The following is a 63,265-nucleotide window of genomic DNA, read 5'->3' on the forward strand; positions in this document are numbered from 1 at the left end:
TTGGATTCAAATGCCTTACTTGGTCAAAATTTGCTCTGAAATCCAAAAGAATTTGTCTGAATAAGGCCCACAGGATGCAGTTTATCATCAGCCTGTCCTGTGGGTAATTGTACTTACTCAGCTCTTAGCCCCATACAGCCTGATAAAGCAAACAGAGCCAGGCGCATTACAGACTAAACCAAATTGTAAGATAAATCCTTACTTTCAAAATTAAGTAGGCAGTAAAGCATGTTGTTTTTCACTAAGTGTCTCTAAGTTGTAGCTGAATAAGGTATTTGTTCTCTCTGAATGGAATAAGGGCTGTAAACCTAGGGCACAGTCTGGATATACTCTCTCCGGTGTCTCCTAAGGATAATAGTGTTGCAGGGGTTTAAGGGGGAAGATGCTTCCTATAGCTGAGGAAAAAAATAAAATGTGCTGGTGTGACGCCTGCAGTTACAGATGTGGGGATGGCTGCTTCTGTGGGCTGCTGTGTGATGTGTGGTTGGGTCCCTGCTAGCAGGCCCAGGCTGTAAATAACAGTTAAATATTGTGATGCAGTCCTTCACCTCCAATGTATAGAGCTGTTGTGGCTTTAGTCATAATTAAGAATGTATTAAAAGTGGTGCTATTGATCAACCTAACTGACGTAAAGACCTGGCTAAGGCCTAGGAGGGAACCTGTCCTCAAGCTGAGATGAGGTTTTTAAATGAGAGAAAACAGTCTGAGAAACTTGCTTTTACGTACAGCAAGCAAGGACAGAGCTGTGAAATGAGCATCATCCTCTGACAAGCTACTCGAAAGGCACGTGGGGCTCTGCCTAGATCCAATTTGAGCAAAGTGTAATTGTCATAAGAATTGAAAAATGTTCAGCTGCTTCACAAAGCACAAGTGAAACTCTTCGTGTTGGTTCTCTGAGCACAGAGAAGATTCCTTACCCATGCTGCAGCGATAAAGCCTGCTGGTTTCAGCCTGTTGCTGGAGGTAGGACTGGGATAAAAAGTAGTTGTTTGGTGTGAAAACCTCTATCTTGGGGCTGAGGCAGGGTGCTGAGATGTTTGCTGCCGTGTGGCTGGGTGGTGGCTCTGCAGGTCTGACCCTGCTCAACTCCCACCAGTGCCTTCAATTTTATTGTTTTTAAGGCTTCTGGGTATATTATAATGAGCTGATATTTTGCTGCTAGGTCTCTGTTTTCCAATCTTACCTTCCTCATGTTTTCCTAGGTATGTTAAAGCACTTACTACCCTGTTTCTGAACAAGGCAGAAGCAGCTTGGTAATGCCAAGGTGCCTGCACTGCTCAGGGATGCAGCTTACTCATCACCGAGAGGCATCGCATTAAAAAATCTACACACACTTTGTGGGGGGGAGAAGTGGACTCAGGTACACTTTATTGCTACCTGTGATCCATGGTTAGGTTTTTTTCCAAATAAACAAATACTAACAGATTTAATAGAAGCAACAGACAGAGGGATATTTAGCAAGTTGTGCAAGTGTGCAAGACAGCTTTGTTTTCTCAGCTGATGTTTTTATTATTACAAAAGAGGCAATTTATTCTTCTACACTTGAAATTTGTTGGGAGACGTGGGATCAGTTCCACTGCAGAGGGAATAAAGATATTTAATTGCGTTGTTGCCTTGGTGGCTAAGACAAAGATCAGCAAAGATGAGTGACATTTTATATGCAATGGTAGTGTCACTTTTTTCTTGTGTAAACAACGTGAGTCCATCAATCCCCTGTAAACCTGTGAGAAACTATAGACAACGGGGCTTCAGCCTTTAGCCTAAAGGTTTCCCTGGATAGGGACAACAGATGCCAATAAAATAAAAATTTTTTCAGGCTTTTTCCTTTTGCACATGACCCTCTCCATAAATGTCTCCATAAACCATGATGGATTCTGTTGCCATGGCTCTGCTGAAGCTGGGGGTGAAGTTTCTGCCAGTTGTTGCAAGAGCAGGTCCTTGCAGTGTATGATCAGGTACCTGAGCCCTCAATTTCTATCAAAAAGGCAAAGTTTCTTCATTATATGTTTCAGGGGATAAATAGCTTTGAACAACTCTAATGACATGATGGCAATTGCTTATTTCAAGGCTGTGTTCTGCTCTTGCAGGCTGACTTTTTTTGTACTGCGAAATAAAAGCAGAATGCCTTATCAAAGGTTAGAGGATACAATTCATTGAACTACAGAATTCTCATTTTTCTCAGCATTTGATTAAACCTCATTAGGAAGCGTTTCGGATTTCCCCTGTAGTTGTTTCTAGAAAGTGTTTTTTTTTTATTTTGGGCTACTAAGATGTTTGCAACGTTAAGACACTTTAGTGTTGTGGAGTTTTTAAATTTTGACACCTCTTCATGCTCCAGAATAAACTGTTCTGCTGATCTAATTGAATTAGAGCAATAAAGTACCAGGAGCAGGAAGGTCATGTGTGATTCGGCAGGTCAGGGCTCCTTGACCTTATTTTTGGCAGGAGCAGAGTTCCTTAACTTCTGTAACTACTTCTTGTTATTGCCCTTGGGCGGGTTTAGTTGATCACAGCTTACTTTGCCCTTATTTCTGTATGCCCTTACTGGGGAGGCTGACCTGTTGGTCAATATGACCTTTTCCCAAGTGCTGCTTCTATATCCTGTATCTTTTGCAAAACCTTACTCAGGTGGTCTTGCACTTGCCAGTGAGATTGAGCCTGAATGACTTAAACCTTTTGGGCTGACAGAACTCTAAAAAAAACCTCTTTAGCTTTGGGACATCTGTACTGCAGACCTGGATACTGAGCTTTGGGATCACATCTGTGTATTCCCACAACAACTTATCCCTCGACTGTGTTTTTGTGTGTAGCTGAGGATAATTAAAGGTCTGGGTATGGAGTTACTTTCAGAGGTAATGAAATGCAGCTTTCATTGCAATGAACTTTTACAGCGTCAGGATTTGGCATTTTATTTGTTGTTTTTATTCTGATAAGCCTCTCCTGAAAGATGTGACATTTTGTACAGCTACCAAAATGGAAAATTTCCCCTGCAAATGAGTCTTATGGCAGTGATTAGAAATAAGCATTTTGAGCGATCTCCCACTGCTGCTGCTCATCTCTGATGAGACCCGAGATGCTGTGAGCTCGATTAGTACCAGCATTGCTGAGGCAATGACTTTTCAATTTTTGTGAATTCTTTAATAATGTTTTCAATTTAATTGACAATCTGAGACACACATGAAATTGTTGCTTACCAAATGAAATGTCCTGTCTGTAAAGCTAATCCCCCATCACTTTCCCTAGCAGTTCTTTTCAGACTCGATAGGAATGAAAAATAAGGCAATCTGTATGCAGAAATGAAAATCTTTCAAGATGGTGACTTTTACTTAGATCTGCTCTCATATTTTCTTGAGACAGCACAAAGATTGTCACCAGTTTCAAAGGGGTTTTGTGTCTAATCATCATCATAATCAAACCCCTGGGAACTAAATTTGCACCGAAAACTTCCAGATCAATAAACCAGAGGAAAATACAGCTGCCTTAAGCCTTAGAAGTTTAGCAGTTGATATTCACAACTATCTGAATGTTATGGGGGATGTGTATGTGTATATTTTTTTTTTCTGTCACCTAGACTATAATAAATATGAGGACAAGACTCAAGCCTTGGAGTTTCACACTTAAAACCCAGACTATTCTACCAGTACCTCACCTACATCTACCTCTAATTAAATGGGGAAGGCACCCTTCTCTATCCAGGTCAGACTTTTTGACTTATTTTTAAACTTGGATAAGTCACGTAAACATTTTATGCCCTTTGTCTTTCAGCTCATAGCTGGTCATTATTTCTTAAGGGTTATGAGGTTGTGTTCTGGAGAAACAAAAGTCTAGTGGGTGTTTTTTATCTGATCCCACCCAGTCTTTCCTCAGTCCAGGTTAAGAGAGCTTAGAACCAGTGTATTTGACTCCACTGTAGAAGGGGCTTTTCCATCCCTTCACAGAACAAATCACCTGAGGATGTGTCACTGCACGTTCATTTAGTTGTTTGTCTTGACATTGCCTAGATCTCAATTTTTAGAGAATAAAATCAGAACCAAGCAATGATGGGAAGGAGCGAGGAAGCATTTTTATGCTATATCTTGAATAAAAAGAACTTTCAAGCAATCTAGAGAAATAATTGCCTTCCTGAGAAGACATTTTTTCAGACCACTGAATGAGCTGGCTGCTAGTTGGTGAGAGAAACGAGCACATATGGGTCAGGATCTCTGGGTTGCTGTGTGACACTCAATGTTGTTGCAGCTGAAAACATTTTTTGATGGGCGGTGTGTCAAATCAGAATTTTGTTATAAGAGAGCTCTGAGTAAATATATTTTCAAGACCTAAATTGCAGTGTGGTCTCTGATATTAAAATGCTGGGATATCCTGGTAGGTCTATGGATCTTCACTTCTGTAAGTAGAATGTCCATATGACTAAAATCAGAACTGTAATTTATCCAATTAATCTGGAATATGTGATTGTAAAATACAGTAGCTTCTGTTGTATTACACGGCCATTGCTGTCCTTGAAACTCAAAAGCAATGCAGGTAGGACAAAATGCAGAATAAGAGTGGAGGGAAGATGCTGGTATTGAATTCACTGAGGAGCAGTTATATCTTAGGACATTGATGGTCACCATCTGCATCCTTCAACATGAGGTTAATATTTGTGTTCAGAAATGTGTTCTTTTCATGTCAGCTGTGGTATATTCGGTTCATCTGCAGCACATGACCTTCCTTCCCCAGAAGCCCAGCACAGATAGCGTTTCCTAATCCAAAGCCTATTCCTTTCCTTTCCAATCCCCCGATTTTGTTTGACACTTTGCAAGCTTTTTGTGACAGCCGATTTCCCTTGTCTTTCCCCTTCTGTACTGGTGGATTCTATTGATTTCGTGTCATCTGCACATCATGTTTCTCGCTGTTTCTCCCAAAGCCATGTTTGCAGGAGGAGAGGTGGGCAAGGGCTACGAGCCCAGAGCCATGAGCATGCCCTGGAGCTGACCTTGCAGTCAATCTGCAGAAAGGAGGAAGGATGTCCTTTTTAAAATCTAGATTCTTTGTTTTTCCAGGTATATTTCAAAAGTGTGGACAACTTGTTACACTTATGTTTATTAAATGTCTTTCAGTGGAGTTGTTGCACAGGTCTGCTATGAACTCACATCATTTTTCCCTGTCCCTGTAAGTGGGACTGCCCTTCGGTTAGCACATCTTGGATACCCCATAGGTGTCTCATCAGTGGAGTGGGTGTCTGAGCAGTCCCTGTCTGCCAGGCACCCAAAGGGGCCCCATCCTGGGGCACACTGTGGCCCCCACATTCCTGGCAACAGAAGCCTGTGGGGACCGAAACCCATGGGTTCCTGGCACTGGAAAGTTTTTCTTCATGACGGAGGCTATCAAATGTGCAGCTGCTGCCTGGGTTCGTTGGCTCTGTACTTCATCTTAGGGCTGTGCTGTCTGGAGTTGTAGTGTCCTAACCATTAATGAAACTCCCCCTTGCAAAGGACCCCGAAGTCATTAACTGATGTCATCGACTGTGTACAAACACAGATCGATGGGTTCTGCTGGCGAGTGCAATCAGATCCTGTCCCCACGCTGCTCACACCCTTCTCTTGGCTCACCGGTTTCTGCTCTAAACCCTGCGCCCCTCTGCGGCTCCATCGTGGGCACAGAGAAGCAGAACTGTTCAGCAAGGACCAGCAAGCAAGCAGGTGTTTTTAAAACATGTAATATATTTACAATTTCTGCTTGCTGTTCTCCTCGTGTGCCTTCATTGTTTTACTTTTTTCCCCTCCTTTTGGTGTCAGATCATAACAGATTGTAGCATCACTGGCACTTACAAATTACTTAATACTGGAATTTCTGTGGATGGCAACACATGCAGCCTGGGGGTTCAGCAGATGTGTTTGCAGAATGTGGGGAGGAAAAAGTAAAAAAACAAACCAACCAAACAAACAAAAAAACCCCACAAAACCCCCAAAAAACAGGTGGCTATTGCTGTTGTTACAAAGCCCTTATGGCCTCCCCTTCCGAATAATGAATAAATCAGCCATGTGGTGAAGTTGAACTTGGATCAGGTTTTATGTAGCTCTTTCCGTAGACAAGGTTTGCTTATATAGCAATTTGAGGTGTTAGTCCCCTGATTTGGGGTTGTTTTTTGTTTTTGTCTTGGTGTACCCTGTGTGGTGCCTTGGCCAGACCTCTCTGGGATGAACAGTGAAACCCACCTCAGCAATGCTGGGGTTCACTCCAAGCTCAGCTCACAGCTGTAAATCGTTACCATCTTTGCTTAGGCTAGATACTGCCAAAACCCTACTTTAATCCAGAGTCTTGTTCTGCCTCTGCCCCCTTTAAAGCATGATATGGATGTGCCAAAGCTCCACTGGTGTGAGATAAGTGTCACCGTCCTCGGCTCTGCCTGTGCTGGGGCAGGTTTCCTCAGATCAGTCAATGTTCAGCTGATCCCTGCTGCTGGTTAGTTGGGTATTGATGATCAGAAACTCTTGAACAGAATCACTTTACTCATTTTCTGGTCCTACTCTTGGGATTTTTATTCCCAGGTGTCTTAGTGACACTAAGGGGAAGGGAGGGAGCAAGGAAAGAGAACTCTCTCAAGGCATCAGGAATTTATCTGAAATTCTTTAATGGTTCAAATTACCCAAGAACACCAAGAAATGGAGATGAGATAGTAGCGTTGACTGACAACATGGAAAAGGAGGGAGCAGAGCCTACCCCTGTGTACCTTTTTAAGCAGAGTTTTCTGTTCTGTTAATATTGACTTGAAATATTCTCAGGTGTCTTCCCAAAACAACAAGCTTTCCTATGTCCAAATGTTCTTGTAGGAAAGGACTTCAAGCCATGGACTGGGGCATTATTTCCTCCTTTTCCCCTCAGTTGTTAACAGGCTGGAATAATACAGGTTAAGGAAATTTTTAGTTTTTAAAAAAGAATTCCTGATAATGGCAGAAATTTCCCCAAGGCCTCTGCTGTGTGGAGAAGTGATATCTCAAGCCACAAACAAAATTACCAGGTGTGACCAGGTGAAAATGAGACTAAACCGCACCCACCATGCTCTTGCTTCTACTTGTGGGTGGTTGCAGTTGCAGCGGGGCTGGGTGGGGTGTATGGGGCCACGGTCCCCATGCTGGGACGGTGTCACTTGGGGATGCTCTGCACAGCTGTGTCACATGGGCACATCTCCCTGCCCCATGCCACATCAATAAACTGCTTCAGGGATAGTGATGACCCGTTGGTCTGATGCCTCTGGGGTGACCTCTTGGGGTGATGCGTTGGTCTGATGCCTCTGGGAGAAGGCATGTTGACAACAGGTCAGGGTTGACTTTCCTGTCAAATAGTTGAGGCTGGGGAAGGAGCAGCTGGGTGAGGGAGGGGGGAGCTGTGATGGGACGGGGTGGGCCTGGCTGTGAGCAGGGGGTGCCTGTGGGTCCCCCCCGGCCTGGCTGGGTCCTGCAGGGCCATCGGTGGTTCTCAGTAAGATGCAGAGACTGAGCTGGGTTGAAGGACTGATGGTGTGTTATGCTGCACCCAGCGGGGATTTAAAGTGCTCTGGGAAAGTAAAAATAGCCGAACGAGCACAGCCTTGTCTGAGCGTGCTGATTTACATTTTCATCCTCACCCCATCCAGCTCCCAGGCCATGCAATGCTCCGGTGAGGCAAGGGGCTGCTTCCACCCAAGGTGTGGGGAGGAAGCTCCAGGCTCTTTGACCACAAAGATGAAATCTTTTCCTCCTGCCATTTTGCAGGTTCTTCCCGTCATACTTGTGTGTAGGGCCCCTGTCCCATTGTGTGGGGTGAAAAATGACTTCTGTTGTAGAAACACATCAGGACTGATCACTGCTTTCCATCTGCAGTAAGTGGGAAACATCGTGGCAGTACCTCACAGAAAATCCCATGGCAGATCTGTAGAGGAACTGCTGTTTTCTGCAAGAGTTAAAACTTTTAAGTAATTAAAGGAGTTATTTCCAGATTACCAATTGTGTGCACTGGTCTACACCAAATTACTGGGCTCTAGGCTTGGCTTAGCAATAATGGAAACTGGGTGTATTGCCCAGGTGCCGGGATTGCTCCTGGTTTTAGGCTGTGCTGTTGGCAGCTCAGGCTCCTTTCCTCCCCTGCTCCTGGGTATTTTTTTAGGCTTGGAAAAGCTGGGCTGTGCATATTCCCAAATCGCTCCCCTTTAGCCTTTCTAGAAAGCCTGTGAAAACCCCAAAATGGTTAAATAGACCATCTCTTGTGACACCAAAAAGTTAATCTCAAATTTGCTCTGCACTTCTAAATAAAACCCAATGTGGTTCACCCAAAAAACTTTTTTAAAATTATTGTTTCCTCAGGATGAGCTTGTTTTGATGTGTTTGTACAGCACGTAGCACAGTGGAGCATGTTTCAGATTTGAGCCCTTAGGCACTGACACAGTATAATTAGTAATTTTCTACTATTGCAGCTTCTTTTATGTAGCACCTCGCATCTCACTGTTGCATTGGTTTTGTAAAAAGCTCCTGGCTTTCATTACAATGATAGAGGGCAGGTTTGTAACTATTTGAAATACTTCTGGTACTACAAAAATAAATTCTGAAAGTTGCCAAGATTATGTAGAAAAAAAAGGGCTTCTAGCTATTTTAATAATGGCAATGAAGATATATCCCTATCAGATAAAAATAATTCAATTTTTTAAAATAACTTTTGTCATCTTTGTTCTGTAGGTCAAGTTTTTGCAGGAGGTCCCATTTTACAAACATAACCCTTTCGTTCATCAAGCTACAGCACAGGAATAACCATGCTGGCAGCACTTCAGGTGGAAATCTGGAATTGTAACAATTGTTCATTTGTAAGGTAAGACCAAAGAGCTTAATTACATACACTAAATGACTTGAGCTCCAAACAATTGTGTTCTTATTTTAATTAAACCGTGAAAATGAGTCAATAGCTATTGCTTCCTTTCTTTTCTCCTCCATCCTCTATCTTATAAAAATGAGGTCAGCTCTGACGTTATCCCTTGGGTGTCCCCTCTGGTCCCTGCCTGCCTGGGGCAGCAGGAGCCTAGAACAGCTGCACCACTTTTATAAAACAGTCTGTGCTGTTTAATTGCTGTTTAATTGCTGCTCTTCCCAGTGCCAAGCTGTGTCCCCCTCTCCCAGCTTCCCTCTCCAGGAAAGGGGTGTCGAGGGCTCCTTTCCGCAGGTACCCCAAGACTGGAAATGTTTCACTGCTTGTGGTACAGTGCAGCGTTGATGGATGGCCACTTAGGTCATGCAGCCACATTTCCTGAGCTTGGACAAGGTTTCACCATGCTTTCTTGCACTGGGCAATATTTTTACTTTATGAGCAGCATCCTTGATGTCAGAGGTAAAAAGGCTATTTAAAGAAATAAAGTATTGCTCAACATAAATAAAAGTAAAGCCTTGGGTAAAGTGTCCTAATGAGCTGCAGGGAGGGATTTCCTCCCTCTGTCTCTTCTGGGGGTCTTGCTTCCCCTGTAGATGTTGTCACTGGGCTGACGGCTGAGCAGCCAAGGGATGTGCAGGGGTGGGCTCTGAGAGCAACTCTTGCTTGCTAACTTGGTGTTGGGTACTTAACAGGTGTTCATTAAGTGAATTGTTTTAAGAAGTAGCTTTGAAAACTGTCATTGCCCTTTCAGGGCCTGTTATGGGGTATGTTTGGACCACCTTAAAGATGGGTGCTCAAGTGTAGGGATGATTTTTGACTGAGGAATGGGTTTAGTGTGTGTTAAGCTTTCACCTCAGTAGGAAAAAAAGTCCATGGACTTTTACACCTTGTCTGGTTTTGATTTTCTGCCAGATAACGGATTCCAGTTCCCCATTGCCTCTGGGTGACATGGCTTGGGAAGATGTGGGGAGTGGGAGAAGGGCTGTGGTCCCTGGTTTGGGGCACCTGTGTGGGGCTTAAGGGGCTGTTTGTTCCTTCCACTCAGCCACAGGGGGTGAGCAATGATCCTTTAACCTGGGGATGAGTAAATATTAATTATTAAAATGCTGTGAAAATGTCACTTGAGGAAAAGGAGCCCATTTTAGAGGAGTGTATCTATTTTCTTTCCCTCTCTTCATTTTGGGTAACACGAAGTCCCCTTGTTACCTGGCTGACAGTGGCTGTTACTGCTTGTGATTAATAGTTCACTTGTATTGCCAAACAGATGCTTTAATTCTGTTTTAATATGAGCAGCAAAGCTGAGAAAATGCTACATTTACACAGTGGAAGTAGCTTTTCCCATGAAAAATCATAATCTCTGAACTGCAGAGTAAATTCCTGCCTTTTATAAATAGGAACCTTTGGGCAGGAGCACAAAGACAACGTTTATCTCTTGGAAACACTAAATATTTGGGTCTGCATGAAGGCAGTGGCTCCTGGGGACCGCTTGAGCCTTCCCTGCTGCCTGAGATGGGTGCAAAGGGGGGGGAATTTGGGCAGTGCCATGGGGTGCCCCACACCTCTGGGCAGTGTGTTGCTGGCAGGGTGCGTTGCTGCCCCCTCTCTTGGGTTTTATCCACCAGCGTTTGGGACTGCATGTCAGCTCTGCATCTGTGACGTGCCAGCAGATACAGGGCACATCTTCCAAAGGTTAAAGATGAAAGGTACAGCGCGAAGCAGACAGTTTAAAAGCTTAAAATGAAAGGAAGACAGTTAATAGCTGTACGCATGACAAGGCTGACAGGGCTGTGATCTTGTGCAGAAAATACTCTTGACAGTAGCGATCCAGGTTTTAACTTTTGGTTGAGTAAATCAGATTTTATGTACAAAAAAAGAGGGATCTCCCTTACAGTATTATTTTATGTTGTAATAAAACTGCCTTCTGAACTCTACTTCTAGTGTTAGTCCCTAAGCATCGCAACCAAGAGGTTACAGGTAAATTGATTGCTCTTGTCATCTTGTCTGTGGGTCTGCAACCAATTACTGGAAGCCTTCCTCCTCCTGCTGTCTCCTGAAGCGGTGGCTGGACGTGGCTGGACAACTGGCTTAAAGTCTTTAAAGCCCATTACAACATCTGTCCTTGTGCAAAAGGATTAGCTGGAGCCTGAGATGCCACTGCCAGCTGTTTCTCCTATTGGAGCATGCATGTGCTGTGTGTATCTGTGCATATATGCAACCAGTATAATGGGCTGTTGTTTCTCAGTTTTCCCTCCCTCTGTCAGCCAGGGGATAGCTGATGTGACTGTCTTTGTGGGACGGATTTTTAAGACCTATCATTGCATTATGAAGTTGCATCAGTTTGAACACTTTTTGTGTATTTTTTAAAGTCTCATTGTAGAGCAGAAGATGTCTCTTTCTAGACTGCCTGGGGAATCTTTGCCTCTGCTCAGTGTGACCTTTGTGGTGACAACTGAAATGCTGGGTAATGTGACGTGGCAGAGAATAGCCAAGACACGTCAGAGGATGCCGCAGTGTGTAGTGTTGCTCCGTACCAAGCATGCTTTGGTAGGCTGGCATCCCTTCTTCTCCCAGGCTGGCAGTGTGTGATGTAGAACAGGATTTAAATACTCTGTTAATGCTTCCCCTTGCTGCCAGCCCTGTGGTTCTTCAGGGTCTCCACTACACAAGCTGCCAGCTCCCCTGAAACCCCAGCTCTCTGGATGGCTTCGCTGTACCCGAGCACTTGTGTATGGCGCTGCGCTGGCAGCGGACGCTGACAAACCCAGCCTGTCCCTCCTTGCGTAAGAACCAGAGGTTTCCTCCTGACAGTGCTGATCACTAGGCAAAGCACCTACAAGCATCACAGCTATTTTCTCCTCCAACAGCTGGGTTGAGTACAAAAACCTCAACTAGTGTGTCTATATCTGAAGGAAACGTGAATACGGAGAAATGAGGTTATGTCAATAAAAGGAAAACATAAGGAACCTTTCTAATGAGCATCTAAAGTGTTAAATGAGGCTCCCAAGCGTGAGCTGGGTTAGGCAGTCTGTGCTAGATCATATCTGTGAGATGTTCAGTGTTCCTGGATGCTTCCACCACCTGGTTGTCTTGCACTTGCTGCCTCTCTTAGGTGTCGTAGGAACAGTACATCAAACTTCTTGTGCTAATTAACAATGTAATTACCTATTTCAGGACATGGTTACTGCTGTTTGTGCATGTGACTCTTACACAAAGCCAAGCCTCTGAGCCATGCTGGAAGACAAATTGCGTGGTGAAGCTCTAACCAAGCGAGGCTGACTTGGTGAATAAACCAATAATTATATATAGTTGGTGACTTCTCATGTCAAATCATAGTGTCTTAATCTATATATATACCTTAGTTTGGGTTCCTTGTATTTATTTCACCATTTGGTGACTGAAAATCAAATGTGGGTGCAAATTGGAGAGTTCTAGTCTACTTAAAAATGTGACTTTTGAGGTAATCTGTTGCCTTCACTCTCAACTTTTATGAAAGGGCGTAGGTGTCTAGCTATCATGATCTGTTTCTGCCTACGCTTTGAGCTCTCCCTAAATATATTAATTTTACATGTCTTACGTGACTGAAAACGCTCTGTATCAAGGAGAAATACTTTCTTTAACTTAAACACAAGTGGCTCAGAAGGTTTTCATCATCCTCAGGTTAAAACCTTCTGGACCTAGTGGCAGAAAAATATGAATTGATTTGCTTAAGACAAATTTTGTGTTAATTTTGTGATCATTAAGGCGGCCTTTGAGGAAGTGAACTGGAGTTCCTGGGAGACTTGATGTGAATGAGTGACAGTGCTGTAGGTGTGGAACTGGAAGATGGTATTTCACGTGCACTCGTCTGTAGTTGTACAGTTTTGTCCTGGTTTGTGCTAAGGTGAATGGCCTGTAGTCACCTGCAGCAATGGTGGTTTGAAAGCTGTGACAATGTGGCTGTGAGTTTGGTCACTCTTAGCAAGGCTTGGGTTTGTCCAGATGGGAAGTAGCACCAGGACAGAAGTTCTAGGTGATCTTCGAGGTAGATCTTCCAACCTAGATGATTCTGTGATTCTTAAAACAATCCGTTGGGGTTGTCTAACTCCAACAATGTTATGAAAGTGGAACAGAGAAAGTGTTTGCAGTGAGATAACTGGGAGGGAAGCCTGATGGCCATATAATTGTGTCATTAGATGCAGTTTCATAAAGAGGTGAGGGCTGTGCGCCCATCACTACTGGAGTTGGTCCAAGGTCAACCAGGCGCTTCGTGGCAGATGGCTCTCCTGTTGTCTCCTCCCTCTTCCAAACTCAAACCCCCTCATCGGGTTCCTGATCCCTTACAAACATGTGTGATGGAATGGGTGGCACCGACATGTTCACATGGCTACAGAAATGTGGAGGAAACCTCACCCTGTGCCCCTCTCTTCAGGTGAGCACTAGTCTGAGATTTGTCCTCTCCGAACTTAACTTTCAAGTGTCACAGGAGATGAGCCTAATGTTTGACTCATTCATCAGAAGCAGTGATGGAACTGAAAAAGGTGGTCATCCTGTTCTGTGTCTCAAAGCCCTTCCCTTGTCGTGTGCATGAACTGGAGATTTGGTCCTAGTCAATAGATGCTCTTAACTTCTTCCAGAGCCAGATAACAGGGAAAACATACAAAACCTGAGTGAAATGAGGAACCAACACCCAAATGTCTCTTGGTCAGCTCCCCCTAGCCCTGGTCCAGGCTGACAAAGCTGCTTGGGGGAGGCTGGGACCCCCTTATCCCATTGTGTGCACCTCCTGTAAACATTTCTTCTAGACTGCCTCAGCTGACTGGAGAGTCTGTTAATCCCTCTTTGGGCAAATATATTTTGTTGTGTTCTTATGGTTAAATAATTATTGTTAAATTTTTAAACTGAGATGATGCCAAGTGATTTTTTTGATGGGCTGAGAGTGTTTTGACTGGAAGCAGATATCCCTTCTGGGATATCTGAGGGACTTGGGATGGAGACTTCTTGCTCTGAAGGTGACTCTTCTGAGTCAAACCAGACTTGTATTTGGGTTTAAATATATTGGCTCATGTTTGACTTCCCATAATTTCTAAAACCCTGAAACGTAATGTCTGGCAGAGGTGCAAGAAGGCATCTGTAGTAACAGTATGATACTTGATCTGGTATTTATTGTTGATTCACTAAATTTGAAGAGCACACACCGAGCATGACCTTGCCATTTCAACAGGAGAGCAGGAACATTACCATGCATCCAGTCATGAGAGAAATGTTTGAAATGTCATTAAAAGGAAGATCACTGTAGGAGAGGAGTAGTCATATCGACTGATTTGAAATATTTAACTTATTTTTAGCAAAAAAAAAGTCACATTACAATACAGAAAATAGTTCTCTGTTTTTATTCACCTCTAAAGGTAATAAAGTAGTCAGAACAAAATGCTGGTTTATTACGATGTTTCCTATTTTGCTTTTTTGCTCCCAAGATGTAATTTATATAGTGGCAGAAATAAATATCAGTGTTTAAATTGCTCTCAGTGGTGCAATACCAACATGTATTGCAGCTCTGATAATGTGCTTGATGTTTTTTTTCTTCCTCAGTTACTTTTGCAGTGCAATACTAAGTTGTATTTACACATATTTCTGAGCAATGTACGTGATAAAGCTGCAATATAAATTAAATCCTGTGAGTGCAATGAAAACCTACCGCTCTGCTACTGATTTAGTTACCCCGTTTCAGTCTCCTATGCCAGAGTTTTTTTGGGGGAAAAAAAGGTTCTTTTTGAATCTGATTTGGTTTCTGCTAGCTTCACTGAGAAGCGATGGAGGTGATGGTACCTCTGTGCTCACAAGAACACTGGAAGAACACTCAGGTCTGGGCTGATGTTGGTAAAAGGTCCGTTCAGGAACAGTTTCCATCTCTGACACTAATCTCTCTGGGCAGCTTTCACAGAGCTGTGCACGTTTTATTAACACTGTGCTCAAAGTCATTAATCTTAAACTAGAGCTTTATGAAATTTGTTTCTGAATCTGCTCCTAAATGTGAAATTAGGTGAATAAACATGATGTGCGTTATTTTCTGTGGTGGTAAATGCAGCTGAGGATACTTTTTGGCAAATCAGTGCTGTCCTGTCAGCCCAGTTCGGTCCATTTGCTTCCCAGTTGACCACAGATTTTTAACTGTGTGCTGTGTGGTGTGCAGTGAAGAGAAGCATCTTGTCGGGTGGCTGGAACCGGTCTCACTTCTTATTCTTAATTTTTATGGTTATTATTGATCTAGATCAGTTTAGCACCCTGGTTTACAGTGTGGCCATGTTGTAAACATGTTTAAAAAAAAAAAAAAACAACCAACACAAATCTGTAGTGAGCAGCATGAGGGGAGTGAGATAAATGGCAAAAGCTTTTAGTTGTTGCTGTCTGGGAGATGTGATGCACATCTCCATGCTGAGAGGCAATTCCTTCTTCCTTAGAAAGAAAATTCCTGTCAATTCTTTCACCCTTTATTACATAAACTCGCTACACAGGACATCCAACCTGCTCCATGGCGGTGATGGTGATAGATATAAAATACTTCTGTACTTGGTAAAAACAGAAGCACCTTGTGTTGGAGGCATCAGGTGAGCAGTGTTTTCACACATGCTTTATTTTTTTGCAGTATGTTTAATTAAAATCTGACATGACATTGAGTTCAACTTGAGAATAAGTAACCTATGATGGAAACCGTAGTGCAGCATTTCTGAAAAAGTGAACCCAGCCCAGGTCTTATGTATTTTGTGTCTTGCAAATAAATTTTTTTTTTTTTCAAGATTAATTTTCAGTAGGGTAATATTGTCTCAGCTCTTCATTCTGATATGGACACATAGTCCAATTTTAGATCCACCTGAAAGAAGTGTGTATTTCTCAAGGATTTCCATTAAATGTCACAAGAACTGGCTATTGCCAGGGGAAAGGAGCCTAAATTAAGGGTTTTGCTGAATGACGTGCTACTCCGTATGCTGGAGTTACTTGTGCTAACCTTCGATCGCTTTCTGCCCCAAACCTCTTGTGCTATTAATTGTGTGTTTTGACCCTCATGGTGTGTGGGGTTTTTTTGTTTGTTTTTTTTGTCTTGTCTCCAGGGAAGGTCTGTGTTCCTCCCAGCACCTGTCCCTGCACCACACTCTGCCTACGTATGCTGTGGCAATTCTGAGTTTAGGGAGGTGTTTAGGAGTGGTCCAGCTGGGTCTGTTACTGCACAGAGGGTTTTTGCTCAGAGTTCTGCCAAGGTGTCCCCTGATGGATATGAATCAGCAAGACTGATGCTTCTGCTGCTCTTAATTAAGGCTGGGCTAATTGCCCTCCTGTTTGCAGAATACCCTGTGTGGTCATGCTGGAGCTGTTCCCCAGCACCTGGCTTTGCTCATCCATCGTGTCCCAAGCCACACTTGATCACTCCTTCCCATCTCGCTCAGCTGCTACAAAATAATACTTAGAAAGTGCCTATCCACTGGAGGCTGAGGGATTTTTAGAAAATTTTTGGCCTGTATTCCACGCATGAACATTTAAGCCTGAACAATTTAATTTGCCTGGCTTTTCCTGCCGATCTGCATGGTGGCATCAAAACACTGAAAGTCTGCTCAAGGACGTTCAAAGTTGGATGTTTCAAAACTGGTTAAGGCTAATTCTGAAAAAAAGCCCTACTGCAGGCCGTGCTGCATGTCTGCTGCCCTTGAGGTGTCACTTTCTCTTTAATAGAGATCAATTCAATAAAGCTATTTTTTTTTTCTAGTTAGCATCTTGGCCATCTTACCCCTGTCTGCCCTCTGAGACTTTTCTGACAATTTTTGAAGAATTTATTTTTACACCTGGGAACATTGCCAGATTTGAGCAGCTTCTTTTTGTGGGCAGATGCTTTATGCTGTCCATGTGTTCATACAATTTCATGCTGGTTATCACGGGTTCCTGATATCTCCCTGGATTATAATTTTTTTTAAAAAAGAAATCAGGGGAAGAAAGACTTGAGATACATTTTAAAACACAAGCCAATCCTTGCTCCATATAGATGTAGATTAACCTATGGCTGGTGGTGTGGTTCTTATTTTAGTCTCAGTTTACTGCACTTTCTCCTCATAAAGCTGGGGTAGACATTATCTCTTAAATCTTATTTGTTCAGAGCCTTGGGATGTGAGATAGAAAAAGTACTTTACAGAGTTTATTGTATTTTATTATTGTATTGTAAGCTACCCAAGGCTACAGAGTTGTATAAACCTCTATCTAATAAGGCAATGAATAATAGACAGGCGTGGGAGCTGCGTAAATCGTTTTCCATCTTGCCTGTGTGAAGCCCAATTATTGGGTTATAGAGGAGAAGGATGGAAGGGAGAGGTGGGATTGACATCTGCACCCTGACCCCCTTGGGTCTCCATGGCCTCAGGCCCCCTGATACTGGGTGCAGTTTGGGGGCTCTTACACCCTATTGCATCATTTCAGCTTGGCATTGACCATGGAAATGAAATTAAAGGTTCATAGTGAAAAAGTCTGCGAGCTGCAACTGCAGGGGGAAGATGGGCTTTTGGCAAATCTCTACCCCCCATAAGAAAATGGTAGTTGGGAGGGTGGACGATCTCTGTCTGCAAAGAGCGGAGAGCAGCTTGTTCTGATCCCTGGTCCTCGATTTTCCTGTGCCACAAGCCCACAGGCTTGAAGGAAAGAAAGAAAATCACATTTTTCACAGGCTGGGTGAGAATGCCCCGAGGCTGCCACAGCAAGTGCGAACCAAAGGGCTGTGACACGGTGTTCTTGGAAATTGGGGCGCAAAGCGGGGCTGAGCCGGTGCCTGGCGAGAATCTCTCGTGGTGGGTGTGGGTACAGGTCTGGCTGCCATCACAGGCGCTGCTGAGCTCCACTGTGTGAGGCTTTGAGAGCTTTACAAGGCTCAAACCCAGTGGTAGGTGTTCCTACAAGAGTGAAGGTCACAATCCTCTTTCTACAAAAATGTGTTGGCCAAAAAGAATGGGCTTTGAAGAGCTTTAGCAGCTGTGCTTTGTGCTTTGATATTGGGCAAGCATTAACTTCCTTGTGCAGAAATGCATTAAATTTCCTCATGGAAAGTTGGCTTCCATTGACTGGTGTAGTCACGGGATTAAATATAAATTAATCAAAAATAGAATTGAAGCTATTCCATTTATTTCAGCAAGCACTGGATTGATTTAAAGAGTAAAGAAAAAGGCTTCAGAAGGCTTGTCATAGTGAGAAATTTTGACCAGATAAACAGTAGCAATTAGCTCTTAAGAATAGAGAGTATGAACAGTTTTAAGTCCAAACGCAAATGTTTTATTTTCCAAACAAAATATATTCGGATCGAATAAAACAGATCAAAAAATTAATCTGTGCAGGGATAAAACCAGCTTTTACCACGGTCTGCTGCTTCTTGCTCCTAAACTGAAATGTAAATTATTCTCTAAGTCCAACAGCACTATGCATACTTTTGTGCTTAATGAATTGAAATAATATTTTTACATCTGATATCCCAGTGTTTTTATTATTCCCATTTTGCGGAGGTGGTTGACGTTATTCCTTGTGCTGTTGTACAAGTGGAAACTGAGGCAGGGCTTCCACTGGTGATGAGTTTTTCCTGGCTGCCTTCAGGCAGTGCTGTACGGGGACCTGCCCCTGCTTTAGTGGTGGTTTAACTTGTCAGCACTGCTTCTGGTGACCGATTCGCTCCTGTTCAGTTAATCGGCACGACTATTTAAGTCTGCAAAATAAATGCAGTTGGCTTACAATTAGACTGAAATGGAAATTGGTGGAGTCACTGGACTATTCCTCAAAACCTTCATGAAGTATGATGAGACTTTGGCCTTATTATAAGACTAAATTCTATCTTAACTACAGCATGGAGAGCTGATCTTAAAATAGCAGTTTGTTTCCTCTAGCTTGTTCCTTTTACAAGCTGCTAAACTGCTGCTTAGTGGCTCAAATTATTTCCATTAAAGAAATATGCATTTAACTTTATCGTACTTTAAATGTGGATATTTTCCATAAGGAAAAACATGGGTCAAACGTGAAGATACTGGCATAAAGAAATGGACTTTGAGTGTGCGGAAAGCAATTCTGTTTGGAAATGATGGGAAATGGAAAATGAAAACTCCGTGCTAGAAGCAGTGTTAGCATTCAGGAGTGAGTATAATCAACCACCACCATGTGGTAAATCACACAAAACTTCAGGTCTCTAAGCGAGGACTAGATACAACCCTCTGCAAGGAGCTCTAAGTCAGAGCGTGGTCTTGCCGGGGCAGATGCTGAGTTACTGCGGTGTCAGTGAGAAGCCTCATGGCATCACTGTAGTAATTCCTCTAGACTGTAAAATGAATTAAATCATTTTAAGAAGAAACAGGCTTATCGGAACATAGCACTCAAAATTCAGTTTGTTGTCTTCAACTCCGCAAACAATTGCTGCTGCCAAATAAAAGTCACAAAAGAACATTACCTTCAGCCAATTAAATTGATTGTAGAAAGGGATGTTAGACTTTATTTCAGCTAGCAATGGCTCTTTCAGTTTTATTATTACACTCAACTATCTTTCAAAAAAAATCTAAATCAAATAAACCCAAGCAAACAAAAACCCCAAACCTCCGTATCCAACAGCTTGGAAACTTACTGGGCGTACACAAATCTCTACCAAATTCTGTAGAAACAGCTGAAGTCAAGGTTCAAGCCTCATATTTTTTTTATTCAGAACTCTGCTGAAGCTGAGAGCAATTGCTTTTGAAGTTTGTTTCAGTAATGACTATGTTATTGTACTATGTAAATGTAAAGACCTTCTAAAAATATGTTTTATTTTTAAGGTACTGGGCTCTTTTTAATGTCATGTAAACAGGTTCTTGTTTTTGTCTGCTTTCAGTATTCTTCCGAGCACCTATGGGTTGGAGATTAGCACTTGAGGGATCCGTGGTATCTCCACAGCTAACACTAACGGGATGGGATAGCAGTTAATAGAGGGTGTAAAATCCTCATCTTGCTGAAGTCAGTGCCACGGGTAGCGTTGGCATCAGCGGGGCAGCGGTCAGTCCCAGTGCTTTCGTACTCTGCTTTCAGAGGGTTTAAATGATGTTGAAGCCTGCGTGGTCTGTTTTGTGGAGGCTCATCTACGTTTGTACGGCTGTCAGTAAAATGGGGCTTAGTTCTGGAGGTCTCCAGTCCCTTCGCTGATGCTGGAAGCTCCAGCTCTATCCCTGAGGAGGGCTGTTGGTGTCCTCAAGGAAGGAGCACAGCTGCCTCGTGCTGCCTCCTGCACACAGAGGGGCTGGGATCTTTCCTACCAGATCTATCTCTGCCTTTGCTCTGAGTGGAATTCCAGGGATGAACTTGGCACTCATCTCACTTCAACCTGTAGGGAAAAAAAACCCCAACTTCTCCATTCCAGCAAACATTTCTAATTTTAGTTTGCTAGAGGATAAGCATGATAGATAAATCTGTCTTCACATGTGAGGTTTTTCTGCATAACTGTTGATTTTATTTTTTTTTTTCCCCTACAGTAAAAACTTTGAGCAGGACATCTTTACAAATGATCTCTTGAAATTCTCCATCAGAAAATCTAATGATGACTTGTCACAACATGATCTCTCGAGTCTAACTCTTACAATCGACAAATTCTAGAAGCAGCAATACACTTCTTGATTCCCAGTGTTAAATTAATCACTAAGTCTAATTTCCCCAAGGATTTAATAAAGCAGTCACAGAGCTTGCGACTGACCAGAAATGGTTTTGTGCTTACTCTTCCAGTCGCTCCTAGCCCCCTCCCCATTTAGATAGGGCATTTCAAGACGTGGGAGCAGCGGACAAGCACAGACCAGCCTTCAGAAATGTCTTTCCCTCCCCTTCTGGGCACAGAGGTGTTGAGTGCTTTGGGCTGGCCCGTCGGGTGGGGTCTGTGCTGGGAAGCTGGGAGGGCCTCACTTCCCTAAGGGGGTGCAAAATAAATGATCGGTTTATCAGTTGAAGGTAAGAGTTACAATATCTTCACATCTTCGCAGTAGAAACTTGAGCATGTTGGGAAGAAGACAAACTCTAAAGAAGGGGATGAGGTGTGGCCTCAGCACCTTGGCGTTAAATTTTTTTTTTTTTCAAACAAAAGTAATATTTTTATGGTTTAAGATTTAAACCATGTCTGGGACACTTCTCAAGCAAAGCCAGACTGAGGAATTTGGGCTCCAGGTGTTTAACCCGATGTGATGGAATATTCCATTTTCTTAATAGCCTCAAACGGGAGAAGGAGCCTGTTGCATCTAGATTGTAGATATGCAGCTTTTCATGGGAAAGAACCACTGTATGAAAGACGAAACCAATTTCACCCTGATGGCTTCTCCCGAGGCTTCTTAAACAGCACTTGGGCTTCTGGACGTGCAACCAGAGCAGCAAAGCTCTGGTCTGTGCTCTCCTCGAACCTTGCACCTGCTCAAATGTGGATGGTTCCTGTGAATCTTCTCGGGAAACTTGACCCTGGTTGACACAACTGTGAGGATGAGATCAAGCACTGTAGTGTTGCTTTTCATTCTTTTTTTATTTTTAAGATGTCATTAAACAAATTATATTTCTAGAAACTCAGACCTTTTTCATACGTTGGATTTCTGTTTTATGCCACTGCCACTTACTGCCTTTCTTTTCTGTGAGCACTGCTCTGGGAAAACAAGCGAAGCAAGGAGCTCTCCTGGGACAAACCAGCTAGGTAGAATTTTTTTTTTTATTACTTAAACCTAGGCTGATTTTGTTAAAGATTGGGGACTGATCTATCCCAGCAAGATCTAGGTCCTCTCCTAGTAGGTGCTCAAGCCTTGCATGTGTCTAACCAAGAGCTGCAATCAAAAACGTGCTTCCTTTTCTGTTTTTTTTCTCCCCAATCTCTGGCTGTTTCTTCCATCACTTTCCCCTTCCCTCCAGTCTCTCCCTGACTCTGGGTGCGCACTCCCATTTTGTTTTAGCAGAGGTGCCCAATTGCAATCTACTACTGTATAAACCAGATTTGTGCCAAGTCTTAACCTCAGGCTTTGGGTGTAAATGCTTTAGCTGACCCTATCCTGGCCCCTCTGGCTCCCAGCAGGATTTTGCAGTATGTGGGGATGCAGTTTGTCATCGCAGGCTCAAGCACTCCAGCGTCCCATCTCGCCCAAGTGTGGGCATGGCTCTGCTCTGAATCTGCAGGTAGTTTAAGAAGTGTTGCATAGATTTTAATTTTTTAAGTTTTTAATTGTATAAACTGTGATCAGTCTCACTTTAGAGCTGAGACAAAGCCACTAAAGACTTGTTAAGCCTCCCCAGCACCTGCAATCTGGCCAGCAGTGGGCAAGTGCGGATCTGAAGCCCCAAACCCGTCGCCCACAGTGGGTTATATTCACTGGATGTTTACCTTCATTTTTATCCTTCCAAACTTGGATGAAACAAAGGAAACCAGGGCTCCACGGTAACAGAGAATTTTCCATCACCAGCAATGAGCCTCTTCCACGCAGGACGGGCAGGTTGAGGTGCAATCTGCTCGTCAGCTGCCCGTGGCACAGAGACGCTCAGCGCGTGCCTGGGCTGTTTGCTGTTGTGTTCCGCTCCATTTGCTGTTTTGTTCCAAATCCCACGGGTGAGCAGTAAACCTGTCAAATCCGCAGGATTTCAAGTTAATTTTGCAGCTCTAATGAGGCTAATATGATGTTCTCCTGCTCAACAGAAGACAGTTATCTGGATATTTTATGTGTTACCCTCTAATGGAAAATTAATTTCAATATTCAGCAGCTGTCAGGTCTCACTTTCTCCCTGGGATAACGCCTGTACCCTCACTGGCACAATAAGCCCCTTTTTGGGTGTGCTTAAATAATTTACATAAATATCTTTTCACTTCCCATGATTCTTTCTTCATGCTATCCTTGAATCGAGGCAGAATTCAATGTGACTATTCATCGTTTTGAGGTTTCTACTATCTGGATATCTTTTAAGACCTATTTCTGTGATAAGTGCTCGTGCTTCTCATTTTGTGGCTGGGAAGAAAGGTCAGAAAATTTTCAAAACCTAGCAGGGAATCAGTCTTTTCTGAAGGGAAACAGTAGGCCAAATACATTTTGAACTTTACCCCGAAAATGTGGGAAACTAAGTTTACCAGATTGTCTGTGTATCTTGCTCTAAAATAGATTAAAATGTTTTAATAAATTCTTAAAGCTTGCAAGGCAAGGGGATAGAAATTATGAAAAAAAAAATCATGTTTTGCTTATTTTTGTCAATTTTAGTTCATTAAATCTTCAGTGCAGCATATATAGCTGTGAGTTTTTACTGTACTCCATGCAGATATTGTGTGTTTAAAGCAAGATTATGAACAGAAATGTTGGAATCAGATTAAACCTTGTTAGCAAACAAAGGGGGTTTTGCGTGCTGAAGTTGTGAGTCTCTGGGATAAGCCTGGCTGCTCGTGGTTTATGTCTCTGGTGATGGCAACACCCGTTGCATTAACAAAGGTTGCTCCCTGGGCCCGTTCCTCTGGCCTGGGGTGCAGCCCCTCACACGGTGTGGGCAGGGTTCAGGTCTTGCAAACCTTCCTCCGCACCGTCCGTGCCCGCTGCTCTTGCAGTCCTGGGCTATATGTGAAAATAAATCAATATAAGTTTAAACTTGTACCGAGACTCCTGTCGCTGGTTGCTGTTCTTGCACAACGTGGGGCCCTGACATTTAACTAAAAGCAGAGTTGTCAAAGGCAGATACTGCAATAAGAGGGAACAACAGACTTTTAATATTAAAAGTGCAGATTTTAAAGCTTGCTGTGGTTAAATTAATTTTTTTTTCCTTATTGTCTGTCAGGAACAAGCAAAGACATTGGGCAATGGAAAGCTGCCAGTGGAATTATGCATCCCTTTTAAAACAAACCTCTGGCAGTGACAGTGAAATCTTCCCTGGGAATTGACTGCTTTTTCTCTGGAACATGAAAATTACTGAATTCAGAGTCTTTTTATTATTATTATTATTATTAAGCTGTAGTCTTCTCAATATGCTGCATTTGCTATTGATTTTATTTGATGCTCTTTGTTGAAGAGTTGGACTTTCAAATTTTAAACCTGTCAAAACATGAATTCATCATGGAAAAGCAGTCAGGGAGCATCAGATGACTGAACCCCACAGGTAACATAAGGGGTGAATAATTGAAAAGATCAAAAAAATCCCAGGTTGTGGATGACTGTTATGCTTTTCACTGCAGAGCTGATGGCCTTTTTTTAATGAAGTCTGTACATCTGAGATGCTATTAAAGCAAGTATCTTCAGCAGTAACAGCCAGGGGGATTTTTTTTTTTTAAACTCTCAGGCATCCTCATGTGGTCTCTGATCCAGTAGCCATAATCTTGCTCCTGTATGTGTCTTTAAAATGCTTTATTGATTGGTTCAGGAGACAGATCTCTGGCCAGGAATGCTTTGCTTTCCCACAGCTGCCCTGTTCAGGGTGTGAGAAGCACCCAAATGCCCCCATCAGCGGACAGTGTTGCAGCTGATAATGGCCAAGAGGTAGGTTCTGTGCGAGAAGGACCCTTTCCTACCCCTGTGAAGGTGACTTTCACACCCTCAGTTGTCTTTGACAGGAGTATAGATGGGGCAAGACTTGGAGACACGCTGGCTGATGTATGGTTGTATCTAAGTTTTAATGTAGATGAGGATGTATCTAAGTTTTCACATGGTCACCTTCAGGCTTTCCCATCAGGCTCCAAGATCCTTACTGAGCTTCAGCATTTCCTTCAAATAATAATTAAGGAAGGAGGAAGTCAGGGGTAGAGAGCGGGAGGTGAGAAATGTAAGGCAGTGGCAGTCTGCTTCCCAAATCAATCCTGGCCTAGGCAGACTGTGTCTGGCACCTGAACATCTTGCAGTGAAAAGGTAAAGAACGTGGTTTTCCTCTTGCTGGGGGGGTTGAAATGTGAGTGGGAAGGGCACGTGGTGCAGAGCAGAAGACCGTACAGTAACAGGGTGAGAGAAGCTACTGGGTGGAGGAACCTGAAATGAGTCTTCATGTGAGAATGATAAAGGCAATTTAAAGTGATCTGAAATAAATAAAATCAAGGGTTTATCAGTAATGTTTAGAGTAATTTGCTTGCCACATCCAAATTCTGGTGGGGGGCAGCTCAGGAAAGAGCTAATGACTCGATGGAGCTCAGGAGCTGCGGGTCCACAGAGGCATTCTGGTGCAGCCCTGGTGGTCCAGGGAGCTTTGGTGCACGAGACTGGGGGACTTTTTAAAAATAGACACCAGCAACTGTGCAAAATGTCCAAGTGAAGCAAGGATGTTCCACAGTGACAGGGCGTCACTGAAGAGTGCCCTGGAAAAAAATAATTGCCCTGCAGCAATATTGAAACCTAATGGATTTTTTCTGTGCAACTCCAAGGCAGGCAAGAGAGAAAAATCAGCTTATTTCCCTGGGCACAAAGTCGTGTCGTGTTTCTCCCGTGAGGATCTGTTGCAGCCACTGCATGGTTATAGAAAATACCTCCATGATAAAGCAAGTTCTTAATTCTTTGACGACTCAAATCAGTGTGTAAAAGACCGGAGAAAAATCTGGGATGTTTGAAGAGTGTGGGAAATGCCATTGCATCCTACTGTTACATAAATTCAGGTTCTCTCCCTCTCTAAAATCAATTGTCCTGGGAAGCAGCGGTACGTGCTGACACATGGAAGCCCTTTGTCACAAGCGATTACGCCATGCTACAGTAAATCGCTGTAGGATCTATTGCCTTGTGGGGCACTCGATCCGGGCAACGTTCCCCCTCGAATCGGCCTGCTTCATCACATGCTAGCGGAAACGGGGTTTGTAAGGGTTTCCGAAGACTTTTCCAAATAGTGGTTTGAAAAGGAAATCAGACTCAAAATACTAAATAGGGAGTCATCTGTTGAAAAGACTGTTCTGCCTTGAAATAAGAGAAATGGATCTTTCCATAACACCTTGTCTCTCGAGAGCCACCTTCCAAGCCACTGACCTGAATTAATCTGGTTCTCCCATGCATTAGAATATATTGGTGTGTGGCTTGTGCCCGGACACCGGCTGGAAGACAAAGCTGAAATATTCCTTTATCGGGTAGAGAGAATCTGAAAAATAGGATTAAAATAAGACACTTGAAAATGGTACTTTGGTGTTTCGTGGTCGCTGGAGCCCTGGGCTGTGCCCGTGGCTGCCCTGGATAGCAAGCGTGGCTGGAAGCCCCCTCCTCTCCTCCTGGCCCCCCATCTTTGTGGGCACGTTGTAGGGGGCAGGTGACTTATTTCATTGCAGCTTCCCTCGTGTTTGCCGTGACTAGCAAGTGGGGCCCTTCCACTGCAGAGCAGGAGCACCGTGACCAGGGGCAGGCTCTGTTTAAATCCATATAACCAGAGTAACTTTGCTTCATTTAGGTTGTAATCACTTGCCCCCCGGCATGGTTTAAAATTTTCATAAGCATTTGTTTTAAAATGAGATGTTCCTGGCTGCTATTTCAGATAAGAGGGAGAGCATGGAAACCAAAGCTGGGGTTGAGGGGATGTGTGTAACCGGTTTTGTCTCTTCATAATGTTTTGGAAAATGCGGTGGATGGGGTCAGTAGTGATGGGTGGGGCGAGGCAGGAGCTCTAGCAGGTGTCGGGGAGGCTGGCGGGGAGCTCGCTCCCACTCCTCCTGCCCGTGGTGCCCACGGCTCAGCTCCACCTTGTGCCTCTCCCCTCGGGGTCTCGGCTCTGCTTATTGACTGCCTGGGCTGTGTTTCCTGAATGGAAAAATACCGTTAAATCGGTATTATAGTCCTGTGTAATAACCTTTAATGATGCTATCCAAACCCAAATAACCCTGTATTAAGGACTTATTAATAGAGCTACTTGGAAATCCTTTAGCTGAATCCACTGATCTGTGTACATAAACGTGAAGTTTTTAGTATCTGTTTTGTAGTTTTCTAGCATGACTCTCACAGATTTTATGTTGGCTGTAATGACTATGCAAAGGTTATCATTTTTAAGCAAGATATTTGTGTTCTTATTACAGCTGGACGTTTTCAACTGCAAAAAGTAAGCTGAGATAATAGTTGCCTTTTGCACAATGGAGAATTTTGCTGGTAGTTTTGCTGCTCTCGAGGGAAAGCGTTTTATGGCACTTTAACTTCTTGCTCACATGCAATGTGTACCCCCTTTTTTTTTTTCTCCTAACTCTAACCCTTCCCTATATGCCAGTATCTCCAAAACCAGTTGCATTTTGCCCACTTCCATGGTGGGAGCGTGTGAGCAGCTGCTGGCTGGCACTGGGGGCAGGAGCCGGGGCTGTGCCCCCCGCAGCCCGTTGCTGATGTTCCCAGCTCCCAGAGAAGGTTATCCCCCAGCATACGGGCTGGGAACCCCCAGACTCTTCGCTCTGAGCAGCCAGGCATCGCGGCAACACCTGTTCTCTGCACTTGTTTGCAAACGCTTTGGCTGAGAGAAGTGAAGAACAATGAGGGGGTTTCACCACTTTCTCCTCTGCTGTTTATAAATTCCTTTTCCCGGATGAGCCACTTCATCTGTGAAGTGCTGCACTTGTAGATAGTTTTGTCATTGCTTCTTGTAAGCTATCCTTTCCCTCTTGTCCTTTGCTTTCTTTATTATATTTTTGCATGTCAATAACTTTTTGGGGCATAATCCATAAGCTGCAGTTCCTTTGTTCATTATTGCCTGTTCTGCCCATCTTAACAAGGACTTTAGAAAACCTCTGGAAAGGCTTGCTCATTTTTGCAGCCTCACTTGGGTTCTTATTTGATTTGGAGGTCTCGTTTTAATTCAGTTTCACCTTAGGAACATGCATAATTTTGTAGTGACTCAATTTCTTTGTTCCCTCTGGGAAGCAGTGCAGTGCAATTGCACTTAGGGTCCTTCAGCACCTCCCATCCAGCACTTGGCAGAAAAGTGGGTTTTCTGGCTCTTCTCCAGCCTCCAGAGTATGTGGGGGAGCAGGGTCTATATTTACTGAACAGCGTATCTTCCCCTTCAGCAATCACCCTCCCTCGCAGTCCCTTTGCCGTAAGGACCTGGTAGTGTGCCAGCACGTGCACAGGCTCCCCATAGCGTGGTTGTGATGGAGGAAAGCACCCGATAACATCCATCATCTCTGAGCTGAACTTCAGAGCATCAAAACAAGCACAAGCAGGTGTAGGGGGGACGTGGGGCTCCTGCTGCCCTCGTGCTCTAGCCAGGAAAATGCAGGAGCTCTTCCCACTGGGCAGGGGTTGAGGTGATGGGGTTTGGGTTGTGTCTTGGCCTTGGGGTCCTCCTCCAGAATATGGACTGTTACTAGATACAAAACAAGGAGCAACCCAGCTTAAATGTTATTTTTGAGCATTCTTATTTGGGGGAATAATTAATTTCTGCTCTACTGTTTCAAATCTACATATATGCTTGGTTTTGAGAAACACGACAGCTTTACCTCGCGCTTATGGAGAGGTCCCCCCCGAGGCAGTAACCATGTTTAATTTAGCAGTTAAATTAGATTGGTTCCAGCAGCTGCATTTGTGATCTTTGGAAACATGACCTCTGGAGATGATCTCCTCTCCCACGGATCTCGGCTGCATCGCCGTGGCTTCTGCAGCACGCGGCTTCTCAAGCGCCGCAAGAAGGCACGTCAAAAACTTGCTGACCCCTGTTGCTTCCTTGGGAGGGGTGTCAGAATAGCATTAACCTTTTATTCCAACCTGTGCTCGCTTGTCTGTCACTAATTGCAAAGCCATACGCAGGCAGAACGGCAATCACTGTGGCTGAGGAGTGAAGGGGGTGTGAAAAAAACAATGTGGAAGCCAACGATGCCTGCTGCTGTCCAAGCTCTGCTCAGTGGTGTCTGGGGGTGGCATCTGGATCACGGGATAACATATTGTGGGCATTCACAAAACCTGAAACAGCATCTTTGCATGCAGCGTGTGAACAGCCCCATCCTGGACTGGGAAAGTGTCTGCGTGCCAGCAGATGGGGTTCCTGAGGAGCCTTCTGGTGCCCAGCTCCCTTTTCTCTCCCAGGAGGAATATAATGAGATTTTACACACTGATTTTTTTTTTTTTCTCTTCTCCCACAGAATGACTTCATCATTTTTTCCCTGTTTCCCTCCTTACAGCATGCCCACCACAGAACGTTTGGCACCTCCCAAGTATTTTTCCACTGACTCCTCATGGGCATTAAGTGGTGGATCCTGCTGGAATAGGTTAAGACAGCAGAAACCATCAGGTAGAAACGATCCTTCCCAAAGGTATGAGCACAGTGCTCATGCAAGGAAGTGGGTTTTTCTCCCCAGGTTTTCTTAGGATAAGAAAAGCCAGGTAAACCCACTGTCTTGTCATGACTGAGCCAAGCGTACACGAGCACGTTGCCTCAACAAGAGTTATCGAGCTCTCCCCGTGCCGAGGAGGGCTCCCAGAGGCTCCCCCTGCTGCTGCTCGGGGTGGGGGATGCTGCACAGCCCCTGCCTGCTCCCCGTTTTTGGTGGTTCATTCTGCAGCGTGTAGCAAAATGGTACAAAAACCTTATTAAAAAAATAGGGATATATGCAAATAAATAGTCTTGACAAAAGGTAAATATCACCTGAGCAGTAAGTGCTTGTGTAACAGAAATGTGATATTTTTAAACTAGAGGAAAAATTATTTCAAAACAATTTATGTTAATAAAAGTTGATTGGTCCCTATCTTAATTAGAGATGGGAACAGGGGAGCCTGAGTGACATCTGTTACTTCTGCCTTCCGTAACACTTCATTTTTTCCATGGGTGTCACTCAAGGAGAAGCATATTTCTTATTCATTAGTTTCCGGAGGAATGGTGTTTCAATTGCGTAGCAATTAATAATAAGAATTGCTATTACATGAAACGAAGCAAACATTGAAATATTTTACGCTGTAATGTTTTTATGCTCAGTCCACCGACCAAGCAGTTTTATTTCCAACTGCGTGTTACAGTGTGTGAAATACAAACCCCTAAGTTTGATTTAATATTAATAGCTGTGTGCTGCACTTGTATAACATTTCTCAAAGAGGGTGGCTGGACAGCACATGCTCATATTTGTTCAGATGTGCTTCCCTGTTGTCAGAGACAACAGCCTGATCCACAGCAGAGATTCCTAGGAATACCCTGAGGTGGTTTTTTTTCCTTTCTGAGCAAAGATTTGTTGCATGGAAAGAAGGATTTAAATCAGGGCAGAGCTTGGCCATCTCAGCTTTTGCAAGTTTATGGGATGCTGATTCTACTGTCAAATCTTATTTTGCTTATGTATACTGGAACAGCATAGCTTGAAGAGGAGGCTAGTGTCCCTCATTCTGGAGGGGGCTTTTTCCGGGGACCCCCACTGTGCCAGGACAGCTGGGGCAGAAGGCAGCTCTGGGGGGAGCCGGGGAGGCATCCGAATAAGCCAAAGGGAATGAGAAGGCAAATCTCCAAGTGCGAGCTGGCTGAAGGCAGCAGGAGGGTCAGGGTTACCTCCGCCTGCTTTCTGGAGCTCTGCGCATCATCAGGCAGCGAACGCTGGCCCCTAACCTGCCCTGCGAAGGAAAACAAGGCAAGGACCTGAAAATGTTGCTTATACAGAGATGATAACACGCAGGGGATGCACATGAGGTCAGTAAATTAAAGAATATTCATGTAAAACAAACACTGCGTGTTCCAGAAACTATCTTGATGCTGTCTTTGCACTCCACCTTGTTGCCCACTTGATTCCAGAAACCCTCATCCTCTCCCTCCTTCATCCTGTGTTTTATTCCATTTCAGCACGAGCTCTTGCAGATGACACACATTTACCATAACCGAGCCGCTGTGGGCAGCCGGGACCCAGGGTGTGCTCTGGAAACCGGAGTGTCATTGATCCGCGTTATCACCCGGAGGCACCAAACCTCGTCTCCTCCGGTCTGCTGGCGCTCCGCAGGCTCCGCGTGCCCAGCCCTGAGCGCTCCTGCAGCCTTAAAACATCCCATTGATTATGTTGGCTCAGAGACAAAGGCTGTTTATAACTCCCCAGTGCTGTGTCTGAGATACTGGGTGGGACTGGGCGCTTGTAAAGATCAGGGCGAGTATTTTTTTTCTTCTCCTCCGCTTCTGGTTCCCTGCGACAGGGAGCCCCTGGCCTGGGAAATCTCTGCATCCCGTGCTTGGACCCAGCTTGTGCTGCCCCATCGGGCTTTTCTCTGTGTAAACCCGGTGCAGTTTTTGTAGCTGGCAGGGGGAAAGTGGAAATTTGCTCTTGGAGGTGGAAAATGTTTTTGATTTTGTTGCATAGTTTGGTCAAAGAAGGGCAGCAGTTATCCTGCCGTGGCCGGGTTGGTACAGCTGCTGTGGCAGGCAGGGCTCGCTGGCGAGGGGCTCTGACACAGAATCATCTCATGATGGGCCAGAAATCCAGCACTGACTCTGTAATTCACCATTGAACACGGGGCAAGAGCAGGAGGGAGGTGTATCCTGGCAGGAGGCACATGCAGCAGCAGCCCCTTGGGCATCTCCAAGTAGCACACAGACTTCACCTTTCAGACACATCTGCCTAAAACCAAGCCTTGCCTTTAGGCTTGGCTCAGTGCCTGACCTGTGCAGTGCCTCAATGGAGGGCAAGGCAACAACAGGGTCTCTCTGGGATGTGTTTTTTCCTGCTGTCACGATGACTTCGGGGTTAGCCCAGCCCTATGGGACTGGATTTAAAAAAAAAAAATGGATCATGCTGCAACATCTGAGTTGTTTTTTCCTGGAACGTTGCTAAATTATGGTATCACCTGCAAATTTATAAATCACATTTAACTGCAGAGCCCAGAGAGCACAGCACACATTAAACTTGAATATGCTGTGGAAGGGACAAAAGCCATCAATGGTTATAATATATAGCAAGTTGCCATTCCCAGGGACAGATATTTAGATTTCTGCCTTTAAACATACAGGGGGAATATAAAACAATAAAACATCCCAGGAAAGCTGTTACATTTCAGATCAAAGTATAAATATTTAAACTCGAGGTGCCTTGAGTTTCCTTGCTCATGTCAAAAAAAAAAAAAAGGTTGAGGCAAGCCAGCCAGGCTGGCAGAGGCTCACCCCAGCGTAGCTGTGTCTGATTTCCAACACGAGCGCGTCCTCTCTGGGAATCAGGGTGGCAAAACGGGCTCTGGGTCTGGTGTAGCAGCACCAAGGTCCCCCCACCACAAGCTGCCTTGAGTTTCAGCTGAATCCATTTCCAGGCTGTTCTCTAGCAAAAGATGAAAACACGCTGCTGAGGTTTCACGGGAAATCTGAACGTTGGCAGCTGTAAGAACGGGTTTTGTGGGGTTTTTTTGCAAGCTGCTTCCAGTGAAATAATTCATCTGGGGTTAGCGCAGAAGTAAATGCTGCTAATTCATTAGTCTATAAAAATCCGCGTGCTCGGCTGCGCCCTCGCTTTGCTTTGCCCGAGGACCCAGCACCCGTCTTGCTGTGCGCCACTTGGTTTTACATTGCACCAAATTTTTGCAGTCAAGTAAAATATTAAACTCCTTGTTCACGTTGAAGACAGTTTTGCTGCACGATTAGTTGGAGTTCTGTTCTTGAGCTTCTGAGGACAGAAAAATTATACTGTGTATAAATGTATATAAAAAAAATTTCAGCCTTTTAATCTGCTTTTTATCAGAATTAATCAGTTTTCTGCGGAGTGGGGAGTGTGGCATTGGCAGTTTAGGACCTAAAAAATAAGAAATAAGTATCCTTGTTGAGGGGGGGTACCTGTGTGCTTGGGAGTGATGCAATCCCTGGGCTCCCCCGAGGAGCTGGTGTTCATTAAAGCTGAAGCTGAGAAGAGAGCAGCTGGCATCAGTTAGAGGTAAATGGTTTGAAACAATATTTTTCCATTTCTCACTTCGCACTATTTGTTTTGATCGTGATATAAACAGATCGCTTAATAAAGTGCTGAAGTAGAGCTGCTTAAATTAATGCCCAGCTGGCAAAATATGTGATCTGAAACAAAATTTATCACATTTCGAATGCATATGTTAAAATGGAGGCTTGCTAGTACGTTTGCATCATGATCGATATTTGCAGTGGTGTATTTACAACTCCTTGCAAAATGAATATCCATTTACTATTTTAACAGACTTAATTTTATTAAATACTTACAAAGCCAGGATTTATAGCAGCGTGTAACTTCTGTACACCTGAAACTCTTCTGTGTACCCATAAATACAAACAGCGGTTCCCCAAATCCCCATTTCCTTCCAGCGTCTTTCAACAAACGCCAGCCTCCACCATATGTGTTGAGGAGAAATCATTGTGTTTCAGTAAACTATTGCTTGGGGACATAGTTTACTTTAATAAACACATTATTTAAAATTAAGCTTTAGTCATCTGCCTGGCAGGTGACATGTACCAGCCAGCCTTGTCTCCTCCCACCCTGGAGGGAACCGGCTGCGGATGCCCCGCTGTGGGGGAAGATTTTTGGTGCTTGGTTTTGATGGAGAGGAGCTCTGTGGTTAAAGTCAACCTCCACTTTTTTTCAGTGGCATGGCTGAAAACCACGCATTTTTGGGCAAAAGCTAGTTTTACTAAAGGTCTTGAGATGCCACGTTAATTTGGGGGCTTTTCCTCCCCTTATGGCGTGCAAGGTTGCCTGGTGTTTCGACTAGCGGGACCACAAAGCCAGCGCTAGCAGGACTGTGGTGACTTTGTCCTGCCCACATTGTGAGATGTCAGGGTTTTTTAATGGTTTGTGTCAAAAGGAGCAGGTCACGCCGAGGGGGTCATTTGAAATACAATTTTTGTTGGAGTAGGCAGGCTCAGGATGAGTAATTCGCGCGATCCTCGCTAACCGTGGCGCGAAGGCTTGGCTTTGAACGTGGAGGTGAACCCTTCCTGAAGAGCTGCTCCAGTCGCCTCGTCTCTGCTGTCACTGTCACTTTGTATTTCTGGTTTCTGCAGTAAAATTATTAGAAAAGTAGAGCTTGGCCTGAGCCCAGACTTCCATTAGGTGAACCCCCCCGGGGAGCCGGGGGCAGAGCAGCTCTCCCTCCCGGAGATCCACCAGAGCAGCTGCATTAGCCTGCCAACCCCCCGCACGGAATAACATCTCCTGGAGAGGGGAAATGCCAGCTTTTAAATGGATCTGTTGCAGTCGCCGGAGCTGGGCTCTTAAGTGCCTCCGAGGAGCTGAGCCAAGAGGCGTAGGGATGTACAGCCTTGGCAGAAGTCGGTCCCGGCCTGCCACGCCTGCGCGCTGACCCGGCAGCGATGCTGCGGACACCTTCTTTACTCTCTCGGTGTCATGTAGCAATGCCCGCAGCTCTGAACAGCAGGACAGCTCTCGGGTACCCGCACCTTTTCTTAAAGTTTGACAGTAACAGGGACACTCCTGGAAATGCCTCTTTATTTGACTGATTTCTGGTGCTTTAGCTCTGCTGGGTAGATGGCTCAAGGGAGGCGCCAGGACACACTTCAGTGGGCATTTTCCTGACAGAAAACAGAAATATCACCTTGTAGCAGAGCAGGGCTCAGAACAACACCCCTTGCTTCTTTTTCTGTTGACACCTAGAAAGCCAATCAACACTAAAATAACAAGCTGTACCTCATTTTTTATCAAACTGATTATTGTAGTGCTTTTTGGTTTAACGTATCATTTTTCTAGCTCAAATCCTGAAATTTGTCATTTATAATTAAGGTTTGCAAGTTAATGGAGGGATAAACGGGGGATAAAGGTTGGGGTTTTTTTTTCTTAATTTGTTTATAAATCTAGAGATTAGCTTTGCTCTACCTGTGACTGTGAGTTGCTCTAAAGCCCATCCTAGGTTTTCAAACGAGAGAGAAGTGAGTAAGGGTAGCAGGCAGGTTGGTAACTGGTAACGTCCCCTGTGTTTAGAGCCATTAACAGCATGTGTCTGAAAAGCAGCAAGAGCCTAACGCATCCCCTCAAACCAAAATGGCAGCTAATAGGAAAAACTAGTTGTGGTTTGTTTGTTTGTTTGGTTTTTTTTAAATAAACTCAGCTTAACAGAGGTTTTGAGAAGTAGAGCACTGTAATACCAGGAATCCCCTCCAAAAGGCTTTCAAGAGAAACTAATAAATTTAAACTGTCTTGACAACCGTAGTGGTCTTTTCCCACTTTATAGTGGGAAAACTGCCAACTTTACATAGTGATCTTTTCCCACTTTAATAAGACAAATGGACACTCTTCTCCATTCATTGTAGAGCCTAAATAAAACCTGCTTTCTTTTATGCTTACTGTAGCTGTTTCCTTTCTTTTGTCTACTTGTTCACCTGCTTTTCTAGCTCATGTTAAGTTTATTTTCCATGGAGAAATAATATTTTAGAAAAATATCGCTGCTATTTCAAAAGTGGAAACCATGAGGTGTTTTGGTTTTTGTTTGGTTTTTGTTTTTTTTTTCCAGCATGTGAGTCTTCAGTTCTCACTCTGTTTGCTAACGTTGATTTTGGGAACTATAAGAGGATGAAACTGTGGTGTGTTTTTAACCTCAGGCACAGTGTTAGGCACCCGGACCTGGAGCCACTGCAGTGTTACAGCAAATTTTGCACCTGGGGAAGAAAATGGGGCTCTGGCAGCCAGTTGCTTCTGCCAGAAAGGCTTCTGCTGGAGGAGAACCCACATGGTGAAGTTGGAGATCACAGCTGAGGTATGTGAGTTATGACTGACCATCCACGATGGTGGTTTTCTTCTTCCCACTGATCCTTGGCAGGGTTAAGCTGCTCAGAGCCGCATTTGCTGTCGGGGGCATCACCCCTCACGGCGAACAGCTGAGTGATGGCAGCGGTGCAAGAGAAGAGCATCTTCCCCAAGGGTGGGTGAGCTCTTTGTGAGCTGGGCCATGCCTGGGTCTGCAGCAGCTTGTTCCTGGGGAGGTTGTAGCCTTGGCAGGCTGGGGGGCTGCACGCTGGCAAGGGGTGTCACATCGGAGTCCCCGCCGGGCAGCCTGACCTCATCCTGCAGTGTTGGAGCTGTGCCATCGTGAGAGGTGGCCTCACCATAACCCCACGGGGAGCAAATAGAGAAATTCTGGGAAGAAAAGGCACGGCTCTGCTGTATTGTACTGCTGAGCTTGATCTTGGCGTAATTTCTGTCAAAATGCTTGCTCGGAACTGCACGTTGAAGCACCTCGATTCTGAGAAGCTAATTAACACGGAGCAGTGTCATAGCGTCTGAGAAAAGTACAAAAAGCAGTGTCTTGCTTGGCCCCGGGGGATTTTCCATTACAGCAGAGACCTCGCTTAGGCAGGGCCAGCTCACGGTTGGCAGTACCATCTGTGGTAGCTGGACCAGCAGACTCCAGCCGTGCCCTACAAGATCCTGGAGTCCCCTCCAGCCAGAATGACAGTAAACAGGAAAAAATGGGTTGGTTTTTCACTTGAGTGGGACAGAAATGAGCAAAAGGAGACGTCATGGGCAGGTACAGGCAGTGAGGACATGTTGGCAACAGCCTGTTGTGTTGATGCTAATAGTCCTTGTGCCTCTAAAATGAGCGTATCTTCACTCCAGCCCAGCACAAAGAGAATAGCTGATGATTTCTGGAATTAAAAAAGGAGCGTGACCCATTCCTGGTTTACGGAATCTGTGACTTGTATGCAGTGAGCAACCCATTTCATCCAGAGACAGCATGGAAATCGTATCTGATCCAAACTTCTCTATGTTAATACTTTCTTGTGTAAAATGTCAACATGAAACACAGTAATTCATATCTATGGGGAGCATAAAACTAATTTTCTTTAATCTTCTAAGCATGTGAAAGAAAATTAATTCCTGAATTCTAAAAATTAAAATATTTTGCTTTATGTATAGTAACTTGCTGGCTATTACTGTAGAAGACTTCTTAAATTTCACCTCCACTTTACAGAAGTTTCAGCAAAACTTTTAACAGAGCTGAGGAACTTGCTGTCTTATGACCAGACCGTATATTCCTCCCAGCAGGGTACAGGGGACTCCATCACCAACACAAAACACTAGAAAAATCCCACTTGGGAAGGCAGACTGAACTACCTCCTGCTTCTCACCACCTGCGTTATTTTGGCCAACTGGAAAGTGAGTAGTAACGTGGATCTGTTAAAATTGAGAAAGCTTTGAAACTGTAAAGACTGAGGGGCTGTGGCCTCTACCCTGCCCCTCTCATTGATGCCGAATTTCTTATGTTCTGGGTGTTTATGGCAACGCCCCAGCTGGGAGCGAGACACCTCACAGGTATGTCCTGTGTGTAAAGTTATTTTCTCTACGTTTCAAAAAGCCAAGCAGAGACTTTTGCTGCACTTTGCTTTGCAGTTTTCTGCTAGGAGATTTAAATTTTCAACAGCAATTGAGTAAGCAGAATCCCTTCTGTGAACAGGAGGCTGCTGGAAGAGAAATACTTTGAACAGCTGTATTCTTCCTTAAGACTCAGCATTTCCACACGTGCTAACATAAAAAAATTTTAAAAAGGTAAATGCTAAAGCCTGTGGAAATGCCAGTTGCTGCGGACTGTGGCTCCCCAGGCTGCTGAGGGGGAGGAAGGAGGGACGTGCCCTGGCAAGACGTTAATCCAGAGCAAATGGCAGCCCCCACCACGCATGCTGGGAGCGGGCTGGGGCTCACCCTCCACCGGCACCCACCCGGGCACCCAGGGAGCCATGTGCTGCACCCCCGCGTCCCTGCCATGGGATGCTCGGGGGAGAACTGGAACTGCCCGGCCTCCTGTGTCCTCTCGGGCGTTTTGGTGGTAAACCAGCCTGAAGTGGGAGAGCTGCGGGGGTTGGTTTGTGAGCAAACGGGCTCCCCTTGCTTGTGCCTAGTGGTGCAAGTAACCGAACTAGAACATCCGCGGGTGGGATGCCAGAGATGGAACTGTACCTTCTTAGGTGTCACGTTGACCTCCTTCAGGAGAAGGGTACAGACTGGGGCCAAGAAGATTCCTCTGCCCTGGGAGCCCTCAGGCCGAAGCACTGCAGCGCGTCCTGGGTGACGGTGGCAGCAGTAACGGGACCGTGGTATCAAGGGTGGCGCCGACCCAAGGCCCTGAGTGGTCCCCAACACACCCTGGTGACTACCCCAGGGAAGGGCTGGGTCCTGCTCCTGCTCCTCCCTTGCTTCTTGTTATTGGATGTTAATCTCTATCTGGTTTTTAATTACGCTGTTTAGCATCGCTCCTTTATTTATACCTGATGGTTATTTCATCTGAAGAAAATATGCCAATGTGTGAGGGATTTTAAAGCTTTGGGTTTTGTTTATGATCTAGGCAGGGATGCTGCTTAATCCAAATTAAAGAAACATCTTGGATACGTCACAAGGAATTCATCTTTTTTTACATCAGACGTGGCTCGGATGCTGTGACCTCTATACATGCAGACTCGGTGACAATAGCTTCACTTTTGATTTCCTGGGCTAATGTTGTAGGAGGATTTTTGTGTGTGGCACTGCAAGCGCAGGGACCCCACGGCTGTGCAGACCCCCTCAGCATCTCAGGGTTTTCCCCCCTCTGAAATGAACACAAGTCACAGCAGAATTGAACAGGTGACTTTAAATACCCCTCGCTTATCTAGGCATCTCTACGTATAACTTTTAGACAAGACTATGCTAAATATCATCTATGGAATATAATTAAAAATAGAGAAAATGGTTTCCCAAGAGCCTGGCTGATTTTAGGCATGAAGATGCTGCTTGCTGCCTCCCCAGGTTTTGCACTGCTGGTAGCAGCGCCCAGAGCACGAGCAGAAGGAGGTAGAAAGTGGTGTAAGTGAAGGAGATGTGAAGGGCAGGTAAAGATCTCACATCTCGTCTTCTCCCCTCCAGGCAAAGCCTTTAATGGCCCCCAGCTATCTGGGACGGGGATGCTCACGGCGAGGGGTCCGTGGATGTTCTCAGCAGCTCCTTCATGCACGGCAGCTTACCGGGTTCATCTCGTTTTCATGTTAATTTGCAAATGACAAATGACTCTTCCTGCTGTGCCTGCCTTTCAGAATTGATATTAATCAATCCAAGGCACAAACAAAACAATTAAAAATCAATAGCTATGCAGCTATTAGAGAGCAAAATTTCATTAAGGTTAATAATTGCAGGAATTAGGGGACTAATCAGCCGTAGTGATCTCCAGGAGAAGCCACCCTGGACTCTGTGCTTCGTCCAGCCTGCCCACAGACCACAGTGACTGTGCCAAACATTTAGAGTAAGTTACTTGATCTCATTTTGTAACTAATGGTCGTGATAAGGCTTGAAAATCAGGCTTGTAGCTAATATCTTACTTGTGTACTTGACAATAAATAGTCTTTCTGTAGGACAAATAGGGGCAGCATGTGGTATAGGGCTGTGCTGGGAAGGCTTGACCTGGGTCTGCTTCTCTGTGCCTAAAGAGGTAATTTTTTTTTCCCATAAAATCAGCATTCAGGCACTTACATCTTTGTGAATACAATTTAGTAGCTTTTGTCTCCGGGTTGAAAACCCTGAGCTGACTGCCCTGAGGCACCACGTCAGGATACCTGCAAGATGAACACGCCATCCTCCCTTAAACCCAGCCTATTCCAGCATTTCACTCATTTCCTTTTCCTTGTGGGTTAAACAGGACCTTGGAGGCTGCTAAAAGTCTTAGCCAAGCATCCTAATTGCCCAGAAATTAAGAGGAGTCTTCTGGGTTTGTCTGTTTGCCGGAGCCACGACTTATTTTATTCCTTAATTCAATCTGGCAGCTGCAAACCCACTTTGTGCCCTGTTCCGTGGTGCTTTCCGTGGTGTGAGCAGGATGCAAATACTGGTGTGGTGCTGCCCGACGGGCTCCTGCCTGCCCCGAACTCGAAGCCCTGAGGGTCACTTCTCAGGTGCCCTAAAGCAAAAGGCAATGCTGAGGGGTTGCGGGGGCCCTGGGCAGCACTGCCAGGCCAGGAGCCGTCTGCCCAAGCCACAGACTTATAAACCAAAAAAATACAAGTAACGAGATCAAGGGAGAAAAAAGAAATTAATATAGAGGACAGATTTTTGGTCAAAACCCTGCTCTCAGACTGATGAGAAGACCAATCTATTTATTTCTTTTTATAGATCCTACCAAGCTTTCAGGGAGCTCCTGGGATTCAGGCGTGCTCCCCGCTGTTGTAGGAAATTCCAAGGAGTGGGCTGGGGTACTGCTACTGGCAGAGAAAACACCATTTATTTACAACATCCACCATGAATGATACAGGCAAATATATTGATGGAAGGTGGAGATCAAGGGGGTAAAAAAAAAAAAGGAAAAATATGTTAATATAGGCTACCTCCTACAGTACTTGGTGAACTTGGCTACTGGCACCCTGCCTGCCCTGATGGGGATCATTGCGTGGTTCTATGGTGGACTTGTGTGATTGTTTTTCAGTCTCTATATGCTCTGATGGTACCTGTCTAATAAGTGTCTATGGTTCTGTACCAGGAGATCAGATGTTGGCCTTAGCAAAAGGCCTCCGGTCGCACAAAATCTCCAAGGAGCCGGTGGCCACCGCGCAGACGTCGCCCCGATCCCTGGCATGTGTGCAGGCTTCACTTGGGAGGGCCAGACGTGACGAAAGTATCTGATCCCTCAGAACTATTTGCAGTGGGGATGTGGTGAGCAAACGGCGATGGCAGGGCCGTCTCCCCCCACGCGGGTTCCCTGAGAGCAGCGCTCCCCACGCGCACCCTCGGGGTACGGGGAGCAGCCCCAGTCCCCGTGCGGGCTGGGGAATGGCACGTGGGGGGCACGTGGGCTTGGAATGAAGCCCGCATCTGTCATCTTCAGAGTGCATGGTGAAAGGTTACTAATTACATCCAATGACATAGCTGTCAATCAAAGCTAGATTGTGGGGTTTTTTTCCTTTTAATTAAAGTTAGCTAGTGAGCTCATTTTAAACCGTCATGTAGGATGGCTGAAATTTAATACACCCTTCAGAAAAATAGCAATAATAATAGACTTTTTTTTTTACTTTTAAACTGATAGAGGCTCAAAGCAAACCAAACCTCATCCATCTTCCCTATATTAGCAGAACAACAGGAACATTTTTCACGTCGATGAGCTCCCGCTGCTCCCCGTGAGCTCCCTCCTCCCTGATGCTGAGAAATGGAAGCGAGGGCGCTCTGCTCACAGCGACCTTCGGGGGCTCTCTGGGGCAAGGGGAGGGGGCAGGTTTGACATGGCTCTGTGGGATCTGTTCTAACCCAAAAAGAGGAGGACACCAGGGCCTCGGCAGTGGGACCCCCGACCCTGCCTGTGCCCTCCTGCAAGGGCCCTTATGCACAGTGATCATCCATGCTGCCTCCTCTGTCGTGAAGTCTTCCCTCTCCTTTGATGTAAGAATAAAATGTGAAGTTCTCCTCCTTTAATTTTATGAATTAATCTTCATACACTGTCTATTTTTTTTCCCCATTGATTCAAAACAATGGAATGTAAAAGCAGTTCCCACGAGCCATCATTTCCAGGTAGCTGGTGTTCTTTAAAAGACAAAACACGGAACAGTCAACTCATTCATAGGAAATAATTATCATTAATAAACCCCCAATCAGTTTTGTTTGCACATGCCAACGCACATTTGCGCTTGGGCAATGATCTGTTCTGAATGTTCCCTCCAGGATTATGGAATCCCCTGGCACTGGGGCCAGAACAGGTTTCCATTGCCTTCAGATGAAATGATCAATCTGTTCCTCTTTGGCATAAGTAACTCTAATTATGAGCAACTGAAGCAATACATTAGAGCCTGTGACACCAGGCTGTGATTTTAGTGTTGGAAAAAAAGAAAAAAAAAAAAGTGCAAGCAAACAAAACCCCCTCCCCTTACAACAACAGCCAAGAAAAATGGTTCGTGTGTCCCAGACGAGCGTTGCATGTTCTTCTTTCTCTGGAAATGTTCATCTAATTTGGCCACCGGCACTGGGGGAAGTTCAGCTTTCAAACAGAAACCTCATTAGTTTCTCCCAGTTTGGGTCTATGCAGTTTTTCCCAGTTCTGCCTTTGATTGTTTTGCCTTTTTGTCTTCTGAATCAAAGAAAGCATGAAAGTACTTGCGGAGCTGTACGCAAGGGAATAATCCACCCAGGCCACTGAAATGCTCACAGGTGTGTACGTGGTCGCGTTGTTCCTCTGGGTACGGCCCTGTGATTTGAAATTAATAAGATGGTGTGATTACAGTTGAGCTAATCTTTATAGATCAGTTGATAGGCTTAAATATTTGCTTGTATTAAGCAGATGGAAGGAAATTAAAGTCTTTTGCATAGTTACAATTGCCAGGGAAACCATTCTGCTGGTATCCACGGTTGGCGTTTCATTTTCTCCTTTGTGTGGCTGTTGGAGAACTGAAATGCTTCCAGTCTTAATGTACTGCTAGTCAATGTCGTCTTAATTTTCTGTCAGCTTGTCCAAGAGCTTCTGCCATCCTTCTGAAGTTTGTTGGAGTCACTGGTTTTAATTTCTGAAAGTGCGTGTAGTTAAATTTAAAATTATGACGCTTGATGGAAAGCCATGAATTAAAGAATTGTCTTTATTCAGAATGTTTCCCAGTTCTCAGATCTTCTTCTAAAATAGCATTTTAAGTAAATGGTTTATTTTAATCTTGATTTTAAAGTAGGTCACTCTATAAAGAATTTCTAGTGCTTGAAACACTTTTTTACCAAATCAAACATATTCTAGCTAATACTAATTGGACTCTATTGAAAAGTAAGTGTTATTTTCAGAAAAGCAGTTTTCTGAACCTGAGCAGCATTTTTAAATGACCTGTGATACAAAACTACAAACAACAGCTTTCCAAATGTCCAGGTTGCTTGACTATATTACTGTATATCTGTTATTTCTATCCAAAACTTTCCAGAATATACTTTTTTGGTGAAATCTTCCAGACCCGAAGTCTTAGAAAAACTGCCGGAATAATAACGCAACCATTCTTTAAAGCAAAGGAATGGAACCAAGAGGTTGGCCGATGATCTTTACCACCGAGGTGAGTTTCCTGGCCGTGAGAGGCACCCTTTTAGGTGAAGACCAGCCCAAATGGACCATCCTGACCAGTTCAAAGCCTTTCCTACAGGCACTTTAGCAGCAGTAGGGCAGAGGTAGGCTGTTGACCTGGCAGAGCAAAAATACCTGGCCTGTGGTTTTTTGCTTTCCACATGAGCATGGTCCTTCTCATCTATATTATATCTGGGTATAAAAACTTCCCAAATTGTCACATGTCTGTGCTTTTATTTACCTTGCTGTCTGCTAGTGCATGGTGAAATCCTCCCTAGGGTTTAGGACTTCTGTGGGGTTACACTTTTCTCCTCTATCAGATGAGGAGTAGGACCCAGGCTTCAGGCCAGAGCTAAGTGAAGCCTTGGGGTACGCTTTTGCTGGTCCCAGTAGGCTTTGGTCTGTGTCCCTGATTTGGCAAACCTGTCACACGTGGGGCTGGCATTGGAGCTGGGGTGCAGCAGTAGGTCCTTGTCCTGCATGAGATTGTGACTGGGAGGTGATGATAGGGGACCCCAAGGGACTGGATCAGGGAAAGCCTTGCTGCTCTGTCTTGCCATGTCTGCTGCAGCGCAGGGAAGAGAAAAGAGAGTGGAGAAGCAGAGTCAAGGGATACAATATCTGATCTACGGTTCATTGAAGCATCTTCTCCAAAGCTGCTTGTGCTGCACCTTCCCCTGCTCAGACCTCGTGCTCCATCCTCCTCGTCTGAGCCTCTACTCCCCTCTGCCACAGCATGTCAGGGCCTCAAATCTCCCCTTCAGAGGGGACGAGAAGGCAAGGCTGCACGTGATGGGTTTTGCCTTTGCATCAGGAGGAAATCCTGGTCTTGTCCAGCATGAGATGGGTTTTAAGAGTAGGTCTAAATCAGGCTCCATCATTTCCTTGGTGATTTGCAGGATGCTTGTGATGCTTTATGTGAAGACTGAATCAGTGTTCAGCATTCCCAAGAGAGACCTTGGAGACAGGGATGAGGCTGGGAGGGAGGAGGAGGAGGAGGGAATGGCTGGCACCATCCCACATCCTGGGGAGCTGAACCACAGCTGGGTCCGGGCCTTCAGGAGAAACAGGGGAACTTCACCTCTTAGGGGAAATTCTAACTGGTGAGCAGATACGGCAAGGAGACAGGGTGACCTAAGGTTAAACTAACGCTAACTTGAGCTTCATGTTAACCCTTGGTGCAGGCTATCCCGCTCTGCCCTGAATAACCAGGTTTGCTTTTCTAACTGGGAGGTCTCCTGGGGATTTGGGGTGTGTCTCCCTTAAGAGGCTGCAAAATTAAGCCCAAATCCAAGAGGCAGCTTCATTCCCTGTGCTCACTGAGGGACCAGCTAGTCCCTTCTCAGATGAAGCTGAGCCTGAGCTCAGGGAGCAAACTGGCAGATACAACTTTGATTTCAACCCTTTTCAAAAAAGAACTCCTTTCTCATTCCTGTGTCTCTACATGTGCTAATGAGTTGTGGTTTGAATCGGCTCCTGATTTGTGATTTTTAATTCAGTATAAAAGGCTATCTGTGGGGCTTTGTATTTGAGAATATAATTCAGTATAATTATTGCGGGGAAGTTTTCAGAAAGCTGTGTGAGCAGCCAAGATAGCATCTCCATTCTTCTTTCACTGCTAATCAGTTTATATGAGCCTTTCTTATGCATAGCTCTCTGACCATACTAATTTTTTTCTGAAACAAACACTTTATCCACAGTTATCAGACAGTAACATGCCTGAGAAATTACATTATATTCAGCAAAAAGCCTCAGAAAGCACAGACTGGCCACCTCTCTCCCTCAGACAACTGGACAATAGCGGATTTTTATTGTTCATTTTTCTTCTGTCATAAGATCATCCATCTTTTTCTCTTCTATATCCTGGACATTTTCTAATTCTTTTCTGAAGACCCTGCAATAGTAGGTTATTTTTCAGTTTAAACCGAGATATGACTAAAGCCTCCAGCCTGCCCCAAGCCTCCTTGTTTTCCTTTATTTTCTGTTTTAACTCAATTCACATGGTAGCCACAGAAATTTAATTTGCATGTTCAGAAACTGAAGAAAAATACCTGGCAGGCATTTGCCTGGCACTGGCTCCCATCAGCAGTCAGGCTCCATCTCCTGAGAAGAAGTACAAAAAAAAAAAAAAAAAAAAAAAAAAGTAAACGTGAAAAATATTTTAAGAGACTGAAAGAAGCCCCCTGCCAAGGAGAAGTGAACTTTTCCCTGGTGTGAGGATAAAACACGTAGATGATAAGTGGAAAATGTATTCCTAGTGCTGATCCTTGGCATTTGAAGGAGTATGGCTGCTGAGTTGTGTTTGTCGTTACCCCGATTCCTATAGAATGTTCATCTAGCGAGCAAGTTGTTTCCGAAAGGGAAATATTGGTATTTGTGCTCAAATGCAGCAGGGAGCTTACTGAAATAGCAGAATGTTTTCTGTGTGGTTTTTGCTGTGCTGTACCAACACCACACCCTTACAGTCCCACTGGGAAGCAGCGGTGAGATCCAGACACGATTATATCACCTTGGGGTTGTGCTGATGTGAACATCTGGTGTCACGGATGCAACGTGACCGCTTCTAGATCTTGACTTCCTCCTAAGTGATTAAAAATCAACATAACACGACCTGCTTGGACAAACAGTTGGGCTCTTAAGTTTTGCTACGGATGGGATCTGTGGCAATTCCAACCTCCCCAAGCAGGAGGGGGCAGAAACCCAACCACAACAGCACCGCAGGGGCCCCGCTCCTTCAGTGAGACAAGGACCGTCCTAGGATATGACTGTAGGAAGTGGTGAGACCCTCTGCAGCTGAAGGAGGAGGTCGTGTAGTTGTCTAAAATAACCAATATATTTGCTTCTACCAAAGCAGCTAGAGACCAACTAAATAATCCTATATCATGGGTAGGGATGGAATATATCTTCTTGTTCTCTAGGGTTTGCTCATAGTAGCAGCAGCAGCATTAGTAATTGCCACATTCATGAAGAATTAAAGCATTGCCAGAGATGGTATAACGGTATTTTCCAAAGCATCAGGGGAGGTTAATGACAAATTTCTCCAGCACTCCAGCATCTGAGTGCCTTAAGCTCCTTCTCTAGTGTTTGCCCAAATGCAAATGGTCCTTAAATACGTGTAGCAAGGAGTTGAAAACTGTCCATGCTACCCAGATGCAATGTATCCTTTACAGACCAAACTAAAGATCTCTGTCTCACAAACAAACAGTTCCATCTGTTCCCTCAAATTAATGATTTCTAATTAGGCAAAATACATTTTTCTCTTTCATGCAAATTCAGCACTGATTCTAAAAATACAAAAAGAACGGCAGCAAGCTATATTTTCATGAGCCTTAGGAAAATCTCAGGCAGTTGGAATCATAGCATCATAGAATCTTAGACTGGTTTGGGTGGGAAGGGACCTCAGAGCCCCTGCAGTGCCACCCCCTGCCCCGGGCAGGGCCACCTTCCACCAGCCCAGGTTGCCCAAAGCCCCGTCCAACCTGGCCTTGAGCCCTTCCAGGGAGGGGGCAGCCACAGCTTCTCTGGGCAGCCTGTGCCAGGGCCTCACCCCCCTCACAGGGGACACTTTCTGCCTCAGATCTCACCTAAATCTCCCCTCTGTCAGGTTAAAACCATTCCCCCTTGTCCTATCCCTCCCCCCCTTTCCCGCAGCCCCTTTCAGCCCTGGGGGGGCCGCTCTAAGGTCTCCCCGGAGCCTTCTCTTCTCCAGCTGAACCCCCCAACTCTCCCAGCCTGTCCTCACAGGGGGGCTCCAGCCCCCCCAGCATCTCCGTGGCCTCCTCTGGCCCCGCTCCAGCAGGTCCGTGTCCTTCTGCTGTTGGTGCCCCAGAGCTGGACCCAGCCCTGCAGGGGGGTCTCCCAGAGCGGAGCAGAGGGGAGAATCCCCCCCGGCCCTGTGCCCACCCTGCTCTGGGTGCAGCCCAGCACACATTGCTGGTTCACAATCAGTTTTCCACCCCCCACCCCCCAAGTCCTTCTCCTGGGGGCTGCTCTCTAGCCCCTCCTCGCCCAGCCTGGATTTGTTCTGGGGATCACCCTGACCCATGTGCAGGACCTCGCCCTTGGCCTTGTTGAACTCCATGAGGTTTGCGTGGTTCCCCCTCTGCAGCCTGTCCAGGTCCCTCTGGATGGCCCATCCCTTCCCTTTAGAGTATCAACCACACCACCCAGCTCAGGGTCATCTGGAAACTTGCTGAGGGTGCCTCGATCCCACTGTCCGTGTCCCCAGGAAAAATGTTCAACAGCGCCGGCCCCAGCCCCGACCCCTGAGGCCGCCACTCGGCGCTGCTCTCCCCGGCACAGGGAGCCGCTGACCTCCCTCCCTGCTGTCAAATAGTCAGGGTTCATAAACTGGGGGCGCAATAAAGCGATCAGTGAACTGTCTCATTTTGTCATAGACCTCTGACTTGCCTTACCTTTGCAGAATGAGACCTTGAGCTGAGGAACGAAGCGTATCGTGAAGAGTAAAGCACGGGAGCAATTTAAGGAAGGGAATGACATTGATGGTCAGTTGACTCCCGATATTCTCAGCCCGGTAGTTCTGCAAGCAGAGTCAAGGTGTGAACGGAGAAGAACAACCACTGCGAAGGTAACTCCTTCCCCTCTGCTGCCCCTTTTAAGCTCGGCCCAGGCTGGGGCTTCACGGGCGTAAGAAGCCCCTGAAGCTACGTTTGTTCTGCTGAAAACTGCTGGTTTCATATTATTGAGACAGTTTAAAACAACTGAAAAAAGCGCCCAGGGGTAAAGCCTTGTGCACGGTCACCTCCAGCGGGAAGGCTCTGAGTCCGTTTGCTATTATTAATAACAGCCATCGTCACGATTTACATTCGTGGTTGGCAGCCGCGGCAGGGCTCCTATAAACATCCCCCTTCTATAAATACGGGAGTTTCCAACCAGCTGCAGCCTCTTGGTGTTGCTTCACCAGGACCTTTTTGGGTGCAGATGCCGCCGGATCTTCGGGGGCCGTTGGGGAGCGTTGCCGGCGGCTCCGGGTACGGGGGGGATGCAGTGGGGAAAGGAAACGTTATTTTTTGCGTGGGACTCGGGGAAGGGATGCGAGGCTGTTCCCTGTGAGCTAAGCAGCCCTGGGGAGGGGATGGGGTGGTCCCTGGATGGTGCTTCTAGCAGCCACACTCTGTGCTTTACGCTTTCTTCTCTTTCTAGCTTTTTCCTTCAGTTTTTTTTTAATTTGCATTCTGGCCTACTTTGTTCATTTATCCCAACTCCAGCCATAAAATCTAAAAGACATGGCAAAATGATGCATCTAATAGTGCACTTTTATTTTTTTTTAAATAGCTACCAGTGGTTAGGAGATAATTTCTGCTTTTATTTCCTATTTTTTTAAGCAACTGAAGATGTACAGTCGGGGGACTGCTGATCGTGGGTCGGGCAGTAAAACCTAATCCCTTCCAAGTCGCTCGTTATTACGGGTGACAAATAGTTTATAGGAGCATTAACAGTTCCCCTGGACCGTAACTGAGCGAGCCCGTTTTGCTGCTGGCTGTAACCGGCGCCCCTGGAGTTGTTACTTACGGCTGATGCGTGATACCAAAATTGCTCATCAGCTCAGGCTCCATTTTTTCTCTCTCAGCATGCACATGGAATTTTTTACTTATCTAGGATAAATGTTCATGCTAAATTGCTATTGAAATATCGAGGATATTACTTAGCACTTATTAGATATCTGAAGCACAGAAAATGTAATAAATAACGTGGCCGTTTTCAAAGGAAGATTCCCATACGTTGTCTTGTTCGCCCCAAAATCACTCTTTGGGTCAAGTGAAAGGAAGAAAAGCTGCAGGAATACTGAAGTGCAGTTTCTGAGCCCAAATACTTGAAATATCATTTACTGGCAACTAGTGTTTAATTTAAAATAGGCCCCTTTTCGTTACATCATTCCATAGAATTAAGTAGAACTTCTCAGAATTCTTAAGCGTTTCTGATTAGAAAAGGAAGATGTTACAGGCAACAGGATTTATGCAGAACCACAGCGCGGCCGCCTCCGGGATACAGGCATCTGCCAAGTCAGGGTGGATTTCTGCACACGTTGGAATGGAGCTTTCTCGATTTCCAGTGGGCAAGGGTCAAAGCGTTAGAGAAACACAAGAATATTTAATCAAAATGCAAACCCCATACCCCCCTCTCTGCCCACCCGGGTTATGAAGATGTGTTTTTGTGCGTGTGGCTGCACGTGCAAAAATGTGTTTTGTATCAAGTTCTGTGGGTCAAGATCATTATTTGAGGGGAAAAAAGAAACCCCACAAGTTTTTTACCATAATCCCCTTCCCAAATGTATTTTCTGACAGAGTGCCTTCCCCGTTTGCAAAGCTTACAGCTTTGGCATCACCGATTTGGACACGGTGCTGTTTATTTTGTCGTTATATTACTTAATTTTACCACGTTTCATGCAACTGCTGGTGGCAGCGTGGAAGGACCGCAGGCCAGCCCTGTCCTGCTCCAGCACAACCAGCCAGTTGTGCCTTTGTCGAGAGCAGGGACACCCTGCAAGTGAAGATGCTGCTGCCGTGGAGGCAAGCCCTGGCCAGTTGCCACCGGGCCCACAGGCCACCACAGGCTGGGTGTGATGACCACGGCACTGGCCAGACCGGAGGAGAGGATCTGTGGGTGGGAAGCTGTTACCAAGGCGCTGAGCCATTTCGATTTGGCCCTACATGGAACAAGCTATTTTAAATACGGATTTAATATAGCTGATATTGGTACGGCTGCGGAGGGAATACAGAATTTAATTTGTAGTGTCAGCTCCGGTGACAGGTTCATCTGTAACGTTATGAATTAGCCGCAGCAGCTTTACCTGTGAAAACGTTGCGTGCATTGATCGTCTGCCTCTTCTAAATATTTAAGCCAACTCTTGTTCTCTAAAAGAACGTAGGTTTTTTCTTATTATCTCGCAAAGCTACAAAACTCCATTTCGTTTAATTATACCTTTAACTTTATGAATTGCATCTTGTCCTCCTGTCCCAGGAACAACCCCTTCTGAAAACGGGCTGGCGCCTGGCTCCGAGCGGGGGCTTTGTTCTCTCCCCCATTCTCTCTCCTCCTATTGTGGATTACTGAATAGGAAGAAAACGCCGGCTGAAAAAGAAACACAGAGGCTTATCTTTTGGTGGTGGAAGAACAAAGACCCGAAGAAAATTAATTGTCCCTATTAATCTGCCTTGGGATTTGGAGGGAGAATGGCAAATCTCACCCTGGAAACATAAACAGTGGTTGAAGCGTTTTCATAGCACAGTGTCCATCTTTAAACAGCAATATTTTACAACCTTGCTGCGCTATCAGCCGGCGCGTTCCTTTTGTCATGAGGAGGAGATGGGCAGGAGCTGATTTAAGGTGTTTTGCTTTCCTTGTGATCCAGCGCCAGGGGAAAGGGGCTTTGGAGATCGACTGAGGGAGATAACGCCTTGTTATTTCTTCCTTCCATAACCCCCAACCCTGCCGAGTGCCAGCGGGAGCCGAGGTCGCTCACCGCTTCTCAGTGAGTCCTTGGAGTTGCTCAGAGCTTCAGCTGAGAGCTGAAAGAATTATTTCACTTATTTCTTTTCCCTCGCCCCCATTGCCTGGTCATACCCCGCTATTTGCACCTTCCCTGATCTTCACCCTGAAAGAAAAATGTCCCTCATCTCCCCGAAGTGGCGCTGGTTGGCGGTCAGAGGACTTTCTGCTCGTGCTGTGTGATTGATGAAGCAGCCCCCTGGGCTTCCAGGGGAGGAATTTCCCGGGGGACTCGATGGTCTTCAGGGTCTTTTCTGACCTAAATGATTCCACGATTCCCACCAGTCCTCGCCCTGGGGGGCAGGAGAAGCGGGTGGCGGGGACTCGGTGGGCAGCACTGGAGGGATGCTGGACCAACTGTGGTGCTTAACCTGCTTTTATCTGTGTTTCTGTTCAGTTTGTGCTCGCTGCTGTTGGCAGAGGACGATTTCCAAATGACAGAGCACGGGACAGGTTTCTCATTACTCCCTTCCATAGAAACCTGGGTTGCATCAGGCACCTTCCGAGGGCCTCTGGCCTCTGCCCTGCGGCAGTGTAGTTTTTTTGTTTTTAAATGTGTACATACCTGCTTTATTTTTTATTATTTATACCTGTCAAAACGCAGAAGTACCAACACATGTATTTTTCAACCGAGCAGGTCAGGTCATTTCAGCTGATTTACATTTCAATATATGGGTCAGTGTGGATCAGTCCTCCACAGGCAGAAGAAAGTTAAAAGTGCTTCTCTGGTAGGATAAGCAACATGAAGCAAAGAAAAGAGAGCAAAAATAAAGCTTTTAATGCACCGCTAGCTATGGCTGTTCCATATCACGTTACCAGCAAAGACAGCGCAAAAATTTGCGGATACTTTAATCTGGGAGAATTTAATTAGTGCTAAAAATGCCAGAAGGAGAGCGGCCGTGGCAGTAATTTTCAGTAGCCTTGCAGGGCCTCCGCAGGTGCGAGCATCGCTCGGGGCTGCCACGAGCATCGGGCAGATTGTCCTCTGGGTGACTGAACCACAGAACTTTTTAAGTTGCTCCTGATAAAATCTGTGGTCCTTTTAACAACTGTACAGAATTATGGAGGAAAGCGCGTGGGAATATTTAAGCAGGGAGGTGCCACCCCCCACACCGCCGCCTGCTCCTCCAGGAACGGGGTTCAGGAAATAAATTGGTGGTGTAGACAGGATATATCTAGACTTTGCCACATCTACCATAATTTGTGTTTTTACACTTGCTATAGTGGTTTCATCCAAGGCTTTAACATATGGAATCCACAGGCTACCACAGCCCACACCGATTTGGTGGGATCAGCGTTGGGGTGTTACCGCACCCCGAAGCTCTAGGGGTGGCTTGCCAGGGCAGGGGGTGCTGACAGCACAACTGGGGGAAATGTGCATCTCTGGAGCGTTTGTAGGACAAAGCAGGAGACGCCGCTGTGGCCCAGAGCCCCCAGTTTAGCAATGAGAGGTGATGTCCTGTCCCCGACACCCGCCGACCCGATTTCCGTTTAGCAGGGCCGCTCCCGGGTGACACCTTGTCCTGGACGCAGAGGAAATGAGGGGCTGAAAGCAGGAGCCTCTTAGAGAGGCCAGAGGTACCACCAGCTATAAAAGGCAAAGTTCTCCAGCCCTCTTGAGCCCGCACACCCACCACCACCCTTTTTTTCTCCATTTAAGGACGGCCACTTGCAGCTCCCGGAGACTCGTTCAGGCCCTTTCTCGTCTCCTCTTGCCCTGTGAGATGACTCACTGCACGGACCCAGGGCTGTGCCACGGACGTCCTTCTCTCCGGGAGGAATTTTTCCAGGATTGTTACTCCTTGGAAGAGTGCCCAGTACGTAAGTGTGACTATCTATCACCTTTAGATCAATCTACCGTTTCTCTTTCAACAACAAATATCCCGCTCGTGTGAGCTGTTTTACTACCGGCTTTAATATTTTTTCCATTTTCCCATTTTGGATTTCTATTCCAGACAAAATCGTTGTGTTACAGAGCTGGGGCTTTCACCATGTAAATGAGGGCAGCTGTACTCAGGTGGCTGAATAACTGATGACTCTTAAATTAACTCTGCCTCCAGCATATCATTATGGGTACTTTGTGCTATGCTCCTATCAAGTGGTTATAGCAATGCGGTATGTCTGGTTTACAGTCTCATTAAGTCATTGCTGTGCTGGATTAAAGTGTCTGTCTTATCAATCATTTCTCTAAAAATGTATCAGAAGAGAGCAAAATTAGAAGGTAAGTGTAACACTATAATTACGGTCCAAATTTTGTGCTGCACTGTAGGTTTTTTCATAAGCAATACATGACATTCTTGCTTTCTACTCCATAATTTGGTTTTTTTCTTTTAGATTTGGAAGGAACAAGACAGATTTTTTTTTTTTCCTGAAATAATCACATCACAGAGATCTTGTTAAACACTGCACATTTCTAAGATGGGAAATACAGTAGTCTGTCATCCCTGTTTTGCAGCTGCAATGCTAAAATGCAGCTGGAGAATCAGGGATGTATCAGGTGTGGGTTAATCTCAGTGCTCAAATATTATCACGGGAAGCTTTTTGTTTGCAGAACTCAAGATGCCATGGGGATTGGGAAGAGCCTGAATTCAGAGCTTATGCAGCGGGGAGGTAACCAGCCAGGTCTGAGGCAGCAAGGGGATGCCTCGAGGGGCACAACTGGCCAGAGGTTTTGTCTTTGCCAGCCCCAGAAGGCAGATGGAGACTGGCAGCAGCTGGAGGTGGGAGAGAGGACAGGGTGGGCACTGCTCTGAAGCTGAAGGGAAAACCCTGGCAGGCCCCGGGGCTGTACAGTTTATCTCCTCGGAGGCACGTCTGTTCCAAGCCACCCAGAGGGACACGGTGGGAACTCCTCCCTTTCCTTTTCAGCCCGGACTGCAGCACTGTGTTGGGACTGTTTCCACATACCCCGCTGTAGAAAAATGATCTTGACCTATAAGGTGAGTGAGAACGACTGCGTACAGGCTTATCTTAAATAAAAAACCTGAATGCTTACTGTAAAAATTGGAAACCAGACACTCTGGTAAAATAAAGGAGTAAAGGGGAGAGAAATGCAAGCAGAAAACAGTGCATCAAGACTTTAAAAAAGAAGTGTTTAAGTAAAGGAAAGAATACTATCTATGGTGTTGTTACTAGATTATTGGATAGGAACAACACAGCTGTTAGTCATGGGGAGTGAAGGCTTCTGCCTTCATTTCTATGTTAAACAAATTTGTTCTGAAAATATGTAAAGAACAAGCGAAGGGCTCTCGATGTTGTTTGAATGAGCTCTAGCCTGCTTGGAGAGGCCCAGAGGTATAAAGTGATATTTCATGTCTAACACTGTGCCAAAGCTTTGGGAGCCTGCAAGGAGCAACCCTGCTAATCACTGCACATCAGTCAATCATCCACCCAACCTTCCTTCCATCCATCCATCCATCCACCCACCCACCCACCTAATCATCCATCCATCCATCCACCCACCCAACCTTCCATCCATCCAGCCAGCCAGCCAGCCAGCCAGCCAGCCAGCCTTCCATCCCATCCATCCATCCACCCACCTGTCCGTCTGTCCATCCATGGACAAGCATGACAGGGGAGCAGCAAAACTTTGAAATGATGGATTACCAAAGGCCAACACAACTGCTGCTGACCTACGTGGCTTTATACGAGATAGATGTTTTCAATCACGCTTTACCCTTCATGCAATGTCCATTTTGATATTGTTTAACATGGAAAATGTAAGGATGAAGAAGGCGGGTGATGTTTATAGCCTCTTGGACTGTGCCCTAGGAACTAGGATTTTGAAGGGGTTTCTATGTCACTGTGATGGAATTGGCTGAAGGTAGGTGTGAAACTGGGACCAAAAGAACAATTAGCATCCTTACACATTTTTAAACAGAAGAATACAGATTTATGGGGCAGAGAGGCTGTGTTGCTTTGTGACTGGAACATTGTGTCCAGTTCTAACATCCCAAGTTAAAAAAAGAAAAAAAAAAAGGACACTGATTATTTGGCAAAGAGTCAGATAAGTGCTACGAGCACAGTTGTGCTACCAAAAGCATGTCTTTTGGTTAATTGAAAGGAAGTTCAGGGCTCACCATTTCTAAGCCTCATACGTGAAATGGAAATCGGTAACGTAGAGCCTTCCACTGTAGGAGAAAAAAAAACCAAACAGAAATCCATGTGTGACATGAGGTATATCTGGACAAAAATTGTAATTTCTGAACCTTGAGGATAACCAGCCACTGGAACAGTCGTGGCTGAATGTCCGTAGACGGGAAACAAATTAAACTCCATATCTGATATTTTTCTAGACACAACGTCATTTAAAAATGGATTAATTAAGGGATGACAAATGGTGACACTGGTCTTTCTGTGGCACCTGAATACGCATCTTACTATGTTTAATATTTCTGTTCCACGACACACCTCAGAGGTGTTACCACCTCCAGCGAGGAGTTTACTGCTCCTTGGCAAGCTCTTTCCAAGACTCACAGGGTTGTTAAAATACGACTCTGAGCTACTCACCTCCGCGTGCACCGGTTTTGGATTGGTATCTTCAGAAGACAGCCGTGTTTTGCTGGAAATAAGCCAGATTTGTCCGTGCTCCCTTCTGCTCCCAAGGCAATCCTCGCCTGGCTGACTGACTTCTCTGAGGTGTTGGTGACAGAGGCAGCTCTTCAGGAGCACAGTGGCTCTGGGGGATGATCCAACACAAACAAACTCTGCTGATGAAGTGAGACAACTGCCGAATGCTTTGCTTGGGGGCTTCCTCCTTCAGCGCGGCAGCGGGAAATGATGAGGAACATCCAGCCATCTCCATACCCACTGGTGCTCCTGATTTTAAAATATGAAAAGAGCTTATGCAGCTGGAGGGTGGCGTGAGGCTGAGGGGTTCGGGCACCTGCAATGAGTAGTGAGGAGGAGGAGGAGGTGGCAGCATCGCAGGGGTGGAGGAAGGACAGGAACGCCCCTCCACGCTGGGAGTCGTCGTCAGTGCTGTGTCCTGCCGTTAATCTCCTCCCCTGGGCCCACCCTTGCTTCTAAGTTGATGACTGCAAGGTGAATGTTCCCTTTGAACCTCTCTACCAAGTAGAAAATAACCCGTGACAGTCTCTGGTCCAAAGAAACGTCAGAACTAGATGAGAAACAGTTCTGCTTTTCCGCCCAATAGCTGGCACGTAAGGCAAGGAAGGGCACGACCCGCTGTTTTCCCCGGCTGCTGCCGATGGATCGTGAAAAACTGTCAGTTTGCAGTCCGGGTGTCTGAGGTCAGATCTAAGGAAAACTTCTGGGGTCAGTTATCCAGGGAAATAGTGGAATCTTCTTTTCTGGAAGCTTTCAAGCCTGAAGAAAGTGTCTGCCCAGGGCTGTTTAGACATAGTGTGCGCTGGCCGTGCGATGAGGAGTTCTTGCTGGAAGTTATAACCTCCCTTTGCTGTGCTAAGAAAAAGTGTTTCACATCTTCTGGAAACGACAGAACTCCCACTTTATTATTAAATTGATCGCTGTTTCTCTGATTGAGCGTTGTTTCCCGTGCACACCGTGGCGAAACCTCCTCCCTGGTGCATCCCCGGAGGGGTCCAAGCGGCGAAGATGAGGATGAGTGTGCCCTGGCTCCGAGGCAGAGCGCGGCAATGACAGACAACGGCTGGAACTGCTTCACGGCGCTGCACGTTCTGGGCAGCATTCATTTGGCATTTCAGCATAAAAATTCCAAGAGTAAATGAAGAAGCATGCTCCTGGCCAGGAACTGGGTGCGCTCCACCACCAGCCAATTGCCTCTCACACCCCAACTCCCTTGCTAAAGCAGGGACTATTGATCCTGCTTAGGCTGGTTAAGAGCAGAATTAATTATTGTAGAGTTTTCATCTCAAAGCGCTGGGCTGAGTCAATGACAGTTCACATTTTTCAAGAGCTCGCTAAAACCCCTCTTTTTCGATCAATTAGAGGAATGAAGTTTTGCAGCGCTGCCGAGATATGAAACAAGCTGTTATCTCCTTGCCCCGCTGGGCAGCAAAGCTAGGACCAAGGTACAAGCCCTGGATCTACAGTACGTGGTACTGAGCCGTGGTAGTAGTGGGATGCCAACATTGCTGCGCAGTATGGGCCTTTAATCAAAATTAAAAATAGTACAGTGCTTTAAATGCTCCCAGATTTTAGCTTGCAAATGACAGAACATCGATACTTGGCAGCAATCTTTTATTAAAAGTGTTTTTACAGTCTAACTTGACACTTTCCGTGGGTACGGTTGAACTCCCACAAGTACGGTCTGTGCCACGGGCCACTTTCACCAGCTTAGGTAGGATATATGAAAGAGCTTAGATGATAGAATATATGAAATTGTGGGTTTCTTCCTTGATCCACCTTTCTTTGATCTAGGAAAGTCACTGGATTGAGCGTGGGGTTGCCATTTATCCACTGCGGGTGGGTAAGCGGGGTCTGTTTAGGCTGCAGCATTTAGTCAGGAGCTGAAGTCTTGCCCACCTCCGAGCTGTATTGAGTCTCCAGAGTCCCCTGCGGGGTCCCACGCTTCTTATCCCTCTTCCAGGGCCATCGGGTGCTGTTCCACGTCTCGCCAAGCGCCGAGCCTCGTGCGTTTAATCAAACCAACCACACAGCCCCGCTGTACAGCCCTGCCACAGCACAGCGGAGCTCCCTGGGAGCCTTTGGCTTTTATTATAGCACCAGTTAATAATATTTTCCCTAAAGTCTGCTTTAATTAATGCATATATTTTCCTTTTTTGTCCAAGGTATGACAAAAGGTAGGTATCATTAGCTAATACCTGCTGTGCTCCATTTTCCAATAACACCACATTTTTTTCTAAGGTAATTCATTTCTCACTTAAAGAATATCCTGTGGATATGCTTTGTTCGAGTTCAAGGTGTCATTTATGTATCAAAATGGTCACGGTGTACCGTCTGAAAAGGAGGAAAAGTGGTAGCAAGTGCACGGTGTGCTCAAACAACAGAATTACTTAAGAATAACGTGTGGTTTCCTCTCTTCCAACAAGGCACGGGAATGCCCCAGTGAAAACCAGAGAGCTGGAACCAGGGAGTGTTGGCTGCTGGGTACAAGTGGATGGGGAAGGAGATTCCTTAGACTGTGGGGCATCTCTCTGCAAACGAACGCGTGTCAGCCCCGTCTTCCTGTCCCTTCCAATGGTGTGAGACAAAGGGTGGTTTGTGTGTGACGGCCGCGTAGGCTCAGCTCTGAATGATCTCGGTGGTCGCCTCCACCCCGAACGCGGGCTCTTCAGCAGCCCGACGTTTATATTTGGCAAAGGGAAGGGGAGACGTAGCTTTCATTAGCCTTGTAGGGGTTTTAATGAGAGTTTGGATGGATTTGTGAAACACCGAATCTATATTTTGAAAGCTTTGAGTGGCAGTTCCATTACACACACACGTGCCCTAATGGGTAACAGGATTCGAAACGTCTCCCTTGCTGTCAAACAGCCCGTGGTGTTCTGCAGGGGAGTGAATTAAAGAAAACTGCCTTTTTTTCTCCACTTTCTGAAATTGCTGAGCTTGTTTTCTTTGCTTGATAACCTCTGAGTAGTTCTTATGCGTAATTAATATTTACAGCATGATTGGCATTTCTCATTCCCGCAGCTTCAGCGATACACAGCGATTAGCTAAACCAGGGAACTTCCTCCGGCAGCGATGGAGACGTGGCATCAGCAACCCAGGTCCGGCTTCTTGTAACTGCAGCAACACCCCATAGGGAATATATGCTCAAGTTTAGAGTACGAGTCATAAATAAAAGAATTTTTATCATTTTCCCTATGGAGATTATTTCACAGCCTAGTCTCTCTCATTTTCAAGACTTCACTACAAACCAGCCAAATTGCTCTGTTCCAGTCTGGCCCCTCCCAGCCCAGCCTATCTTTTCTGGATAGAGCTCACCTCCAAAATATTTTCTGCCCCATCAGGTCACCTTGTAGATGTGTATCTTTCCTTTTTTTTTTTTTTTTTGTCCAAGACTCTGTATTTTTTTTAACGTGTATTTGCTTCTTCCTGTGTTTTTCCAGTTACCTGGTGATTTTTGTTGCTCATCCCCTCATTTGCCAGTGGTATCTAAATGGGATTTACACACCAGCTTTCAGCATCCAGGAACGAACCAGAGCGGGGGCTGCCAATCCATTATTTCAAGGTACGTTTGCAAATAAAGCATAAAACTGAGGTTTTATGCACAAGTACACTTACATTAGGCTGTAAAACCATCCCTAACTTAGCTTCAGGCCCCGTGTCCGTCTCCTTCGGCGCGGCAGCGGCTTTGCCAGCGCTCCTGCACGCACCCGCCGCGGGTTCAATGGGCCGTTACGTTCCTCCAGGCTGCCTCCCTGGAGACATTTCCAAAAAAAAAAAAAAAAAAAAAAATCCTAACCTGATTATGATAGAATAAAGGACATAAAAATGATATATTGCTTTGTGTATTTTTCATATCATGTGCTCATGACACTGTTTTTCCATGTGCTAAAAATACGTTCTATAACGGCGGAATCGGTCCCAAGCTGCCGGTGGCCAAATTGATGGATACGCTTAGTCCTGAAGAGCTCGGGCTTCCTTTGGTTTCTTTCCTCAGTGATTGTGTCTGGTCCTCAGCGATAAAAATACAATTAATTTTTGGCATTAAAAAATAAAGGTGTCCCATAAAAGAAAGCAGCCCCCTACAAATATATTACAGGGAGGATAAATTGTGCAGTCACCAGTATCGCTTTGGCCTGGATTTATATTCAGTGAAGGAGGGAAAGGAGAAGATGGTGCGGTTAAAATTTTGCATTTGAGCACACGTGCTGGCTTGGGACAAGAGAAGAACTGAGCCTTAATGCAAACAGGTGCTCTGAACAGCTTTAAAAACAGTTCCTGCAGCACAGCCGCCCAACTCCTGTGTTTGTAAGACACCCGTGTTGGCTTGGGGTGTCTGTACGGGGCGCTCTGGCCACGCTGCGGGGAGCGTGCCTGGAGGATGGTGCCTGGGGGAAGGCCCCCAGGAGAAGCTGGGGGTGCAGAGCCATGGGCTGGAGCCCCCGCATCCCACCCACATCCCACCCGGCACCGAGGGGCTCATCCTCAGGTGATTCACCTGCTTTCCCTACCCGAGTGAGAGCCGATGCCTTCATCTTTCCTACAAACACCTACCCCTTTTTTTTCAGACCCTGATAATTTCTCAGACTTTGGCAGACATTTGCAAATGGACCACTTTTCAAATAAAAAGGAAGTTTCCCTTTGGTTTAAGTTGCAGTTTGTTGCCCCTCGGTGCCGTTCATGGTGCTTTCCCCCGATATTTTGAACACTTCCCGCGGGTTTCTGACTCTTCTCTCTCCGTTTTTCTCTCCTTTGACGGAGAAGCCTGTGTCGCCGTGCCAGTAACGGTGCAGCAGAGACTGGGAGCAGCACAACTGGCTGAATTGTCTGGGAGAAAAACTGGCTGCCAGCCACGCCAGCAAGTGCGATGGACAACAGCTATCACTTCCTAATGGTGAGCTAACAGAAAATTAGATTTTTGGACAGCAAATTTAAACCTTAATTATGGAGAGGACACTGCTGTTTTATAATATAAAAGAATTGAAAGACTTGATGTCCCTCAGGGCTCCTTCAGCTCCACCAGTTAGACAGCCCCAGTCACGGTTTGCTGAAATCAATGGCAACAGCATAATCCATTCATGCACACAAACAGGGCTGTGAGAGAGGAGGAGCACTTTTAATGACTCATTCTTTAATGATAATTAACACGGGCTCAAAGGCAGCTAGGGCTGCCTGTTAAAATGGGTCGCCTGGCTGAATACAAACACGAAGATTTTTTAGGGAACACGTTTCCATTAAGGGCTGCCAGCTGCGTTCCGAGGTGAGCACCCTGTGCTGGGTGTGCTCCCCGATCCAGGATCGTCCCATGGCCACTTTCAGTGATAAATATGAAAAATCTATAAATCATGAAGCAAATCACGAAGCCGTAACGTGCGTTGTGCCTGTCACTTACGGTGAAGTTTTGGTTTTTTTAACTGCAAATGAACAGCAGGTTCTTATTTTCCCTGTTAAAGCTAAACTGCTTTAAAAATCGATGTGAGTTTTGCCTGAATATGAAATTGGAATAAAGCCCCGCACCTGCGTATGTCTGAACCGCACCTTTTCTGTGTACTTCAGACACTGTTTGATTATTATTACCAAAAAGATGTGGAAAGCATACAATTAAAATTGTACAGGCATCTAGACAAATTTAGCCTGAGTACATTCACAGGGTTATCTAAAAGCAATTGCAGTCGCTAGAGTGGTTTGGTTTTTTTTTTCCCTAAGTGTTTCCCATTTAAAATATCGAACAAACCACTTCAGTGAGCGCTTGGGAAGTGCCTAAGATGCCTCTTGGTTTCCCTCCTGGAGGATTAGCACGCGTTTTGAGCTGAAAGGGTGAAAGCAAGAACTACTATGCTGTTCCTTTCTAGACAGTAATTAGGTATGCAGACAGCCTAAGGTGAGACTACTTCAACCTTGGCTTAAGAAAAATGAGATTTGAGAAGAATTGCAAATAATGCTGCGTTCGGGACTTGCTCTGCTTGGGAGCGTAGGGCCTTTTGGGGTGGTGTTCTCCCCGAAACACCCGTCGAGAGGCTGCAGTGAGAGGTCCCAGCGTGAACCCTGCTGGGAAAGGTCCTGCTGCCAGGTCCTACCCCCACCAGCAGCCACTGGTGTCGCAAGGGGCAGGGTTTCCTCCCAAACTGGGAATCTCCCCTGTGAGAGCCCGCGTCAGGTCTACCAGGTCCCTCTCGTTGTCTTCTGCTCCTCTGGGAACTTCACGGATGGAAACATTATGAAGAAACAGGAATGCACATCACTGAAAGGCCTCTCAAGTGTTGGTGGTGGAATCGAACGTGCTCCGCCATTTAAGAGGAATAAACAAGGGACAAGTACAAAGAAGCAAGTCAGCTCTTCATAGTGTCCTCAAACCAACTGTGCGGTGGTTTGCACTGGGTAGCCACGCTGGTTTTATCTCAAACCCACCCGTTTCCCAACACCTCAGCACTGCAGCAAGGCTGATCTGGTTTCCAGCCCGTTCTAGGGTCTGACGGGACTGCCCTGGTTGACACCACAACCTCTCCTAGCAGCTTTTCCACCAATGTCCCTGAAACGATGCGTGCAGTGATCTGACAAAGCCAAGTTCACCGTGGGGTTCCGGCCCCTCGAAGATGCAGGTCGTGGCTTTACAGGCATGTCTGGAAGGGACAGAGGTGCGCTCCGGGCCACAAGACCCGGCTGTATAAAGCGAGGATGTGTCTGTAGCGCCCGGGGGCCGGGCAGGAGACACCTGCCCAAACGCCGCTCCCAGCACCAGAGGGCCCGAGCTGTGAAGGCGGGGCGGAGATGGGTGCCAGAGCCCCGGGTGGTGTCTGAGAGGCGCTTCCTCCCCGTGCTGTCATCCTCCTGCTCACCCACGGGTTATACACCTCCCAGCTCTCCTCTCCTCCGGTCCCAGAGTCCCCACAGCACAGAGAGGGAGGGAGGCCAAGCTAATGGACCAGACATGTTTGAGCATCTCTGCATCACCGAGGAGGAAAAACCCTTTTCCCAGCTGTTCCCTGCCTGAAGCGAGGCCCCTCTGTAGGGGCTGAAGAGTCACAAACACTTTATTTGGGAAGGGGCTCTCACCTTGTGAGGGGTCCCCAGGCAAGAGGCACCAGGCCACGCGTGCTCTTGGGCTGAGCTTGAAAATTCTGCAATTTTATCGCAGAACCAGGCGTTTTCCGGTGCCTCGGATTTACGGCGCTGGAAAAAGCTGTGGCTTCTGGCAAAGGTTAATCAAAATGTATTCTACTTCAAGTGTTCGCTATAATTAATAAAGAATGCCTAATGAATCTAGCTCTCAGTGTTCAAACACGCAGAGCACTCCTTGCAAGCCAGATTACGGGAACGATTGTGTTATCTGCAATACCATGAAGTGATGCAAATGAGGAAGCTGGACGTGCTTTTTAATGACCGAAACATCTACGTTAGGAGTCTTCCCTCTTATTGTATTATCTTTAAATCCTGCTTTATCTCACACTTCCCCGGCACTAAGGGGTAAAGAGTTTTGGTTGAATTTCTCCCCAATGTTTCAGCTGATAGATGGCTCAGTAACATTTATTCTGATGGAAGGACGAAGCCCATCGCGTGCTTGTTTCCCAGAGAACAGGCAGATCTTTTCTTTGTGTTTCCCTTAAATGTAAAGGAGCGAGCGCACGGCTCTGGGCTGAGGGAACAGGGCTGCGCTGAGCTACGCTGCCTTGGCTCGTTTTCTACCCAAAGTTCACCCGCAGTCAGGCGGCGGCCTCAGACTTCCAGCTTTATTTCACCCCCTTCTAGCTCAGGTGCGTTTTGTAACCGCTGAGTTTTACCTCCTCTATCAAAACGGAAACTTCTGATACCATCTGCTGAAGATGTCCGTCATCACTCGGTGGCTTGGCCACCTCCACACCCGCTCGGCGTCAACTGAGGGGGGAACCCCAGCGCTCTGAAGTCTCCACGGAAAACTTCCTGAATCCTTATCAGCGTTAAAAATATTGGCAATTAACAGTTTTACTGCAGGACTTCGGGCGTCATGGGAGATATTTTCTCACATGCGGATTGCTTGAGCCTTTTTGTCCCCAGCCCGCTGCTGCGCTTCCCCGGCCAGCGTTTCCACTCCTCCCACAGCAAATGTGGAAAGATGGATTTCTCAGCAGCCACCAAGCGTGAGCCCCCGGGGATATGACAAACAGCTACGCAAACCTCTCCTAGAAAGGCGCTCCGTTATCTCTACAGAGGAAACGGATGATGGGGAAAAAAAAAAAAATATCCTGCGCTCGCATCAATTCCCCCCTCCCTTCAACACGCCCGGGAGAAGTCACCTGTTGAGGCTCCCAGGTGGGGTAATAAAAAGTCCATACGGTGGTTTTTCCAGCGTTAACCACGTCGGAGGGGACAAGCGGGGGCTACCGGGTTATCTCCCTTCCAACCCTGGCAGCCCCGGGGGGGTCACAGCCCGCCCGGCTCCGCGGGCACCGCTCAGCCGGCCTGGGGCAACCCGGGGAGGGGGAGAGGGGCTTGGAAATGACTCAAATGCGGGGTTTAGC

The 63,265-nt window shown here is 45.8% G+C and overlaps 2 long non-coding RNA genes across 4 annotated transcripts; both read left to right on the forward strand.

The window, feature by feature from the left end:
• Positions 1-35,278: 35,278 nt before the first annotated feature.
• Positions 35,279-40,507, forward strand: LOC113482350. Its single transcript, XR_003398833.1, has 3 exons — positions 35,279-35,417; positions 36,704-36,817; positions 40,155-40,507. It is a non-coding gene; the product is annotated as an uncharacterized LOC113482350 (long non-coding RNA).
• Positions 40,508-41,459: 952 nt separating this feature from the next.
• LOC113482348 lies at positions 41,460-60,154 on the forward strand. Of its 3 annotated transcripts, XR_003398831.1 has the most exons (8): positions 41,460-41,809; positions 42,559-42,684; positions 51,862-52,018; positions 52,753-52,921; positions 53,070-53,140; positions 58,214-58,335; positions 59,535-59,664; positions 60,010-60,154. It is a non-coding gene; the product is annotated as an uncharacterized LOC113482348 (long non-coding RNA). The 3 variants fall into 3 exon arrangements; XR_003398832.1 differs by lacking the exons at positions 59,535-59,664; positions 60,010-60,154 and adding an exon at positions 58,424-58,441; XR_003398830.1 differs by lacking the exons at positions 59,535-59,664; positions 60,010-60,154 and having other exon boundaries at positions 58,214-58,892.
• The last annotated feature ends 3,111 nt before the right edge of the window (positions 60,155-63,265 follow it).

This window comes from Athene cunicularia (assembly GCF_003259725.1).
Source record: "Athene cunicularia isolate RWA chromosome 7 unlocalized genomic scaffold, athCun1 chr7_part1, whole genome shotgun sequence".
Lineage (NCBI taxonomy): Eukaryota > Metazoa > Chordata > Aves > Strigiformes > Strigidae > Athene > Athene cunicularia.